Raw genomic sequence first — 58945 nt, forward strand, 5'->3', positions numbered from 1 at the left:
TTCTTTAGTTTACTCAAGTGCTCGGATTCTTCAAACGCTGCTTTTAGCACATCGAGTTGATATTTTTCAAATTTTATAGCCATGACACGCCTATAACTGATTAACCCTCACTATATATGCACTACAAGAAAAACAGACTTCAACAACGCACATACGACAACGATTTTTAAAAAGCTTTTAACAACGGTTTTAGTGAAAATCGTTGTCGTATGTGCATTTTTTAAGCAAAAGAACGGTTTTTAGGGTCAATGTCAACGGTTCTATGAAACCGTTGTCTTTGAGCGTTTTTTAGGGTCAAAAACAACAGTTCTATGAACCGTTGTCTATTAACGTGTTTTTTTGGACAATCGACAACGGTTTTCTGGTTAGTGCGTTTTTTGGACAATATTTAGCGACGGTTATGCTGAAACCGTCGCTAAAATTAGCGACAGTTTTAGCAAACCCGCACTAATTTAAAAAGAGCGACGGTTTTGTTAAAAACTTTGCTCAATTTAGCGACGGTGTAAATTAAAACCGTTGCATGTTTTAAATTAGCGAAAGTTTTTCCGAAACCGTCGCTAAAATTAGCGACGGTTTTAACACAAAGCGACGGTTGTAAGCAAAATCGTCGCAAATATAAAACATGCGACGGTTTTGTAAATAGCGACGGTTTAACCAAAAATCGTCGCAAATTGTCTATAAATATCTGCTCCATTTTCCTCCACACCACTTCACAACACTTAAAATTTTTCCTCCACAACACCAAAAACCGGCCCATTTTCCTCCACACCACTTCACAACACTTAAAATTTTTATCTCTTACACAATTTTATCACTTCACAACACTTAAAATTTTTCTTCTTACACGATTTTAGTTTCGATTTAGGGTAAATTTTTTCGCTTTAATTTTTGATAAATTTTTAAGTATTAGTTAAGATCATGCATATTGTTAGCATAATCAAATTATAGTTTTTTTAGATTTATTAAATTATTAAAAATAATTTATTTTTATTTTACTGAAAATATTAGCGACGGAAATAATGAAACAACGGTCGCTAAAATTAGCGACGGATTTTATGGCATACCGTCGCTAATTTTAGCGACGATTTAATACCATCGCTACCGTCGCAAATTGTATCTACAACAGCGGATAAAAATCGTTGTCTTCGACCGCACCCTTTAACCACATGGCATTTAACAACGGTTTTATAAAAAAAAAAAACCGTTGTCGTAGGCCTTTTTTATGTAGTGATGTCTAGGAGCCCTTTAAATCCCATGGGATTTATAAAATTTCCAGCCTTGAAATTAAAGGAAGAAAAACATGATTAGAAAAGGACAAGACGGCGAAAACTATGCACATCTTCAAGCAGCAACAGAACAAGTTTCCCATACATGGAAGGGTCTCTTTCGACCGAATCAGTCCATTATTATTAATATAAAATGTTCGAGGCAAAATATTTATCCCCAAATCCAAATTCGATGCGTTGTTTACCAATTAAACTCTACATATATATTTTAAAAAATAATTTTTGGAGCATCCATCTACTAGAAGAAACAAGTTCAAGATGCATCATGCCAGTTGGCTTCTCTTGCTCATAAACATAGAATTTATCGATGACCGAAGTTATTTTACAAATTTTCCCATTTATCGATCATATAAAAGTGAAACACTTTTCCCTTTTGTGAATATGCATGGACTAAATAAACCACCCGATGCAACATGGACGTGAGATTCAATGACACAATTACTTTTGGAAAATAAATTTTTGGTAGTGCAATTTGCATGTTTTTTATTTTTACTTTTTATTGATTAATTTGTGGTTTATCTCTATTTATTTGCACATTTTTTCCATTATAGTTAATTTTACATGATTGCTGACGTGTTCAATCACATATCAACACTTCTGTGAAAGATGTTGTAACATTTATTCCCAATATGGCACGGAATATAAATTAATTAAACACACAAATAAACTTTAATTGCTAAAATGAGACATGATAAATCATGTACAATTATAAAACTTGTGCGATGCCTCGTTGCAAAACGGTTCACCAAAAAACTTATCAATTTAGATAAATAAATACAATTGAACAAATAAAAACTAACTCCCTTAACAAGTTAGGGAACAAAGTGCATTCAAGCATATATCATACCGTATAATCAAATATACGGATGAAACAAACGAGAAGCCGAGTTCTAGAAGAAACGACACGCTAATCAAAACAATGATTAGGTGTTGTGATTTGAATGTTTTCAAACACTTCACGTTATCATTTGAATAAGTCTTAGCTTCGTCTTAGCTTGAGCTCTTTATTAATTTATTGACGTAATTTTTTGCTTTTCCTGCGGCGTTTCACTTCCCTCCTTCAACTAAAAAAACCATATCTTATTTATAGCCTTCATTTGCCCTAAAGTTTATTTTTATACAGTCTTACATAAATATGGAAACAAGAATTTTATTATGAAGTAAACTCTTTTGCACAATAGTATAATATCTAGATATTTTATCATAAATATAAATATTCTAACTAATCTTATTAGTTTAGAAAGACAAAACTTCACATGTTAATATCACAATATCATCAATAAAGAAAATTTAATTAAGAAATAAAATACTGCTTTCAATGAGTTTCCTTTACTTGATCGAACACCCGAAAATTCAGTTATTTCAACTACGGTAAACGATCTTAATGATAAATATTTGATCCACTCATGTTAATTATCCCACATCGGTTGGATAAATAACCTGTGAGTTGTATATATGAGCTTGGATAATCCTCATCCTTTGAGCTAGCTTTTGGGGTTGAGTTAGGTCTAAGTTCCAATCTTAACATGGTATCAGAGCCCGGATTCCACCGTTATGTGTTGGACTGCCTATAATTAGGCTACCCGTTCTGCCTATAATTGGGTCATTTGTAAACTCCACGCTCCAGATGTTCATTCCTGGGCGTGAGAGGGGTGTGTTATTTGTAACACATCGATTGGATAAATAACCTGGGAGTTGTATATATGGGCTTTGATAATCCTCACCCCTGGAGCTAGCTTTTGGGGTTGAGTTAGATCCAAGTTCCAATTTTAACAACTCAAAAGTCATTCCATCGGTAAATCAAGATCAACTCTTTCATCGGAGACAATAATTTAGACAAAAAAACCAACATACATGAGACAATCGAGTAAACCTCTGCTTAGAATATACCACCCACAAGTTTTTATAAGATCTATAATAAAAACCGTTGTGTTACTTTTGTTTTCAAAATGAATTTATCATGTAAATGGCTCTAAAATTTATAGTCCAAGACTGTATTTTGTCTACCTTTCATTTGTGTATGCAAAGGACATGTTTCATGTGAATATTTGTGCATACTGATTTATTCGATTGTACCCTTTGATCCAATGGACATAAAAGAGTCATATTTGTTTTTTCGCGTCGACTGGTATATTGTATCACATGAAAAAATTATGTGACCCTTTACGGTCACTAGATCTATCATTGAGGTAATACCGGGGAACCATACCCCGTTCATACTTCTCCATCCCATAATTCTTCCACTGATCTGTATTGTCCTTTTGGGAATATAAACCCTTGACCTGTGAATGCTTTTGCCTGTGAGATCTTTCCAATCTTGCAAGTTTCTTCATCTGTTAATTCCCAGTCGAAAATTTGAAGATTCTGTCTCATTCTCTCGCTGTTGAAGCTCTTCACTAGAGGGACTGCTCCCTGTTCACATACCCATCTCAATGCCACCTGAAATTTTATGTATTGATCTATTAGTTCACATTAATTTAATTCCAACCAAGTCGAGCTGCTCGTGAGCAACTTGATCAAGTACTTTTCGGCAGAGCTCAAGCTTTGATCTCCCCTGTCCGAACATGATAAATTACTCCTGAATGTCTTATTATCTTTTGAATGATAATCAAATGATCATTTTACTTTTTGATTCAATCACAAATTACATACCCTGATATTTCAAAAGTTTTAAGGGATTCTTTTTAAGAGAAAAATCAGTACTCGATCCCAGATAACCTGAGAACTACTCGAGTTCAAGGTGGATAAGAACTACTTGATCGAGGCATGGTAACATTTTTCAGATTCGAGTCAAGCTCGATTATAGTCCTGTAACTGAGACAATCTCGCCATGTACTTAAAACATTAGATATACTTGGTTTTGATCTGTAAATAAATAAAACTTATATTTTCAAGATTAATTACACACGAAATCAGAACGAGTATTTCACCTGAGCCTTGGTTTTGTTCTTAGCAGCTGCAATTTCTTCGAGAATTGGACTCTGCATCACTGCATGTGATCCCCATAAAGCTCCATTTGCCCCAAGAGGAGACCATGCACACACATGAATCCTCTTCTCCTTGCAAAACTCCAACATTTTTCTTTGTTGCCATGCTATACTCATTTCAACCTGAGTTTCAGTCGAGGCACAATTTAATATATCTTTGGATCTCAAATAAATTCGAATTTTGCGAAGTTCTCTGAAAACTCATACAATTTATACATTTAATTACCTGGTTAACTGCTGGTGGGATGGTTGCATTTCGCAGCAATTTCGAGAGTTTTTCGCAGCTGAAATTGCTTACGCCAATGGATTTGGCTAAACCCAATCTAGAGCACTCCTCCATGGCCTCCCAAACCTCCTTTATATCGAAATAAAGCATGTCTTCTTCACTCAGTTTATAAACATCAGCAGTTTGCTTTGTCCTTATTGGCCAGTGTATCAGATACAGATCCACATAATCTTGCCCCAGCTTACTACATAAATAAACATTCATAAGTTTATTTCTTGTTTCATGTGTGATAACAAGTTTTGATTAATTTTTGCGACGGATTAACATACGACATTGAAATTTAGGATGATTTAGAACGTATCATAGATATAACAGATGCAATACTTGCTCGATGAATTGATGTTGTCAATGATGAAACAAAGTTCAAGAAAATGCGGTAGAGATCATGGTTCGCCGGCACGAATGGTGCCGCGGAGACTCTTGTTCCAGCGGAAAGGCCAGGCTATTGTCGCAGAGTTTTTAAAATTGAAATTAGAAATAAAATTCAGAATTTTTTGGATAAATTTTAAATGGAAAAAAATAGGAAAGAGGTTGAAAAACATTAAAAGAAAACAAGTTCCGCCATGGCCCGCAAAATCACCGTTCAGTTCCACGACAGCCGCTGTAGTTAAACACTTCTGAGCCGCGACCTTAAATTTCTCCGCCTCCATGATAGAACATGCAATAAAGGAAACAAGTACCGGAGTGTTTTCTTGAGGGCCGGCACCACAAGATCACGGTGAGTATCTGTCATAAACAGTTTCGAGGTTATGAAAATCTCCTTCCGATCCTTAACCAGGCCGCATTCGATCGCCGCGGCCACCGCTCTGCCGACGGCTTCCTCTGATCCATACATGGCAGCCGTGTCGAAGTGGCGGTACCCGGCGGCGACTGCTTCCAAGAGGACGGTTGTTAGCTGATCAGTCGGCGGCATCGGATGCGCCGCGGTTCCTAAGCCTAGGCCTGGCATTTTATGGCCGGAATTCAAGATTACTTCCGGAACTGCGCACTCTGTTTTCTTCATGAATTTCATCTGAGAAATTATGAACTTGCCGAGCTTATTGAGGTCGATACTTATAGCACTAACAAATTTAGAAAGATCGTATGGACAATGAACTCATCGTAAGATACGAGCGAAGATTCCAAGAAAAAAAATGTTCTTTGTTAAAAGGTTTTTTAAAAAGCCGCGAATGCTATATTTTTCTTCCCAATTTTGATAGTGGGGAAATTTAAATTTTAGTCTCGTAAATTTAATTTTTTTTAACAATCTCACTTTGTTTTATTAGGAAGTCTACGCATTTTGGGCACATATAATAAAAAACTAAAATTATTTTTAAAAAACAAATATAATAAACAAGACTGAAATTTGATAATATAGAATATTAAAATTACAAAAATAAAAATATGAAATAAAAATGTCAATTTCCTTTTATTTAGGCAAATAAATGTATAAGTAATTGATAAATTATAATGAATTTAGATTTTTTTTAAAGAATGAAATGAATTTAGATTTTCAAATGCACCCCAAGTAGAGAATGAATTCCTTCACAACAAATCGTGTAATATTTACTACCACACAAATAAATTGGAGTAGGTCTTTTGTGAGACAGTATCACGAATTTTTATCTGTGAGACGGGTCAATCCTACCAATATTCACAATAAAAAATAATATTCTTAGCAGAAAAAGTAATTTTTTTCATAGATGACCCAAATAAGAGACCCGTCTCACAAAATACGATCCATGAGATCGTCTCATACTAGTTTTTGCCAATAAATTGTAATATGCCTTTAATCTTCATTATTTGACAAGTAAATATTTCATAAAATAAAATTATAATAATAATCAACTGTTATTATACAAAACAGAAGGGACCTCAAAAATGACAAAAATATTTTCATTCAAATTACAAAATACTTAATAAAATGTATCATAAAAATATATTTTAATAAATTTGAAGATCATCTACAACTACCACATTCCAGTATATATTTTATCTTTATTTATATATTATAATTATTAAATTAAACGAACAATCACTCCTAACATTAAAAGTTATTTAACATCATAAGCTTAAAAATAATATAATTTTTAAATAATTATTCAAATTAATTATGAAAAAAGCATATAAAAAGTTTTTTATGTTTTTAATATATAAAATTATTTAATACCATTTTTTTGTATATGTGTTTCACATAAACACCGATTAATTAGATCGAGTTTGGTTTTAAACAAAGTGAAAAATACTCGAAATAATCATTCATTAAAAAAGCTAATCGGTTTAAAGTTCTTACATATATCAGTTCAGTTATGGTGAGAACTGAACTGATAACATCTCAAACTGATCAAATCAGCTTAAACAAAAGTTAAGCAATTAAATACACAAGATATGTTTATGGTTGTTCGGAGACTTCAACTTATCCTACGTCACCCCTTCTACCACCTCGGGTAGGTTCCACTAGAAGACTTTGATTTATACAACACTTTGTACAAACTCACTCAGCTTAGCACTTACACTACTGCCTAACTGAATTCCTAGCCTAGACTGAAGGCAGCACCTTCCAGCCAACACTTGTTTAACGTCTATTGTTTAACGTCTATGTGTCAAAGACTACATACACAAGTTTTATTTCTTTGTACAATACTCACTCAACTTATCAGTAAGCTCAATTTTCTGTATGTGTGATTGATTGTGTGTGTGCGTGTGTAAGAACTTATATATGGATACAACACGAAGGTGTTCTCATATACTGAGAATTTTGCTTTTAGACTAAGCTGTTGGCATACCCTTTTTCTCTTTTGATCTTCACACACTTGTTTGTTGATGGTCTTGATCTTGTATTTATAGAGACAATGTGACCGTACACCAAGACTCATCAAATATGTTCGTTGTAGTTATAATTCGTTTTTGGCTTTAAGCTCTGCTGTAACGTTCACTATTGTACTTTGATCATATAATTACTTTTATACCGTTGTGCACAGCTGGATTTCATTTAGATAAGCTTGTCGTGTTCTGCAAACTCATCGGCTCCTAACTGATGTTCTGAACTGGTTAGTTGAACTTGTTCGGTGAAATCAGTTGGCTCATCAGCTGAACTGATTTCGCTGCTTTAGTTGAACTGGTCAGCTGGACTCTTCATCAGTTGAGCTCTTCATCAGCTGGCCGGGCTTCTGAAGGTCTTTGTTGTACTGCCTATCAGCTGGACAATCAGTTAAACTGGTCTTTGATATATCAGTTGAACTGATTCAGTTTGAACGATCAGTTGGCGTTTTCAGTTTGCATCTCGATAGCTTCAGTTTCGGCTCGATAACTAATCAGTTCCAGTTTCTGCGCACTTAGATAAAATCATTAGAAACAAAATAACTAGTTTTCTTAATCATCAAAATCAAGATTGCAAACATGAAATGTTCCAACATATGTATTTGTAAGATCGAGCATTTTCCGGTTTACTAAAAATTACAGCTGATAATAATGGTGCAGTTCAAAAATTTGGAATCGTATAGCAGTTCAAACATCATGTTTTCATTTGTTTTACCTAGCTGTGAGAATTATTAAGTCACAACAGTATTTATATAGCAATAAATGTTACGCAAAATGGAGAGGAGGTTTTCATTTTCCCGAGATAGTGTATATTCATCCAAAAAATGACAAAGTTTTCAAAGTTTATCAATCAACTTTTCTTAAAATAAAAATGTAGTTTTATATGTAAATAATAAATTACTTCTATTTTTCAAAAATAACATTAAAGAATTTACAAATTTTGTATCCAAATTGATCTAGGAATTTAGAGCACTTTTCTAAAGGGCTTGCTGCAATAAATTATGTCATACTCCTATGGACCATGCAAAAAAAAAGACCGATTGAATATCAATTGACATATTTGGCAAAAAAATAGCATATATTCCCATTTTTTTGCTAGTTATGCATGATATGTCTATAGATATAATGTCACAATAATCCACCCCGATTTAAAAGTTGGTTGAGAATAAGGAACCTTTATTAAATTGTTTTGTTGTCTACTGAGTTCAATAAACATGCAAAGGTTGAAGTTTTGCAAGAAATTTGGCTGCTCAAATAAATGTCATCAATGTGATTTCGTAAAAGTTAAAACCATATATATACATATATATATATATATGTATGTAAAAACTTGTGTGAGACGGTCTCACGGGTCGCATTTTGTTAGACGGGTCTCTTATTTGGGTCATCCATGAAAAAATATTACTTTTTATTGTGAATATCAGTAGGATTGACCCGTCTCACAGATAAAGATTCGTGAGACCATCTCACAAGATACCTACTCATAAATATATATATATATATATATATATATATATATCCTTACTGAGAAAACCCGAAATGAAGATGTGGATCTCTGATTTTTTCGGGTTTGTAATATAATAATATTATTTTTAAAATATTATTATTTTATTATTAATATTATCTTTAATAATAGATAATATTAAGTTTTAGTTTGGAGAAATCCCCGAACCCACATTCGTCTTATCCCATTAATATTTTTGAAATGGAGATGAGAGTGGGGATGAGGGTGGGGATTTGATCCCATGCTTTCGGTGAACCAAAAAAAAAAGATCGGGGAGTGTATGGGAGTGGAGATGAAATTCGAAGATGGAGATGGGGATAAAAAAACCCGACCGCGTCCCATTGCCATCTCTTAAACACCGCATTTTGGACGGTTCGAAGATAGGAAATTTAATGCTCTCCATTAATTATTCAAAATTATATTTCAAAATTTATGTTACGAATAATTGGAAATTCAATACGCTATCGAGCACATGTGTTTAATTAAGGCGGCAACTATAATTTGAACGGACGGAATTTCGAGACGTGCCATCGAAGTTGACAATTAAAACTAATTTTTGCGTGCGAAAAGCATCATAATTATTTTTCAAAAAAGGTATAAATTATAAACTCTAAATATTATTAAAATTAAACTGACTGTAGGTACAACTACTTACAAGAGGAAACCTAGGACCTCTAGCTTAAGAGATGAATCATATAATATTTAAGGTTAAATTTTATTTAGGAAACAATATAGTCGTTGGAGTTGGGATTTATGGCGTCTGCATGTTTTATAATATCCGCTGCCTCATCAAAAAACGTGAGATACACATTATATTAAAAAAATTAAAATAGATATTAGATTTGATTAAATTTATTTTTAAAAAATTAAAGAATAAAAATAAATGGGGTGGGAGAAACCCATGTGAGATGAGCGTCCCCCGCAATCATCATTTAAATATTTTTAATTTTTTTTATTTTGACGTTCAAAACTTATGAATCATGCAAACATCAATGTGAATGTTCTTAGTAAGAGTGTCTCATATTGAATATAAAACACAAAATGATATAATTCATATGTCACGTATGCATTATATTAAAAAATAAAATAGTTATTTTGGCATATGTGACAACTGATGATCTAGTTACCGCGAGTTTAACGAATACTGTTTTGATCATATGTTGATATTTTTAATGAGCCGGATTCGTTATAGATAATTTCAGAATGACAACAAGTTTTGAGCTCATACGGTTATTTTCACAAAATATAATTATAAAGTTACATATATATTGGGTCAGTTTTATTATTTGGGATTATATGTAAATAATTTTATGTTATTAGTTGTCTCTTAAGTTATGTCAAAATTTAAAGTGATTGGTTAAATTTTTGACTATTGTGTTTTAATGTATCTGATAGGTTGTGAGTCTTTAATGTGTATAGACAAAAGTTTAATTATGTTTTTACGATGAGTTAAAACAGAAATATCAGAAGATAATGATAGACATTATCTATATATTGATTATAGTATTCGGATCGCATGTGATCATGTTTCATATTCTCTATCCTCATTATAAAATATAGATCTGATAGGAAACTGAATGATTCCTTCAAGAAAAAACGTGTAGATCTGGAAGAGCAACCATATGTCCTAGAAGATTAAAGATTATGACTTCACGTGCGCTTTCATCACAGTTTACGATTTAGTTCTTTATGATTTAACATGATACATTCTAAGTAGGGATGTAAACGATCCAAACCAAACCAAACAGTATCAGGCTTGAGCTTGGTTTGTTTAAGATTGTTTGAGGCTCGAGCTCAAGCTCGATTCGAGCTTTTATTATCAGGCTCGAGCTTGGTTTGTCTCGAAATTACCAAGCTCGAGAAAAGCTCGAGCTCGGCTCGTTAAAAGCTCGTTTAGAATGTTAATCAAGCCAGGCTCGAGCTTGATTCATTAATAGCTCGTTTAACATGTTTAACAAGCCTGGCTTGAGCTCGGCTCGTTTTCGAGCTCGTAAAACATAAAATTGAGCTCGAGTTTGAGCTTGATTCGAGCTTGTTAAAAATTAAATATATCTATAAACTAATTTTAAATCAGACATAAAAATATAAATTCATTCATAAATAACCAAAACGACACAAATAAGAGGTACAAACATAAATAAATATATTATCGAACATTTCAAAATAATACATCTAGAATATTCATCATACACTGATATCACCATATAAATAACAATGAAATAATTTCACCCCTTTAATACTTCAACTAAGTCTGGTGAGAAAGTAGGGAGGACGTCAAAGAATCCATTAAAATCAGAAATTACAAAATCATCTCCAATAACAACTAGTCAAGTATCATGTAAAGTTCATAATAACATTAGTACTAATATTTTTATTTGACTTGTCTTCAATTCTTTCCATTGATATTAATACTAATATTTTTATTTGTCAACTCAACAAATGAGTCAAACTGAAGCTTACGAGCCACCTAAACGAGCCGAGCTCGAGCTCGAGCTCGCGAGCCTAATATCAAACATGTTTGCGAGCTCACGAGCCGAATATCTTTAGGCTTGAGCTTGGTTTGATTAATTTTTCGAGCTCAAAATCGAGCTTGAGCTTGGCTTGATATGATTAACAAACGAACTCAAACGAGCTTTTTATCGAACCGAGCTTCGAATAGCTCGCAAACGGTTTGGTTCATTTACATCCCTAATTCTAAGTTTATATAGATTTTCTCCAACATAACAAACCTACAATATGAAATTTTTGCTCAAATTTATTCTCAAACATCATTTTTAATGAAAATGAAATGGATTAATAATTTTGGGTTGATTCCATCCTACATGTAGGGGTACTACCTCATGATAGAATCAAGGGCCCAAATTTAGCCACAAATACATGGGGTTCACTAATTTTTTTAAAATCAAATATGTGTGTGAATCTTGTTCAATCAAATCATGTGGGGGCAGTGCTCCCACATGTAGCATCGAAGCTACCGTAATTTTGTAGCAAATTCGTCGTTGATTTACATAAATCTGAAACAAATTTATTTCTATAGATAAAAGCCGTTTCATCGACACGAGATGTATCAATATTAATCAAGAATAAATGAAAACAATAGAGAAAATATAATTGTGAATATTTGGCTATATCCACACGCATATATATGTATTCCAATTATTTGGGATTTAAGTATTTTTTTGGAAGCAATTTTAAGCCTTTTGAATGTTAACTATGCTGGAGAAATTGTTTTATATCCATTTGATTATCGCTTTTGTCTAAGCACAATTATCTAGTCATTTATATACCGACCAAAACTAACATAATTTAATACGAATTATGACATTTTGTTTTCTTAAACGACATTATTAATAGCTTCGTAGAAGCGAGCGCGTATCTTTTTATCAAATTTTATTGTTAGTGATACTGATATAACTCAAATATTTTAAATCACGTTTGAAATGACGATTATTAAACATCCTTTTCATCAAAAATTGGAATGATAATCCAGGCTGGTAACGGATCTTTTCACGGACCCTCAAATAATGGATGAATAGAAGTATAAAATTGACATAATTCAGTATTACAACTTGGGAAACATTCTCTCTTATTCTTTGGCTGCTTCGATTAATGAAACATTACATTATTTAATTTGCTCGAATCTCTGTATAATCATTAATCAGTAGTTTCCATTTCCTCTTAATGACCAACAAATTATGCCCATGACTCGAATTAGGGGACACATGCATGTTTAATTGACCTTCGTGTGTGTATATATAAAATTAGTTTTTTTTTTGTTTTCGCTTTTTTTTTTACACGAAATATTTTCGCATCAAAATTTTAAAGATTACACTAAAATTAAGAACTTCGTACACACAAAAGAACCCAATATTATAATAAAGAGATATCTATTGTGAGACGGTCTTACGTGTTTATATCTATGAGACATGCCAACTCGATCCATACATATCATGAAAAGTAATAATTTTTAATGAGTTGGTCTATGACGGAGATCTGTATCACAAAATTAACATATGATACGGTCTTACAAGAATTTTTGTGTGTTCTTCATTAATAGTTGAATTTTTGTATATTTACTAAAAAAAAGAAATTTTCAAGAACTTTAATTAGTTGACTAAGGATTGGAATCAACGCCATTGTTTATAAATGCAGGACAATAATTACCATTGAATAATAAAAATTATCTATAAAAAAATTATAAACGGCAGTTACAAACTTGACATAAATAAGTAATTAAATGAAAAGATTATTTACGTGGGGACGATATTTATCAAATCAAAAGAGAAAAAAATATGGATGGAAAATATGATTTTTGAAAATTTTAACTTTGAATAGAAGAGTTATTATTTCGGAATAAAAAAGTAATTTTCATTTATCACATGCATAATTTTCTTATATAAAAATTTCATAATTGAGAATATTGTTAATAATAATAATATATTCGTCATTTTTTAAGGGAAATGCTTTTTTTACCTAAAATAAATAAATAAATTTATACATCTATTTGGTAGCTCAAAAATGTTTTAGGCGTATACGCTAAACAAAGTGCATAAATATTTGAACGAACAATATTGTTATTTAGTTTCTATCTTTCAGCATATATAAGACAAACATACACACACATATATATTTGGAGAACAATAATTATTTATGTTATGAGAATAATCTAAACATGAGTTTGGATTGTTGTATGTTTTAAAATTTTAAATCGCACGATTATCACTAGCTATAGAAGCAATAAATGTTTGATCATATATTATTGTAGGATCAAGACACTACAATAAAATATGCATTCAACCACACTCAAAAGAAAAATATTTTTTTGAAAAATCGTTGTCTTTTTCTTTTTAACAACGGTTTTAGTGAAAACCGTTGTTAAAAAGCAGCAAACGAAAACGGTTTTCTAAAAACCGTTGTCTTTGAGTTTTCTATAAACCGCTGTCTATTAGCGTGTATTTTTGGACAAAAAACAACGATTTTCTAAAACAGTTGTGGATTAGCGTGTTTTTTTAGACAAACGACAACGGTTTTCGTGAACTGTTGTGGATTAGCGTATTTTTTGGACAAACGACAACGGTTTTCGTGAATCGTTGTGGATTAGCGTGTTTTTTCGAAAAAACGACAACGATTTTAGTGAACCGTTGTTAAAATAGCGACTGATTAAACACAAACCGTCCCTATTAGCAACGGTTTTGAACTGTCGCTAATAAAAATTGCGACGGTTATACTAAACCGTCGCAATTTTTAAATTTGCGACGATTTAACAAAAACCGTCGACTTAGCAACGGTTATTTTAAAATTTGCAGCGATTTTATGAAAGACGTCGCAAATTTTAAAATAACGATGGTTTAAACTAACATCGTCGCCAATAGCAACGGTCCCGTCGCTAATAGCGACGGTTTCTGATTAATAGCGACGGTTTAGTACATAACTGTCGCTGTTAGCCAATTTTTCTATAAATAATCGCATTTTCGGTCGATTTTCTCCACACCTTCCCCATCTACCATACATTTTCCTATCTTGTACGATTTCAGTTTCGATTTATGTAAGTTTTTTCGCTTCAATTCTTGTTAAATTTCTGAGTGTTAGTTATGATTATGACTTTTATTAACTTAAAAAGATACAAGTTTTTTTTTGTTCGATTTATTAAATTAAAAGTAATTTTTTTATTTACTTAAAACATTAACGACGGATTATGTCTAAACCGTCGCTAGTTACCGTCGCTAACTAGCGACGGTGTTCTTGTAAAATAGCGATGATTTAATTAAAAACCGACACTAATTAGCGACGGTCGCTAATTGTATAAATTAAACCGTCGCTAAATTAGCGACGGTATAAATTAAACCGTTGATAATTAGCGACGGTTTATTCGAAAATTTAGCGACGGTTTAGACATAGTCCGTCAACCGTCGCTAATTTCAAAAACCATCGCTAATTTGAGCTACTACAACGGTTAAAAAACCGTTGTCGTAGAACACACTTTCAACAATACTGTCAATTACAACAGTTGTAATAGTGCCTACGACAACGGATTTTGAAAAGATGATTGTTTGGGAACGATATTTGTGCGACGTTTGGGGTGCCGTAAAATTTTAAAAGTTGAAATTGTATAATTGACACTAGCTGTATGTCACGCCCCGAGCTTGAGCCTGCGTTTGCGTGACTGTACAATGGGCTCCTTTAGCAAGTACTTCGTATTCGTCATTGCTTTACGAAAATGATTAACTCAAGTTGCTATAGAATTTCATTATAAGTCCATTATAAACTTATTTTAAATTTTAAATTTTTAAGATTTGGGACAAGAGGTATTACAATCACTCCTCTTTAGAACGCGACGTCCTCGTCGCGGCCTGACCTCTCGATCCACCAACGTCAATAATCTAGAGATGACTCCTATAAGTTCAAGAAGTGGTTCCCTTCATGTAACACTTTAACCCGCAGATTCAAGAGGTGACACTCATGTACGTAGTACTTTGCCTCGCATATCACTTATTTCCTGATGTTCTTTGCTGGTGACCGGCTTTGATACCATTCTGTCACGCCCCGAGCCCGGACCCGCGCGTCTGCTCAATGAACCTCTATAGCAACTACTTTATATTCGTCCTCGTTTCATGAAAATGATTAACCCAAATTGTTATATTTAATATGTGAGACTAGGGGTATTACGCTGTAAATTTGGTTTTTTTTTAAAAAAAAATGAAAAATGATTCTACACACAAACATATGTATAATTGCACGAATGAAAACGTAAATATTTTAATTAAAAAAAATCTTCTTGCGACCTAAGTATTTTATTATATTAAAGATATAATATATGAAATTAAACTATATTATCAATATGCTGCACTATTAATTCTAATAGCTCTAAATTAAAATTCGTGACAGAATACCAAATACATATTATTTGGTACGTATTATTTAAATAAAATTACCCCCTTTCAAAGTAAGACTAATTCTTAATCAATTTGTGGATATTGACTTTCTGTTCACTTGTTTTTTGTTTTATATAGAACATCATGCATGATGTAATATAAATCAATAAATATTTTGTGAGATACTCTCACATATTTTTATTCATAAAACGAGTCAACTTTATCTATATTTATAATAAAATTAATAATTTTAACATAAAAAGTAATATTTTTTATTGATAACTCAAATAGAATATTCGTCTTATAAAATTGATTCTTAAAATCGTCTCACATGAGTTTTATATGAATATAAATATATATAGATACATATAGATCTTATGTAAAGCGTGTTAAATTTTATTATATTTAATGTTAATCGTGTTCCATCCTGATAAATTAAACTAATATTTTTTTAATGCTTGAGTACAGATTTAAATATGGAATCTGTACAATGTACCATTTGCATGAACCCTATTTTTTAATGGCATTTTTTTAATTTTTTTATTCTTATCATAATATCTTATACACAAGACGACTCCTTCCACGAGGATTAAATTTAAAAAACATTTCGCTTAAAAAACTGGGTCACTATTCAACCATGTTGCAACACAGATTAAAAAATAATTTGTGCACATTAAATGAATAAATAATTTTATTTCTTTTTTTACGACTTGTTTTTTTTTTGTTATATTTATGTACAAAAAAAATATTGAAGATTTTTCAATTAATATTCATATTGATTAATTATTAAATTTGAAGGACAATTAATTAAAATATAAAAAAATCAAACTCACTCTCTTAATCTTTCAAAAATGATTTCCCAAAAGTGAGTTTATTTTATTAAAATTCAAATGATGAAATAAAAATAGTTGAAAAGCGATTAACAATATTGCACATATGTGTATAAATTACTTTTAAATATCAAAATTTTAATTTTTTAAAATAAATACACATCAAGAAATTATTAAGATACTTAAAAAATTCAATTGTTGGAGTCATGATTTTTCATTTATTATTATTATTTTTTATTTTAGCAAACAGATGGATTTCATTACTAAGAAATTAAACAAGATAAAGTTTTACAACCTCGTTCAAGGACAAAGGAATAACATCTGCAAATCAAACAATTTAGTGAAAAGAGACCTCTGCTACTTGCGAAAACAAAAGAGTGGTGTCTTCTATTAGCTAGAAATCCAAAGAAACTGATCAAAAACAGCTTGATTTATAGTAAGAACATGGGATTCAAGTTTCAACAACAATTTTATTCCATCCAAGTTTAATAATAGCTGGCAAGAAATCGTGCATACCGTACAGAAAATTACGATATTAAAAATATTTATGACGAAACATACTTATTATATCGAAATACTGCGACATATCAATATTTCGATACGGTATTGATATATACCATTTTATATCGAAAATTTCAAATTTCATACATTTGTCGTACCCAAAATTTCGATATCGATACTATACCGTACCGAAAATTTCGGTAAATCCGATATTTTTCGGTACGATAACCTCGATATATCGAAAATTCGATAATTTTCCCCACCTCTACGCAGCGTACATTTTAGCAAAATGTGGTGAAAACCTTTCTGCAACAAGAACAAAATTTTGTTTAAATCTCCATAAAACCACCACTTTGCTTTATTCTTTCTAAAACACTCTTATACAAATAACCATCTTTATTATTATTTTTTCCAATTTTCCAAAAAACATTTATATAATCCAATAAATAGTAAAGACAATTTTTTTAGTATTTAAAATTAATAAAATATATAGTAATTACATATATCTATAATATGAAATTTTAATTTGCATAAATGTACACCTTTTATTAAATTTAATATAAATATGGCTAGTATATTATAACAGACTCATGTGATTGAATATAAAGAATGTGATAATAAATTAAAAAATGGTGAATAATATAATTGTAGAACTCAAGATATACATTTTAACAAAAATGTCGTGCCTTGCTCCTCACCAAAATTACTAATTTGATAATGACCAATCACACCGAACATTGTTTTCAATTTTTTTCATTACATAAATTTAATTTACAGTTTTATTCGGTCAACTTATTATTAAGTAGGTCTCTTGTGAAATGGTCTACGGATCTGTATATGTGAGACATGTCAACCCTACCGATGTTCACAATAAAAAATAATAATTTTAACATAAAAAGTAATACTTTTTCATGGATGACTCAAATAAGATATCTGTTACACAAAATACGATCCGTGAGACCGTCCACACAAGTTTTTGTCCTGATTATTACTAATAAAAAGAGAGATTGCAATTTTTTACTTGTATTTTTGTCCATTTGTGATTTTAATTACCCATATTCCATATTGTTAACTTTCAGTTTTAGCCGTCATCTTAGTTTTTGTTTTGGAAATTTTAGTTTTTTTCAACGAGATAGTGTTGTTGTGTTGATATATGTAGTGTCAAGTCACCACTCTAGATGAAAGACGACAAAAATTGTCAAAAAAAAAAAAAACACACACACATAGATAAACTTAAATTCAATAACATAAATGACAGAAAAAAACATACATACATACAAAAAATATAATATTTTCTTTGTAAAAATAACTGATAAAATTTTAAAAATTCTTATCAAACGTGAGATATTATTTTATATTTCTTGTATAATTTGAAATATTTAATTTATTTTTTAAGGAAAAATTATTTTAAAATTTGGATCATGTATGTTGTGTCATCATTTAAAATTATTATTATTATTATTATTATTATTATTATTATTATTCTCTCATCAAAGTCTTCAATTTTCTCCCCCCGAATATGAATACATATTAGTCTCCTCAAATCTCTTCCTCCATTCTCGGCCAATCAACAATCACTACGCAGGAGCTATCGGGAGCCTGATTTCTCCATTCTTCACGGATAATTGAGGTTTTGTTACTGGAGACGTAGATGGAGAGAGATTTCATGGGATTGGCGGTGAAGAACGAAACTCCAGATGAGATCAACGACTCCGGTAATTAGAATATGACGCTCATGCTTGTATATTCATTTTTATGTATATATTTCGAATTCTTCATGATGATATAGTGCACAGAAGGAAGAAAAACGAGCTGAAACCTAGAAATCTGGACATTTTACTGCTTATTGCATGTATTCGAAGCTTGAAGTTCGAAACAGTTGGTAGATTTTGGGAGATTGCAGTATTGGCTAGCGATTTAGATTTTTGGTGATTAGTTAATCCTTCAGTTCTCGAAGGACCGAAAATAGGAACTTGAACTCCATTATTTCCTATTATGTGTTTGATTTTTACAGTACCAAAATCAAGTATTTCTTTTCAAGTTATGCTTGTCACCAGCTGTCAAACTGGGGTTAAATGCATTTGCATTCTATTTACATCCTTTATATTTACATTATTATTGTTAATATTTTACATCTCATGTTTCTTTGAGTAGAATAATCTATATGGATCCTGGAGGTGGATTGTTCACGTTTTGCGAGAATAATTCAAATGGGCAGTAAATAATCTCTCCTTTTTGTTTATTATATATATTTGTTGTGGCGTTACGGCGCACATTTGAATTTAGTTTGCATTATTCAAGCCTTCAACTTTTTAAAAAATTATATCATGCTGTATTATATATACTTTATTCGGTATTATTGATGACAATTAGTGGATGCTCGTCAAATACCAATGACAAATGTAAATAAATAAATATATATATGTATGTATGTATGTATGTATGTATGTATGTATGTATGTATAAGATAAGATGATGATGCAACGCCAAAATTTAGCAGTGGATTCTATGTCTCGTCTCTTCTGCTAGCGCAGTATTTTTAATATTAATTTCCCTTGTGGGTTTCTTGTGATAGTTAAATATGCCAACATGCACCTTATAGAGATATTTAATTGTTATATATTTGTAAAGCAGCAGTGTCTTTTATTTTTAAATGAGATGTCACCTTCAAGAAGACATCACCCCCCAGTATGAAATAGTTTTATACTACAATAAGATAGCATATCACCAATAAAGATGAATATTATATACCTGTAAACAAAAAAGATAAGGTTTTTTTTATAGTTTAAATAATCTGGCTTTCACCAGATGGATTGTCTATTCTATACTGGTACAGCATCATTCAATACAAAAATTAAATAGTATTATATTGCGCATGAGATGCTAAGTTTTGATTTTTTAAGTGGATCAACATGTTCGCATCCCTTTTACAGCCACACTTTATTTAAATGGAAGTCATGTATTCCTTATGACTGATATTAAAATAGTAGACAAATTGCCATATTTTGTCCATGTATTTAGTTTAAAGCCACATTTTGAGTTGTTTAATGAAACTCCTGTATCATATTGTGATTTGCTGTTGAAATTTTATTCAAGTTGGTATAGCTTGATCTTTCACGCAGTTCAATCAGGTACTTAACTCTAGAAGAGGTGCACAAATTTGACTAAGGGCCGCGTTTGTTCGATTGTATTGGTAGTAGTATTTGATATTACTAGTGATAGATTTGACATAGTCTGTTTCGTTTACAATGTACTTTTGTTATGCAGCTCCGGTGAGAAGTTTAGCAATGCAGTGGTCATTCTCAAACAAGGCTCCCACTCTTCCTCGGCTCTTATCTTTCCAGGATGTTCATGAAGAAATACCTAAAACTGGTTTTCATTCCCTGGCATCGACTGGATTGGTGTCCATAACAACTACTGAAGCTTTCGACTCTGATCACAATCAGTACTCTAGTGTCATGCAGGTTTGGATCGTCGATTTATGTTTATGAAGAATCAAATCCATGTTTTGTTAACTGGTTCACAAGTTTTGAGAGGGATTGCTTCTGTGCTTTTGTTTGTAGAATTTTCATTGTTTTTCGATTTGTGTTTAGAAAAACGTCGTTCATGAAAAGCAAGCGGGACCTTGGTACAGGATGACTACACATCCTGCAAAGCACCTTGACTCACGTACGATGAATCGATCTATTCTTAATCAGGAAAATGTGACAGTTTCTCCAGCCGGACTGCATCTCATAGGTTCGGCAAAGTCTCTTGCAGGAATTTCAATGGCTCATCCCATCCAAGTTATTCCTTCTAGCAGCCCTGTTGTGAGAACCACAGATTTAAGGTATGATAGAGACATGAGGTAGAACATTAAATTAAAAACATGAATTTGAATCTTACTGAGAAAAATAATTAAATGTCTGAAAAAAATGGATTTGTTCCGCAGAAATATTCCCAATATCTCAACCGCCCCTGCTCAGTTGACTATATTCTACGCTGGTTCAGTGTGTGTATATGACAATATATCTCCTCAGAAGGTGCGCCATATGAAATGTCCATTAGTTTCAACATTTTCTTTTCTTGATTTTGTGAGATTAATTTTGTTCAATGGATGCAGGCTCAGGCGATAATGCTATTAGCTGGAAACGGGCTTCCCACGCCTTCAAGCACAACTCTTCCAATAGCTCCAGTTCAAGCAACCATGCACCAGTCTTTTGTTCTTGATGGATTTGTTGTAAGCCAACCACATGGCTCAACCCCCTATCATTCAGGGCCCATACCCATAACAGCTCTTAGCATGTCTCGGTCTGCTGGTGGGTCTGCTATCAACAACAGAACTACTGTAAATCCAGGAGTTACCTTACCTTGTTCCAGTAAAATAGAGCCTGTGAAAGTTGTCAAGTCGTTGGGATCTGATCCTTGTAGTGCTACCTTACTTTCAAGTAATTTCGGGTTTCTTTTTTATTCATGTTTTCTTCAATATGTAAGATATTTTTTTATTTATTGATTCTTGACAACGTCATATTAAATCTAATTTCATGTGTGCAGGCACTGTGCCTCAGTTTCGCCGAAAATCTTTGGCTCGGTTTTTAGAGAAACGGAAGGAAAGGTACTCTTATCTTTTGCATGCTACTAACTTATGATCGTTGCACAATTCTCAGCACTCAACTCAACATGTTCCAAGCTGAATAATTTATATTGCTGAATCCAGGGTAATCGCCCAAGCCCCGTATAATATAGACCAGCGAGCTTTTGATAAGGATACTCCTGAAGGACCAGCAAACTTGAGATAGGGTCTCTCCTGAAGCTGGTAACACAAGCATGCCTGTTAATTCTTGAGGCTCGTGTCCTGTACCAGTTAACAGTTGATCTAGCTCTAAGTTCAGTGAATATTAAGTACATATAAGCAAGCTACTAGACTTTTCATATTGATATTTTTGCCTTTGATGTTGCATTCTTTGCTGCCGCTGTACCTTAATTATTGTTGTTAAGTTTTGTTTGTTATTTTAGTTGTTATTGAATACAATATATGAAAAGTTTATGATTCATATTGTATAAATATTGATTCTACGATACGTTAGCATTTACTTCTTTAGCAGAAGAAAGACTGGTCTGTTATTCAGTGTATTACATTCCGCTTGAAGATAAAATCATGCTTTGAAAGCATATACAGGTAACTTCATATAATATGCGAGGAAATCCTAAAAAAAGAAAGTAACAAGAAAAAAAACCTTTCGAACAAAATCACATATGTTATAAGCTTAAAACTTACCATACAATATATATATATATACAGATATTTGTACAGAATCAAATCTCACAAATACGCCAACAAAGATTAATGAGAGGAGAGATGCTCTATCGTCGTCTTTTTCAAAACTTGCTTTCTCATCCTATTAGAAGACTTCAGAACCCGATTCGCAAAAGGTTATATAGTATTACTTTCTCATCCTATTAAAATTCACAACAAAGAAATGACCTGATATCATTTTAAATGTAATGCTTTCTGTTGCATCTGCCAACCGTTCGAAGCCATAGATCTCCCAATTGGAGACTCTCGGGAATCGACAAAGTGATGCAATGTCAAGCACATAAGATTTCTTACTTGGAGAGCCCTGACCAGAAGATGGGAGATTTGATGTAGTTACTCTGCTTGAGAAGCTACTCACAATTAGTCCCATCGTTCCTCCGCCCAGAGCTGATGCTCCATTGTCTCCTCTAGCAAACAAAACCAAACCAAAACAAATCACAAACTTCACAAAAGCATCTGGCTTTTCATCTCAAATTGTATTTTGGAGAAGCACCTGTTAAATATAATGGTGAACACGTGACAAAAATATGCATTACCTTCACTGGAGAAGAAACCAATCAATGTAAGGCATTAAGGCAAGGATGTATCCATTCTGCACAACATATCCACTTTAATCAAGTTTGATTTGGCAGCATCTAGTAATGGATCTAATGCAAGAGTCTTGTTGAAGCAGAACATGGCTTCCTCCCAGCGACCCTCAGCTACAAAAACAAGGCCGAGATTATTATATGCAGGAGCATATCCCGGCTGCAGTTCAAGAGCTTTGCTGAACATTGCTTTTGCGCGTTCATGTTTTCTTAACTGGCGATAAAAAATCCCAAGATTGGAGAATATAGTGTGTTCCTGTTGAGACGTAGCTAATGACAGAGCATGTTTGTATACTTCTTCAGCTTGTGCATTCTGCTCCAGTAGCTGTAGTGAGATGCCTAAGAAAATTTTCAGGTGTATAAAATGGTGAAAGTAAGAAAGTGCGGCGCATTAAATATACATGTTCGGAAGCAAAAAAGATTCAAAAATTGCACTAACCCAAATTTGACCACGTGTAAACACAGTCGTTACGACGAGCGGCTGCTGCCTTGAGGTATGTCTGAGACATTTTAAATTGCTGAGTACAAAGGCAATGAAGGCCAATTTGATGCCATTGTACAGCATCATCTGGGTCTTCTCCTATTGCCTGATTAATGCAAGAAAGCACATAAGAAAGGGATGTCAAAACAAAAACAAGATGTTACTCGACGTCAATCCATTTATTTTAATACATGGATCTATATGTGAGGTGCCAAAATTAATGATCAAGTGCCATCCTCAATGTCAAAGACTTGCATATAAATTTTATCCGAGTCAAACATGAAATATGATTAAAAAAAACATGGAATGATACAAATTGCAAGAAAGCGGAAAATAACGACTTTTATCTGATCAAGATCAGTAACCGCATTCAACCTAAAATTTAAGTAACAGAATCTGACGAATCAAAAGTTCATATTTTTCAGTCAGATGCAAAGAGTGGACGATTTTTCTAAATCATCGTGTGTCATCAGTGGTTCAGAGAGTAGATGGTATAGGACTTACAGATGGTCAAGATATTAAGGGAATGCAAAAAGTACTAGAATTTCCATTTCATCATAATTAATCAATCATCTAGTATTTATTAATAAATTTGTGTTTTATCTAAAAACAAATCAATCATCTCATTTTTATTTTTTCAAGATAGCGAATCTCACCCACAAAGGATAGAAAAGACACTCCACAATATTTCCATGTACGCATGCATCACCCATGGAGGGGCTTCTTACTCTTTGGTGAAAACTGATTTTATTTTCAATCTATGTTAAATAAATGTTGAATCATTGAATATACCGAAACTTCAGATTCCATTCTGATCCACTTCTCCTTTTATTATACATTAATATTTTATAGTCCCTATGCATACAACCAACAGAAGAAGAGTATGAGTGAAAAGTTGTTTTTAAGAAGACATAACGCATATGAAACTAGAAAATTCTAGGATTAGGATCACGCATAAAAAATCTTCCCCTTATGGAAAGATGAAATATCATATGATAAAAAATTCCTTCTCATTAATAAGATTGGTTTGTTATACTGTATAATATTGGTTTCTCTAATGTCTTCAAACCTTCAGAAAAGTTCCAAGCTTTAATATCAATTATTCGGAAAATTACCATGACTGTAAAACACAGAACCACATTCATGTGAGGATACAAAAAATAACCTGCTTAAGACTGTACATGGCACGATCTTTAACTTCTAGCAATTCCTGTCGTTCAATTTCAAATGCTGATGCAATCTCATGTTGGGCTTTGTGGGCTATAGCAAGACCTGCCCATGCTATGGGAGGCTCAATTGTGGTGGAATCTCCTTCTCTTAGCAGAGAAGCCATCTCATTCCCAGCCCAAGTGAGCTGTTCATTAGGATTCTGAGACCTTTCTGCATCTCTGACTCGGTGAACTCCAATAGCATATCGTGTGGCTAAGCAATTTGGCTCCATTTTTCCAGCCTAGAAAGCAAGAAGGCAAGGGCAAATAACTTAAAATCTTTAACACAATACAACAGAAAAGAGTTGATCGATTGACCGTAAATCATGACAGGGTAAAAATATTGGGAAAAGGATAAAACTTCGTCTATGAGATAACTCAACGGAAATCATGGTACAAAAGAAAACAATAACGAAAGGAGACCAAAAAAGTCAATACTGCTGAAAATCAGTGATCAAAGTAAAGGAGCCAGAAGAACCTTTTCCAAGCATTTTCCAGAAGCTTTGTAATCACCAGCCAAATAATATGCACTGGCCAGATTCGTCCATACATGAGCTGCCCTGGGGTCAGCTTTTGCAGCAGCTAATAAACACTCCTTGGCAACATTTGAAGCCTCAACCTGATCCGCAAAAGTTCTAGCATCAGCGTTGGCCCCAGCACCTATACAAGAAAAAACTTCAGTATAGTAATATCTAAATCTGACCGAAGCAAAAGAAGACCATTTAATTGATCGACGATGCTAATGCCGATTAGAATTTAGGCGCATTATGCCAGATACAAACATCTTTATAGAACAAGAAAGCAAGGTGCCTTTCAGTTTGACTTTCAACCCTGTTTAATTTGAAAAATTCTAGAAGAGCTCTACTGCAATTTTTGAAGATAATATTGATTCGTATTTGAATAAATATTCTGAAGCAAAGATGTAGCTAAAAAATGTGCTTTCAGAAAAATGCAGAAGCGGTTTTTATGTTCGGATAAATAGTGAAAAAGAGCTTATTTTAAGGAGAAGCTGAAGCAGAAGCCGAAAACCCAAAATTTTTGGCTTTTAGAAAAGTGCTTTTCTAAGTACTTCTTAAAAACATCTTCTCCATGCAAACACCACTTTTTGCTTAAAAATGCCTTTTCTTTTAAAATACCGATTACATAACTTATCAATCTAAACGCACTTGTAGTGTAATGAATATATGAAATAGATGTAATAGTATAGTTATTAGTAGAAAAAAAGGAGAGAAAAATAGTACGTAATGATTATGTTTTCAATAATTGTTTTAACATGTGAAAGAAAATGTGGGGTGAAACACTTAAGTTCTGAATTATGATTTGAGTGAATACTAGTTGGGCTCCTGAGTTGAGTCAAGATCATGACCCAACAACATCTTAGACATGCTGAATTCAGTCAAATTTCAAAAGGGATACCTGAGACCACCGAACCATATTTATATAAAAGGATGGCAGCATAGTTGATTAAAGCTGCTGAATGATTGTGATCTTTCAAAACCAAATCTTGGAAACACCTCTCCGAAAGTTCCAAATGCCCACTGGGACATAATTCATTACAACCATCAAATTACCATGATGAATAATGCAATTGCTATTATATATGAAATTAGCACAATATGCTTCAATAAAAGATAGATCTACAGTAAACTAACAAATATAGCTGCAAAACAAGCTGCTAACTTTAATATATTTACTCGAACTATGAACAAACATGTCAATGCATCTGATATCTAACTGCTTGATTTTATTATTGACCATAGTGCTGCATTGTTTCGGATTATCAAGAAACATCAACGCAACAAATTTGTTGCATTGCATATTGTGAGGCGGGTATATGACATATTTTCAGAAAAATTAATTATGGATAACACGTAACTGAATTAATGTAATCGGATGTGACAACTTAGAAAACATAAGATTGTAACTATTCAATCTTATCACATGCTTAAAAACAAACAGCACAACCAATTTGCTCCTCTTGAAAAACTCCATCAAACAAATAAGTAAAAAGAAAAAGATATAAAAAATGGCATTTGATGAAAACAATAGCAAAAAACTAAACAATCAAGCCAATGAACAATGAAGATGAATTCCAAAACAAGTCCTTGCATGCCTAAGATATTTACACAGCCATGTTTTCCACTTACCCTTGAAGATAAGCGACTCCAAGGTTTCCAAGGCAATCCAAGTTGTCAGGAGCAATCTTCAACAAAGAAGAAAATAGGGTGACAGCACTCTATGGAAGACCAGGATCAGTGTTAGTTTTAAAATCTTACAACAAACGCCTACATTAGCTTGTTGACACAAAAAAAAACATGTTTGCACCTGCGAGCGACCTGTTCTAAGTAGTAGTAAACCCAGGGTGTTCCAAACAGAGGCTTGTCTAACATCTGTCTTCAGGGAGTCCCTCATTTTCAAACAAATTTCATCAAGTTCTTGCGATTCAAGTTCTTCATCCAAATTAGAGTTTTCAAAGCTTTCTAGCAGTATACACTGCATGAGGGATGAATTAATAATTAACCAAGTTAATCAAGGGAATTAAGAAACAGTCAAATTCATAAAGCTATTGCCGTTTCAGCATAAAAGTTAACCCGCCTGTGCATGATGAAGTTGAACCACTGAAAGTAACTCTGGTCTGTCAATTTCTTCTTCAGAGCGAAGTAATATCTCGGCTGCCTTTTCATATGCCAGAATCGCCTAGAAATAATTCCATCAAAAGGGATGCTACCAAAAACATGCATAAACATACAATGGCTACCTTTTGAGGTTGTCCCATTCGTTGATACATCAAGCCAAGTATAAACTGAGAATGCATATTCTTCGGCATCTTCCGAGCAACGTGTGCCAATCCCTAAAATTCAAATAGGTCAACATGGTGCAATTTAATACACGCAGAAGCGACTCTACAAGATTGAGTACTTTTCACAATGGAAAACAAGACAATTTTTCTCCTCAATCTTAGACTCATTCAGCGCAGATATACGATTAAGGTACCCTTGCAAACCTATTCGGGCTGTTTCGTGTAAATAACATAAAAGGATTAAGTATTAAACGTTATACTTAGTATCATTACCTGATTATTAGCCATCTTAATCTGACAGAAATGATATGTAAGTTGTTCCATGTGTACATGGAACTGCATAATTTTTCATGTCTCAAAGATGTCAAACCACAAAATATGTACCCTCTTTATGCTTTTTTGTTCCAAATAAACTAAATAAAGATCCAAATTCCACCATGTGAGAAACAGAATTTTGAAAGAAGCTAGTGATAGCCATATATCAATTCAGTAAACAGGATAGATAAAATTTCTCTAAGAACCAAAAAAAGAAATCTACATTTCATTGTACAAGAAGAATAACATAATAAAAGTCAACTGGATGCCACATATGATTGGCCCAAACAACAAAGCCACTAATTGGCAACTTATCTATAGGAAATCAATCTTCTACAGAACATATCTATCTTTGGGTGGAAAGACTCTGATGGTGCTTTACTCCAGCCCAAGCTAAAACGTCAAAAAGGAAAGAGAGCTCAACACAGCAAAACAAAACAACGAACAATGAACAGTTGGCGACAAAAATATTTTATAAAAGTTAGGGTAGTTATTGCACAATATTTTATTGCACTGACCTAAAACAGTTTAAATGAAAACTTCTATAAACTTTTTCTTACTTTTATCGTGTCCGAGTGTGAGAAATTGGTAGGTCCATGACAGAAAAGGAAACTTCACCATTTCAAGGAGGATGACACACAAAAGAGTGTCCAGTCCTTTTCTTTGCATTAATTCGTTTTCAGATTCAGGTGCAAATCATGGTGCAGAAGTGAAAACAAAAGCTTACAGTTTTAAGACTGCTAACTTTTTCCTCACGAGAACTGGGTACCCCTAGACCATTTTGGTCAGCGTCTGTATCAGCTCCACAGCAATCAGGAGGGTACTCCACCTTACTAGTTCTCGAACGACATTTCCCAACTTTCTTGGATTGGGAAGCTTCCACATCCAGGGCGTCTACATCTTTATGCATCAAGGTGATCTTTTCTGAAATTGTTTCATCGGTAACAGTCCTACAGAAACAATCAATGGATGATATTGACAGTCATCAAACAAATGACAGGTATCACTCGAGCTGAAATCAAAAAGTTTTCTACTCTGCACTTCTTCACTTAGATGGACTGAGGTATGCATCGTATGAAATTGGGCCACAATTAAAAGTAAAAGTGTATTTCTTTGTTGAGGAAGTGGGAGAAAATGAAATACATGTGCTTACATCAGAGAAAAGGTCGATGCAAATAAGGTTAGAATAAATACAAATATGGTCTTCTCTGGCTTATTAGATATTCTTTTAGAAGAAAACTATTAAGTTCTGTTATATTATTACCCAGGCATTTGTGCCGAACAAATTCTTTCTTTTTAGCACTCAACGGATAGGGATATAAGATAAATCTAAGTGATGCTGTAAATATTACATAAATTCAAAATTCTTATATTAAAAGTTACTAGGAGCTCTCATATTTTCGAATACATAACCATTACACAAATTGTACGGCCAGTGCAACAACGGCTCCATGGATAACAGTCAGATATAATTTGATTAGAAAAGGGGAAGATATGAATAGCAAAAAAGAAATGAATATCTTCAATCTTGCAGTGAAAATCAGTAGCAGTTTTCTTAAAATTGACATTGGATTCCCTTCTTATTGATTTCTTTTAATAAAATTATCCTCATAATTGCAGATTCATGGACATTTTCAAAACTGACCCAAAAAATCATCCCAACATATTAGTTCAGTAAAACAACTCATCAATTACCACATCCTTAGTTGCATCCGGTCCACCTCTTAAATATAGCTACGCATTCCTAATGAAGCTCAGAAACTTTAAATGCATGCTTAAAACAACAGATTATTTATCTGTGGACATTTTTTTCCCAAATTAACTCACTCACGGTTAATAACATTAGCGCTACGAATCATACTAGCAAGCTTCAAAGAATCGTTAAAAAGGCCCTTAATTTGGCGTGGATCAGCTACATTTGGAGTGCCCATATCAACACATTCAACTCAAGTGGTAAAATGTCAGGCACACAAAAATGTAGAGAACAAGTGACTAATAACAATAATTTATCAAATATATCGCAGAAGCATCGAAAAAGGCAAAACCTTGAGACAAGAAACGACGAAGAACCGGGGTGAGAGTCTGAGTCCGGCGGTTCAATATTGAGATCAGCCACAACCACAGTTCCCGGAGTTGGAGGGTGCGCTGAGAATGGGTTTTCGGAGGTGTTTCCGGTGAGACGTTCAGTTCCTACGGAAGGTAGAACGGCGGCCAGTGGGTGAGGTCGGGACATTTTTTTCTGCCGAAGTGGCCAACATGTAAAAAAAGGAAATAAATGTCCCTATTTCTTTTTTCTTGTTTTTCTTTTATTTTTAGTTGACTTTGAGAGAGAATGGAAATCCACACACACACGCATCCATATATATATCAGAATGTTGTTTTTGGATAATTATTTTTGGAGTTAAATTAATTTTTACATAATTCATGATCAATTATATTGAAAATACTTGTAAAAAAAAAATAGGTTTATATTGCAATGAGTAATTGTTGTATGGATAATGCCTATTTTTTTTAAAAAAATAATGATGTAGCTGTATTAAAAATATTCATGATTTGTATTTGGATACTGATTTTTTTGTTAAAAACAACATGATAATAATTTTGAAGAAAGATATTATTTTTTCAAATCAAAAAATTAAAAAGTTTATAGAACTCTTTTTGTTATTTATTTAAGAAATGCACAAGAAAGTGAAAGTGGATCGATAATTTAATAGTAGATATCTTGTGAGACGGTCTCACGAATATTTATCTGTGAGATGGATCAACTATACCGATATTCACAATAAAAAGTAATACTCTTAGCATAAAAAATAATATTTTTTCATGGATGACCCAAATAAAAGATCTATCTCAAAAAACAAGACTCGTGAAACCGTCTCACACAAGTTTTTGCCTAATCCGAATTCATGCGGAAGCTCTTAACTGTGCAATGTATTGATAACATATTTCAAAAATAATTTCATTACAATTTTTTTTAAATATATACACACACATATGTATTGATACGATATTTGATTTATAATTCATTTCAAATTTGTAAGTATATGTACCAAATCATTCATAAATTTGTTAATTATTACATACACCTTCCTAAAATACCATATAAAACATGGAATATATGCATGCAAACCATCGTACCAAACATCCAAAACCTATTTTATGCAGCACAAGACAAAACATCTATACATCATATGACAAGAAACCGCAATGCGTGTTTCTTATCAAGAATATATATGCAGCTACATCTCCTTCTGAAGCGTAAACGAAGGCATGAGCCAACCTCGTTCCGTGGCATACATTACATAAAAACCAAACTTAGCCTTGGCGTTTGGAACATCAAGTGCCAGATCTTCAAGCCCATCTATGATCCTGCTGAAACCTTTCGTCATCTGAGTAATAGTAATCAACCCTTCGCCAAAGCAAACTTGAAGCAAATCCAATATCCTGTCGTTTTGCTTCTCCATCGCCATAACCAAAGCTTTCTTCACCACCTCATGATTGAAAAAAGGCATGCCCAAATCACGGATGCATTGGCAGGCCTCGGTCAGCACACCCCCACTCTCGTATTCCTCGAGAAGTTTTTGAATCTTGTCCTTCGCATCCTCCACAGCCCAGCCTGTACCACCGCCCCAGCACCTCAGGATCCTCTCCACAGCATGACGCGCTGCTATGAGTGATCGAGCTGAACACACCGTTTCGCTGCCACTGCAATTTGGTGGTATCCTGTTGGCTATCTCTTCCAAGTTTAGTGGGGTGAGAACATCATCTATAACAGCTCTTGCTAGGAAAAAGGCGAGTTCATTTGAAGCGTCTAAAATGTCAAGTGCTGTGTCTTCTGTGGATTCCAGTAGCATAATAAAACCATTGATTATGTCTTCTGTTGAAAAGATCTCTATATGAAGCACTGAAAGCAAAACGGAGGCCATTTCCTTCTCTCTATTTCTCCTGTCCAGGGCTAGAGTCACGAGCTTCTTAAGGAAAATAGGGTTATGCTTTGGCATTCTTAGATCTTCCAGGCTTCGAATCAGTTCAGGGATATCATCTGAGAGGAAGTATTCATGAATTATAGTCCCAATTTCTTCCTTGTAGAGCCTCAATTTTTCATCATTTTTGTTTGTTTTCTTCTCATCCTCAGTCAAAGATTTTAAGTAAGCTGTGTCGAGCCATCCATCAGATACTGCTTGGGAAATAAAGGAGTGGAAGAAATTCTTGGCAGAAGGAATATCAAGGGCAAGATCATCAAGGCTCTCAAATACTCGAGTAAAACCTTTTGCCATTTGGCTTGAACTTATTAAACCATCATCTGCAGCTTCCTTCAGCAGCTTCTGGATGAGAGGTTCTACCGTCGGTATCTCCATGGCAAAAACCAAGGCTCTTTTCACAACTTCGTGATGGAAAAATGGAACACCCAACTGTCTAACACATCGAGAGGCTTCTGAAGCATCTCCACTCTCCACATATGCTCTTAGAAGCTTAGCAATTTTTTTCTCTGCCTCGACAACAGTAATATGTGTACTTCCCCACCGTCTTTCTACAAGCTCTGCATGGTAGGGTGCTGAGAGATAGCTTTTCTCGGCAGTTTGCAGCACCTCAACTCCCTTAGAGGTTTCTGAAAGCATTTTTCTGGCCTTGGTTATGAAAGCAGGAGGTAGAATATCATCAACAACCGCTCGAGCAATAAATAAAGCAAGAATCTCAACAGTATCCAATATGTCCACTGCCAAGTCATCTGCATATTCAAGCAGCATGAAAAATCCCTGCCTAATCTGGGCTGCATCTATAACATCAGCATACAGAGCTGACAACAAAAACGAAGCCATCTCCTTCTCTTTGGTATGTCTGTCCATGGCCATGGAAACAAGGTGCTTAATAAAGTAGGGATGGTACTGACTTGATCCTAGTTCTCTAAGATCAGCAGCAGTAACTTCTGCATCACCGGTGTTGAAGTAGTCCTCTATGATTGAGATTACAGCCTTTTTGTATTCATCCGAAGGATGAGAGGTATTTGATCCAACTAAATCATGAGGTTCCTATTCAAGAAAATAACAAAATTTTCTATAAAAACAACTCACTTTGAATAGAAATAGGCGAATGACCCAGTTCAAATAGTAAAAGAAATATAATTTACATGAGTACCTGGCTACTGTCGTAGTTTGTATCCTTTTGATCAATACAAATTTCAGCATCAGTATCAAGCAGTTTGCTCCTAGTGCCTTTACCTCCTGTGAAATCTATTATCATAGTTAGCTCATTACTGTGAAACGAATGCATAGAACATGTTACAATATTTTATTTGACCCGATTGGAGCCCAAGTTACTTTGTTTGGTAGCTCGCGAGTCGCTTGTTAGCTTAAAAAATTTAATTCATATTTTATAATATACTAAAATTTACATAAGTTCAATAGCTTGAGCCTGAGTTCAAGCCTGTGTCTAATAAATATCGATAACTAAGTTTAAACTAAATGAGTGGGGCACAAATTTGAACTTTTAAGTTGATTAAGACTCGAGCCCAAAACAGTTTAAGTTTTAAGCTCTGAGCCAGATAAAAAATTCGTGCTCGAGCTTGGATGTGAAAAATTATTAGCATTCAGCTCGATTCATTTCATTTGGGCTCCTAATACCAATCTAATCTCATCATATAATTTGAACTCATAGCAGGTAATGTCCCACTAAAGAGCGTGTCAAATTATCCTCTATCTGTAGGCATTTCAAGGTGCTGGCCGAAAAATTCGCCCGAGCAAGAAGTCCTAGTAGCATTCCATATTGAGATGATCAAAAGGTCTATTTCATGCACTAACTGCAGATTCAATCCAACAAGGTCATAAACAGATTCATGTTTCCTTTTTCCAAGTATGGGAACTAAGTAGCATGACGTACAGATAACAATAACAATGTCTTTTCCACAGAAAAATAAAATCCATGATGTTCCTTCAGTGAAATAAGCTTTCACCGGACCATATATTGAGAAATTGCCTTATGCAATTTTCAACTTCAGACACTGTGGCTTCAATAGGAATAACCCAATTCAACACAAGATTTCAATAATATGCGAGTTTCCATATCAAACCAGGTAGAGTAAGTATAACTTCTGTAGGAATAGTCCAATTCAGCCAAGATTTCAACAAATTTATTAAATTGAGAAAATGATAACTACACTTTGTTAAATTACATGTACGCAATAAGACACGAATATTCAAAACAACGCTTGTCAAAAGAACATCAAGAAATCTTCATGTCAACCATCTACCCCAAAAGCTACCAAGTAGAAATATATTCGTAAATGAAAAATGTTACATGCAAAAGTTCGTGAACTCGTCAATCAGACAGAGTAGCATACCATGTAAGACAGCTATTGCAAGTCAAAGACATCTCAAGAATGGGACGAAGCTTTCGATTGGGATAAACAGACCTTTTATGCTGTTCGAAATTGTGTCACACAATACTAACCACCTCTAGTTGTCCATGACCAAAGTTCACATACCTGTATAGAAGACAAGGGGAAGTTGCTAACGCATGGACAGGAATATATACGATGCCCTTCCTATGATCAGAAATTAGGTACAACCTAAAAGTTTTTTCTTGTTAGGATAGAATTATGCAATACGGATATCATAATGACACGCACATAACAGCAGTAGAGATAGCAAGCAGCCCAAGATCACGAGGCCTTAGGGCTTAGAGACTCTTTGTCGTTATTTCTTCAACTAACATTATTTTGACAGTTAACGCTTGCTTATTAACAAACTAATCTACAGCTGAGAGCAACTTATAGTTATAGCAATGAATATAACCACCAGGCATCATAACAGAAGCTGAAGTCACAAATGCAATATTCAGTCATATAATCTCAGAATATCACATTTACTTTTGCATTCTCCCACCTCAAAAAATCAAGCAGTAAATAGGCGTCAACTTTCACAACTGATGAACCCCACAAAACAGAATCCATAACAACAAAATAATGAACAACTGAAGATAGAAGTATCTACTCCCTGAAAGCATCAGCAATCAGTCTTTTAGCTAATGACCTCCAGAACCAGATAACAAACGTAGAGACTGAAAGAAAAACCAGTTTCCAAATAATTTAGTACCATCAATTTGTTTTTCCAGAATTTTATCTTTCTGAACTCTGATAAATTTCCCAGACCGCAGAGCAGAAAGATGCCTGCTGCCCGAAACCTTGAGAAAACGATGCTCGGAGAGCCCAGAAGATTCATGACCCGTCGAAGACTTCAGTGAAGACAACAACGACAGTGGTGCCATGGCCTCCGCAGTTTGAGACTCCATTTTCAGCACCTCCCCCCGTTCCTCCGCCAGAAACCCCTCGCTGCTAGCCATTATATCTTCTTTCCAATAAAAAAACTACACAAACAAAATCAAACACCACCTCAACTCAAAACCGAGTTCACAACAATAGAATCGCAAGCTCAATTCAACCAAATACTCCACCTTCTCGGATTGCAGGAAAACGGAGAAGCAACCAGAAACACGAAGCAAAACGCACTCGACCAGGTTGTATGTATAGAATCGCAGAGTGTATATATAGGTTTTGTCTTTTCGTGCAGAAAATCGGTTGAGAACGAAGTGAACGGATGGCTGCAGTTACATGTACACGTCATCACTTAATCAGGTGCCTACGTGGCACCAATGCTCCGTCCTGCACTTTCTCTGCAGTGTTCTCCAGTTTCCATTCAGCTTCGCTCCACGGACATTATTTACAATTTTACATATTTTATTTTAATTATATCATACTATAAATTTTTTTGTTCGATCATAACTTTTACATTTCAAATTAAATATTTTTTAATATATATTTTATAACCTTGACTATTAAATATGTTATTAGTTATTTTTAAAAAATTAAAAGGAACATTCATCCATTTTAATCGTTCACAATTAGAAAATATTATTGGTTATTATTCATCCTATAAAAATTCTGATTATTATTTTTAATTAAGAATAGTTTTAAATTCAAATATATATGTATATCTTTATTTCTTTAAATAAACAAAAAATATATATACAAAAAGCAAAGAAAAGTTGGAATTCAACTAAACAAAATAATGGATTTGAAAATTTTGACCAACTTCTATTTTGCCTACTCACGTGCTTCAAACTTTCTACTACACATACCAACAATTTATTTTTTTAATTATAATTATCAAATAATCTTAGATTTGTTTTTTACTATTTATTGTTGATGAAATTATTAATATTATTGTTATTATTATTATTATAAATCTCGATGTTATTTGCATTCTATTATTAGATTTATTCCAATCTCATGAACGAATTGTATAACTAAAGAGAATAGGTTTACATCCCAAATTTGGACATTATATCCAACTTCCAAGATGTTTTAATATCCTTGATAAGTCATCTAACACGAAGGTCCTAATGAGACGAGCTCTTCGACTCAAACCATGTTAGGCCTCTGACGAAGCAAAAGATTGTAAAATTTATCATGCAAGAAGAAATGAGGATCGAGTGCAAGAAATGCAGAGTCTCCAGTTACATCATTGTAATCGACTCCCAAGAGAGTATACGCAAGAACATCCCCACCTGTGATAAAAGTCACAAAATAACATATCATTTAATGATGGGAAGATGTGGCGCAAAAAACATGAGGTAGAAATGGAGTTCTGACCGAGATCATGATAGGAGTCCCTTGAGTCTCGAAATGCAATGCAAGCTCTCGACATTTTTCTGGAAGCTCAGATCCAGACCTCACGTTCATCACTTTACAGCTGATCTGTTCCGTAATAGATTTTAATTCGTCTGTGAAGTTCTTGATACGGTATACTCAATGCTACAAGATCAAGCGAACAAAATAAATAGAAGAATGAATACTTACACCTGAGTAGTTTGTCCGAAACAAAACTTAACTCAATGGCTCCAATCCATTCTCGCGACCAAATAAATGATGGGTCTTTATCTCCAATCTCTACCAGTGATTGCTGTATCTGTCTGAAAGAATAATACTTAATTTGTGTGGCCAATTATTATAAGAACAAGACAAAGGTGAAAGACCCAAATATAAAAAATACACAAAAGAGAGTGTTTTCTTGTGTAAAATTTTTTATGAATAAATTAAAGATTGAAAATACATGGATCATTCGATATCAAATTAATACAAAAACACAAAGACAGACTTCAGAGTCGTGAATAAAATAATGTTAATAGAGAGGCATCGCTCCGCACAAAAGATTCCCACAATATGAACTTGGCCAGTCGCAAGTATTTGGTATAGCGAAGAAAATAACTCTCATAAATACTCTTTCTTCCGAGAGATGAACAAACTATAGAACCGGCGATCAAATTCCATCTTGAATTTATTTTTACGCGCAAACCGCGTTGAGATATTCTTATCTCCTTTCTTGAATTTATTTTTACGAATTCGAACATTGTTTTTTATGTTTTGTTTTGATTTTATGGAGTAAATTTTTTTGAAATAAGGCCACGCTAGATGATACTTTGTTCGATATTTGGTTTGTTTTAATAGATAATTCTTTCTTTTTTGAATTATTAATTGATGTTGGTTTAATATTGTTTATGAATAGCTTAATCACCTAATTGCATGTTAATTTTGAATCAGAAGATGATTGATTAAATATAACAACAAATACGTCAATCAAGACATAGTAAAATTGACTGGGAATTGGTTCGATTTCTATATGCGGTTTTAGGTGAAAAATAAAATTCTATAATGATGTAATGTAATTAACTTTAATTGAAATATGAGATCAACTCAGACTCCAATATGATTATATCATCAATCAATTGACCTGGTGTACTTGTTAGTTTCCCAACTGAAAAGATTGATTACTTATTTTATTTCTATGTACCCTTTGCAACACACGAACTTAAAAAAAATGAAAGCAATGCTGGCAAGTGAAGATTGTATTGTCATATATTTGTTTTGACACGACAGTAAAAATTACTATGAACATGAAATCAATGGATAAAACATAACTTGGATTTCTTAAGTAGAATTTAAAACTAAAGCTTATTAACATTTCCAACTGACTGGAGGTTGGTCGTTGTTGAACAGCTGAATTCATGCTTCTGGTCTTCCTATAAGTCTGTATCATCATTCCCAGTTTACAGGTCGATTATAATGTTTTATCATGACACGCATTATTTTGGGGACATAACATAGTTTTAAAGTCACCCTTTCTTGCAGTACCATAGTTCTAAATCTATCTACTTTTTTCTTCTTCCTTATTTGTGATGGAATGGGAACTTAAACCTCCAGTTTGAATGAAGTAAACACAGGATTGTGACCATGATGAATATATAGCTAACTTGGAAACCACAAGATCAGAGATACATCCTTCTATCCACATATTTATTTGATGAAGTTTATATTTACAATACCTTGCTTCAGTTCTGTCTCCCCATAACTAAGTTCATATTGCTGTAACAGGAATACAGGATGCAGAAAGCCTGAAGGAATGAAGTGGAATGGAAGTAGCTGAAGAAGAGGAAATCTGTCAGTATACTTGGTCAACAAAAACGGGTAAAATAAATTTTTTCTAGAAAGAAATTTTTTTAAAAACATTTGAAGGAGCCATTATACTAACAACGAACTACGTCTACATTTCTCTAAAAAACATAGGACCAGTAGGTTCAAGCATATCCTTGATCTTGATGAACTCTAATTAACAAAATAACATAGACAAATAATTCCCGTGTAAAGATTAATCTTCTTCTACGAATTGGACACATATAAGTTACCTTTCAGTCACTAAGTTCCTAAAATAATAAACAAACATCAAACCTTAATTCTAAGAATATCAATAAAATTGATTAGGAAACAATAAACAAGAAAGTCTGTATATAACTATTTTGTGCTTAGCATTTGCAGACGGGTTTCCCAGAGTATATTTTTTCAAAAGCCTATATTGACAATTAGGTTTCTCTTGCAGATGACAAGGGCCAGAACAATTGCAGATTGAGAAATTAGAGAATAATAAGTTTCATAAACCAAGACAATCAAACTTGAAACACGTGGATCGCAAAAAATTATCAAGTTCAAGCGGGTCCATGCATTTTGTCTCTATATATTATTCTTTCTAGCAGTATGATATGAAAAGGATAATGGAGCTGATCTTCTAACCTGTGATTGCTGTATTAAGAGGTCAGGTAGGATCTTGTTCTTGAAAGAGTGCAACTGGTCAACTAGACCAGGGATAATTAGCTTCAAAACCATGTCTGTTAACAGCAAGTCCTTTGGCACATAGAACAAAACTTCTATTTATGATTTCTGACCAAAAGTTTAGCATCTCCTGCTGCTGGAAAAAATGCAAAGAAACAATAAGTTGGATCCTCAAAATTACTTCATATATCCAGCTAAAACAGAAAACCAGACTCGTCAAAATCCCTAATTTTGTGAACTACGAAATGGCACTTGGTTTTCTTATGCAGTGCAGTTATTATACCTGGATAATATTCGGCAGTAGGTGCCACTGGTTTCTGTGAACTCCTTGACCTATTAAACATGACACCGACTAAAATTTTATCCACATCCTGAGGTAAAAATACATCAATAGCTACTGAAAAAGAACCTAACCTTCAAGATAGTTAGTGAATTTAGTGCAATGACTCACGGCGCTATTTACCTTCTCTACAGAGCTAGAGGATGTGAAGTTCTTGGTTTCCGAGAGAAAGTATCTACAAGAAAGAGACTTTGCATAGGACTCATCAGCAGTTTCAAGCACAAAAGCATTTCTTGGAAGCTCGACGGGCAAATCCAAATCCGAACCATGAAGAACAATAGGCTCAGATCCACCAGACGAAGTTTTATTACCAGCTTCTATGATATATGCAACTCGTGGGTCTCTAAGTGTGCATTGAATGCCTTCAGTAGCTCGTGCATACGCACTCTTCACATGTATAGGATATGGAAGGCAATTAGCAACAGGGAAAGAATAAAATACAAGTGACACATTTGATTGCCTGAAATGTCATCACGAAGAAAAGAACGAAAGAGATAACGGTTGTTCATCAAGTGCCGATGCAAAAATAAGAAAACGTAACCACCAACGATTCACTAGTTCTTTGCAGAAATGTTTCTGTAAGCAATCCTAAAACATTTATTTACATTAGATTCATTTTCTCTCTACAAGTTGCACAGCATTAGAAAAATGTCAGATGTACATGGTCTAAAAGTTTAAATTTATCATTTATACAAATATAACCTGTTCAGTCATAAGCCATTCTAGTTTTGCGTAGTGAAAGGCTCACTATATTCTGAACTGGATTACATTCAGATATTTAGATTGCAAATAAACAGAAAAGAAATTGAAAAGGCAAGACTTACCAGTTCAAAGTCATCCTAAATTAAAATCACGCGAAGTCTCAGTCTATCATGAAAGGAATCAAGTATTCAAAAAAATCACCATGAACAAATTATTTAAAAGAATTTTGTTTCTCAATAACCTCTAAATTTATCGCCTAGATATTTTCTCCCAACAGAACTCTTCCCTAAGAGCAACGCAAATAGAAAAATGCATATATGTTCTCAAGAAAAATCATGGTAGCTTTAATGTATCACGAAAATACAAATCAATATATCATGAAAAAATAATTCACCTTTTGGATTGTTCACAGGAAAATACAGAGGCAATGTTAGCGAGAGTTCACACCGAACTACACAACCTCTCTCCCATATATACTTCTCAGGCCGATCTTCATACACAACACTGCTTACTTGCTCCACTCTCTTCGAATTCCCTTTCTTGGATATGAAAAACTGTATATCATGCTCATTGTTTCCACGATTCAAATCCAGCATAGCTCCAAAGTGTTCGCTCTAATGTTCCAAATTACCAACAAAGTCACATTTTTTTTTGCAATTATAGGTACCTCCATTTACCTGATTCTTTACTAACGTCGGGGGAAAGTGAATCAGAAAGGAGAGTGTGAATGCAACGTATTGTGGATGCGACGCTCACTGAAGGCAAGAATGGGGATCCGGTCATCCACTGGAGCACCGATTCCGTCATCAATATCACCAGTTTACGACATAATATTCAATTCCGACGTCGTCTTCGGTGATCTGCGCGGCCATGGATGCGATTCCCGGTCAACAATCCAAGAACCCAGCCCCCGGTCCGGTATCTGGTTTACATTGAGTTGAAGTGGATCCGACTACAAAATGGACTTATCATTTTGGGCCGCTTCAGTTATGGACTAGAATTTGCTGACGACGAATCCACACGTAGATTCGATTACATAATGGGCTTAACATTTTGGTCCGGTTGGTCATGAAACCAAATCAAATACTCGCAGTGTTTGCAAATTAACTTTGTTTATATAAAATTTTACAACTTTATAAAATAAAATTTTCTAATCGTTTTTTAAAGTATTTTCAAACACTGCCTAAATCTCTTTTGATAAAAAAAATAGGTCTCTTATGAGACGGTCTCACGAATCTTTATCTGTGAGACGGATCAACCATACCGATATTCACAATAAAAAGTAATACTCTTAGCATAAAAAGTAATAATTTTTCGTGGATGACCCAAATAAGATATTCGTCTCACAAAATAAGAACCGTGAGACCGTTTCACGCAAGTTTTTGCATTGATAAAATATTCCATCACTGTATTTTATGAAAATAATTATACATATTTGTTTGCTCTCAAATTTTTGCGTGCAGACGCATCTCGTGAGACCGTGCCAAATTGTGATAACAAAATTGTATGAAATCTAATTTCTAATTGGATGTTGTGAGTTCCTGATTCGACCATCGGTTAGAATCTCGTCAGATTTGGATGTAATTTAACCGAAATTAACCAATGTAATTAAATAATAAAGAAAATAAAATTTCCAATAACATGAATACAATATCATATCACTAAGGATTGAAACAACATTTTTACAATATTGCAAAGTTGAAATATGAAATCTGAAAACTGAAGAAACCCTCGACCGCCCAATTCCACTACCCCCACTACCTGCAATGGTAGTCTTAAATGTTGATCATCAATTCTTTGCAATTTTTGCAAGTCTTCCTCAATTTTAATTCATCGAGACTCATCACTAAAATGCTTAACTGATTAAATGATGAATTAATGAGCCAAGTTAATTAATAGGCTAAACCATATTTCAGAAATAAAATATGTACAATTAAAAAATATTTGAGTTGAATCATTACAAATAATTTAATTTGTGTTTTTACTAAAATGATACGCGCTCGATTCTATAAATTATATCAAGATATTAGTATATATGTACTTACTATAAGAATATTGTGGCTAGTAATTATATTTATTTAAACATTTTAAATTAGAGTAGGTCTCTTCTGAGACGGTCTCACGAATCTTTATCTGTGAGACGGGTCAACCCTACCGATATTCATAATAAGAAGTAATACTCTTAGCATAAAAAAATAATAATTTTTCATGGATGACCCAAATAAGAGATCTGTCTCACAAAATATGACACGTTAGACCGTTTCACACAAATTTTTGTCTTTAAATATTATGTTGCTTTAAATGGCAAGAATGTGTGTGTCAAAGTAAACCGTTGGGACAGTTAGGTATAGCATAATAGTTTAAAAAATGTGTGACAACAACCCGTATTTATTGGGTAGCACATGCATTGCAGCCCTTTTTTTATATATAATATATAATTTCGAAAGATTTATTGATATCTTTCGTCTTTATCTTTGAAAACAGATCAAAATAAAGAATTCAAATTTTTAATACTACGTGACATTATTATTATTATTAATTTGGTAATGGACCCAACATTTCGCATGTGGAAAAGTGCTATCAATCAACTCTAATTGGTCACCTCGAACAATTAGTCAAGCATTTACATAAATAACATAATTACATTTTATTCTTTTTCAGAAAATTGATCTGCCCTAGATTATGTCAGAATTATATATATATATATATATATATAATATATTAGGTGTATATGTCAAATTTCATACTTATCGTGTTATGTTTGTTTGTTTTCTTTATTGGCAATTTTTTTCTTTTCTCCGTAATAGTGTTTATGGGACGGTGATATATACAGTGTCAAATCAACATTGCTGATGAAAAAAATTAAAATTTCAAAAATCGAAAAATACATTATTAATATTGAAATTTGATAAAATAGAGGACCATTATCACAAAATTGACAAATATATAAAACCAAAATTATAGTTTTCCATATTGTTTTTAGAGTAGGTTTCTTGTGAGACGATCTCACGAATCTTAATTTGTGAGACGAGTCAACCCTACCGATAATCAAAATAAAAAGTAATACTCTTAACATAAAAAATAATACTCTTTCATGGATGACCCAAATAAGAGATATGTCTCACAAAATACGACTCATAAGACCGTCTCACTCAAGTTTTTGCCTTGTTTTTATGAGCATGCAACATGTGCCTGTACATTTTTTTGTTGTCAGTTATTTTATTGTAGATAATATTATATGAATTAAGTAAGTTATTGAATAAAATATTTGAAAATTAAATTAATATTAAGAAATTTTAAGTATTTTTTTAAGATTTGTCATTATAATTAGTAGTCCGCGTCCGCATTGGGCCTCTTAAAAAATAATTATTTAATTGGTCAAAAATATTTTCTACCAGTTAAGATTTTTTTTCCTTTTATGTGAGTTAATATATTGTTGCATGATTTATTATCGCATGCGTAAGGTGTAAATTGTAATAATTAATAAAATCTCAATTTTATTTAGAAGATTGCAATATGGGATTTATAAGTAAAATAAAGATTGCAACAATTTATCAACGATTAACAAGATTAATAAGAAAAATCAACGAGATACAAATTATAAATATCCAGTTTCACTTGAATATTCACTATATTTAATTTGTATCGATGTTTATATCATAAATTCTTCTAATTTATTAGCCAAAAATTCTCGATTTCTCTTATTCTCTTTTCCCAAGTGACAAATATAAATTTATTATATAATATCGATTCTAATATTCATATTAAAAATTAAATATCAAATAACATACAAAATACCATAATTATTGTAATGACTTCAATGAAATTATATGTATTCTAAATTCTATAAACAACGATGATGTATTTTTCTACGGTTCTATTAACAATCTCATCTCCCGAATGTCATATTTGAAACAATTATATAACGATCCAATTAATTGAACACAATTAATTTAGAAAAAACAAATAATAATAAACTGAACAAATAACTCAAATATATTAAACAAAATATCAAAAACATAATTTCAAGTCAAGTTACATCGTTCATCTAAGCAAACGAATTTAGTTCATAACGGAAGAAAGAAAAAACAAAGCATTTTGAACATCATTCAAATATCAAGAAAAATAGAAAAATAATAACGAAAGTAGATGATGCTTCTCCTTTCTCGTATGTTGGTTCATATCAACTTTGCGCGCTCTTCAATCTCTGTCTCGCGTCTCTCAGTCATCCTCTCTTCTTGCTCCCGAAAATCTACAAAATGTCCAATAAAAACAGCTTAGTCAAGTTTTCTAAACATTTAAAATTTGAAGTCTCCTTCTCCCGTGTGTCTTCAGGCGCTTTTAGCAAGTGCCCAATATCTTGATGCACGAGGGCTGAGGCGACTCTTCTTACGGCATCAGACGTCTATCTCTCGAATAAACGTTGTGCTGTTTAATCTGGTTGATTAAGCGGTCCATAAAAAAGTGACGCTAGGTCTTGACAGGTAATACTGTCTCTGCTGGGAACATACTCGACGATAGGAAAAATATATGACTGATCTCTAAAATATATAAGACAACACCAGCAAATAGACACGCGCCTCCCCAGACTCATGAGCCTAACAGTCAGATTCATCAGCACCCAAGTAAATGCACTATGCGCTGTCAAAAATACAAAGAAATAAAATTTCGCCTTGACTAACAACTATAATTTTTAGCCTATTGGCAGGCGTTTGATCATAACAATTGGTATCAAATCGAGATAATGAGTTCAAGTGACCGACAATGGGAAATTAAGAAGACTGATCTCTAAAAGATATGAGACAACACTAGCAGATAAACATGCACATTCTAGGAATCATAAGCATAACAGCTCGACCCATTAGCACCCAAGTAGGTGCACTCAACACTGTCAAATGTATAAGGAAATAAAATTATGTATTGATTAACCATTATAAATTTCGTCCATTGATAAGCGTTTCATCGTAACATAATATATTATATAGTTATTGGGACGACAAAAGATCTACTAAGGTTATTTTAATGACGATGATTGATGACTGATCTATACCCTTCGGTAATATTAATTAAAATTTGGAAAATCGAAGAAAATGACACTTTTAAATCTTGATAAAATTTTAATTGAAACTTTTCGTTCGATCCATAAGTATTCTACAAATCCAACATCTACACAGAGAGATATACAAATATATTTATATACATTAGTGTCATCTACACGTGCTGTATGAATATACGTTCAATTAAATAAATAATTCTGAATTTTAAAATTATCAATTAGCGAGAAGTATAACAGTAATATTATTTTAGTGTAATTTGGTCATATCAATAACAAGAGAATATGTAATATATAGTATATATTATAATTTAAAATTTATTCATTTTAGAATACAAATTTAATGATTATATTATTAAATTAATTTTCTTCCGACAAGTGATCATTTCATCGGATAAGGCGTTGGCCACGACAGTAAAAAAACATGAGACAACGAATTAAAGGAAAAGAAATTGACCTTAAAACCACTAATCAAGCAGAAAAATCTGGAGATTGTAATGGAAAATTTAATTCAATGGAATAACAGTACTTGGACTCAGTAAAGTTTGACCACGTAAGATTTGCATACGGGAAATTACTTTTATTTTAATAAAGTCCTGGAACTATATTTTAAATGATAAGATCTTGAAAAATATTATATTAGAATATAATAGTTAAAAATAAAAAAAATTGAAACAGAATTCCAAAGATCACTTTTTCTGTATAACCATCGATTCTGTTTCGTGTTTAGGAAAATTGTGAATTTGATGTTGTATGTTTGTCTAATTGTTTTTTTTCGATATTTTATATTGTCAAATTTCAGTCTTGATTTTTGTATATTTTATTTTTTGACAAATTTAGTCGTGTCATGTCAACATCACATAAAAAATTATTGAAATTGTAAAAAAAATAAAAATAAATGGCTAGAACTGAAATATGACAATATAAATGAGTAAACTCGCAAAAATACAAACATACATGACTAAAAAATTTCAATTTTCCCAGACAAAAACTTGTGTGAAACGATCTCAAGGGTCGTACTTTGTGATACGTATATCTTATTTGGGTCATCCATGAAAAAATATTACTTTTTATGCTAAAAATATTATTTTTTATCGTGAATATCGATAAGATTGACATATCTCACAGATAAAGATTCCTAAAATCGTCTCACAAAAGACTTATTTGGCTAGACCTCCGTTTCGATCACAGTGTTGTGTTGGATCTCAAATTGAAGCCTACTTAGAGCCGTCCTAATTTTTGAATTAAGAATCCGAATATAAATATATATATATATATATAATATTTGAATCAAAATATGTTGCCATCTGTCATATTTTGTGAATTGTACTTGTTGGGCAATTAATTCTCCATATAAAAGTACCCCATTAATTGAAGAATGAAAAGGGCTCCAACTAACAAGCCTCATGGCTATGCCTCTTTATGTGAACCTACTTGTACTCTAACCTCCTTAACAAGGACGTTCACGTTAGCTTTGTCCCCATGGCATTGAACGAGACACTCTTAGAAAAAAGGGAATTATTATTTTTTCTTGGATAAGAACATTTTTGTTTATTAATTTGGATTTAAGAATACAATAGTGATATTCTAGATATATGATGCACATAGTTATCGTGAAAGATATACTGTAGTTGTTGCTTTGGCTAATGAAATCTTTGAATACATCCGTGATGGATAACGAGCTCAACAATTCATCTTCGTGATACTTGTACACCCGATATGAAATTAGTCGCCTTATATGTCTACTACGCTCTTTTAAAAAATTATGCAATTATCTAGCCATGTGTTTTGAGTGTTTCCATCGTTTTCATTCTTGAAGTCTTTTTTGTAATAGATTTTTTTGCGAAAATTTCGCCCTGCCTTCAAGGTAATATCCTAAGTTTATATCTAAATATGAACATTTCTCCTCACATGTAAGATTCATTGAAAAACGTATGAACTTCACTCATATTGATAAATATTCACGTTTAAATACACTCATAGATAATATCTTTAAGATAAATATTCATATTTAAATAGACTCGTAGATAATACCTTAAAGATAGTAACCTTATTTCACATCAAACCACTGTCAACTTGGTGGAATTTTTTTCGAAAAAGAAAGTACAATCACGGGTTACAAAATATATTTTCTTTTTGTGTAAGTATGAACAAATTTTGTAGTTCAAATATGAGTAAACTAATTCGATCCAAATTATTAGTGACAAAAATTTGTGCTTTGTTCACTAGTGAATGAGCATGTCATGTGATCTATATGTATATTTAGAGGACTAGACTAGACTAGACTAGACTAGACTAGACTAGACTAGATATTAAGTTAAAATGGATGGTTTAAGTAATGGCATAAAAAAAGAGTAACGTATTTTCGAATAATAAAACAACGAGTCATTAACCGAGTTCAGGACTAATAAAGTGTTTACCATAAAATAGTGCCGGGACCGACGAAACATGTAATTCATCATCGAACTGATCGAATGCTCACCCGAATAAACCCGACCTCCACGGTATACATCGTGCACGACGGCTGGTTCGAAAAGAAAAGTGAGGGGAACCGATCTCTCCATGTGAGAATGTAGCTTTCAGGAGGAACTATAGGTTAAGTAGTCACTTTAATCAGTTTGTTGATGTATAGTAGAGTAAGACCTTGTGTTTAGGGCCATGTTAGCTTGGTCTATTAAATGGCCTCGGCTGTGGGGCAATTGCGGCGAGGTTTGCGGTCTACAAATTATTCTAATCTATTTAGTTCTGGGCTCGAAAATCAAAGAAAATTTGGCTTGGGATGTTGGGGGTAGTTTGAACCGCATAATTTAGTTTGAATTTTAATGCAAAAGCATGTGCTCTGTCTTGCCAAATTCTGGATATGCTGGCATGTCACCGTCGTTTGTTCAATTTAAGTAATGTTAATTTTATGTTAAAGTATTATATTCATACTCGCACATGTATGTAATATAGACAGAGAGTTTTAAATTTGTATAGGTTATCATAATGGGATTTATAACTTCATGTAAATTATTTTTACATGCTATTCGGTTTTATAACTTGCACGTCTTTCAAATCCTATTAGACGCAAATTATTTCCATCTATTTTTTATTTCGACAGCAAGAAAATTGATTGAATCCCGTGAAACCATTTTATAAAAGTTTATTGATATCGTTTTTTTTATAAAGCAAATCGACTTCGATATCCTTTTATTTCTCCTTGAGATAAAGAAAAGATAGGAGCCGTTGATAATATAATAAATGAGCTGAAAAAAATTAAAGTCTGAAATACAAACAAATCAAGCAGGTCAATGCTCAATTTTAATTAGTAAAATTTTTAAAAGAAAAAAAGATGTTACGCTCAGAGTAACTGAGATATCATTATTACCGTCGGTGGAATAAATGAAATTAGCATTATTTTCTTCTATTTATTATGAATAAATTAATATCAGTAGCCGTGGTAGTTCAAGTTTAATAATTTAAGCAATTGCATGCAGCAGTATATTTGAATTATTGCTGCCATAAATTTGTACATGTCACATCTTTTTAAAATAGCATACAAGAATCCATAATAATAATAATTGTAACATTGTTGATTTCTTGCGATGTTGACGTTCACGGCGGCACAATTTAGACGACTTTCACTCTTTTTTTTATGATATCTTTTTTTTGAGTCACTCGTTCTTTACTCCGATTCTCAATGAGACCAATATTATGTTGTGAACTCACTAGAGTCATCTTCATAAAAACTCATTTATTGAGTAGGATATCGTACGAGACAATTGTAACACAGAATCAGTACATTTAATCTGGTAATCAACAAGTGGTGATAAAAAATAAGATATGTCATAAACATATGATATCACATCTGCATGTCAACACTTCTGACAATAATCGGATTACTAAAACAAAATTTTTGACTGATTTGAGAAACAAAAAACCAATATATCGGACGATTTTTCGAGTTTTCCCGGTAATCACTTGAAACTGTACACCCCATTAAAAACTCTGATCAGTGTGAGTTCTACAAGATCTTTTCACCAGCACTCCTCGAGTGCTTGTACGCACGCCGCAAGGCGCATGTGCTGTGTATAGTATGCGTATTTCTGGGTTAACAATAATATCCATAATTCCAGTATATTTCGGACAAGATTAACGGCCAAAACGGTCAAATGAGGGAATCTCCGTAATCCCAGTAATCAGCACAGTGAAAGGGGCCTACTCAATTAGTTAATTCACGCTATCTTGTCTGCCCTTTTATCCCTTTATAAGACCCGCATTTCCTCCCATTTCTCCACACAGAACTAACTCCGGAATATCAGAAATGGCATCGGCTTTCTCTTCTGCCACATTCCCATTTCTTCTGCTCTTCTTCTGCACGCTTCTTCCGTCTCTCATTGCCTCCTCTCCGGTTGTGCAAGACCCTGAATTGGTGGTCCAGGAAGTACACAGGTATGCGTCGATTTAGCAAGGCGTTGCTTGGGAATTTCGTCAAATTTCGATCTTTGTGGTTGACCGTTGAAGGGTGTCGAAAATGTTGTCTTGTGTAGTTTAGTTTACTACTTGTTGGCAGTTTTCTTGTAGCTCATTAATTGCCTTTTCTTGTTTGGTTATGTATAATGTCTGACTTGTTACGAAACAATGTAGGAGGTTGAATGATTCTAGAAGGAAACTGGGATTCTTGTCATGCAACACGGGTAATCCCATAGACGACTGCTGGAGTTGTGACTCCAATTGGGAGCAGAACCGTCAGAAACTGGCGGACTGCGCCATCGGATTCGGTAAGAACGCCATTGGCGGAAGAGACGGCAAGATTTACGTCGTGACGGACTCGAGCGACGACGACGCGGTCAATCCGAAGCCCGGGACGCTCCGCTACGCGGTCATTCAAGAAGAGCCGTTGTGGATCATATTTGCCCGGGACATGGTTATCAAATTGAAGGAGGAACTGATAATGAACTCGTTTAAGACCATTGATGGCAGGGGTGCAAGTGTTCACATTGCTAATGGTCCTTGCATCACTATACAATACGTGACGAATATTATTATTCACGGGATCAATATACACGACTGTAAGCAAGGTGGGAATGCCATGGTGAGGGACTCCACCAAGCACTACGGGTGGAGGACCATATCGGACGGTGATGGCGTGTCGATCTTCGGCGGCAGCCACGTATGGGTTGACCATTGCTCGTTGTCAAATTGCAAGGACGGGCTGATCGACGCCATACACGGGTCGACAGCGATTACCCTTTCGAATAATTACTTGACTCATCATGACAAGGTCATGCTTATGGGGCATAGTGATTCCTACACTCAAGACAAGAATATGCAAGTTACTATTGCCTTTAACCACTTTGGGGAAGGACTTGTTCAAAGAATGCCAAGGTAAAGTTTTCTAAAGTAGTTTGATTTGATAAGATTTAATTTTGTAGCAAAATTCTAATTAAATATTATAATATATAATTATTTATTAAATTATATTTATGTTATATGTGCACAGATGTAGACATGGTTATTTCCATGTGGTGAACAACGACTACACCCATTGGGAGATGTATGCAATTGGAGGTAGTGCGGCGCCTACCATCAATAGCCAGGGCAATAGATTTCTAGCCCCGGATGACAGATTCAACAAGGAGGTAAGAATTTTGATGATCACTTGCAAACTTCTAGGAAAATGTCAGTTTTTTAGATCGAGACGAACTCGAACCTAAAAAATTCGATGAAAAATTGTCTAAAGTCAAGAAAAACAAGATTTAGATCACATACCATGCCAAATTGCATCCTCGATTGACTGTATCATTAATTTGGTCGCACCTCAACATCAATAAGATACTAAATAATTTTACCCAACTTTTTCAACCAAGCATCTAATTAATTGCTATATATATATATGTATATGTATATGTAAATGATTGCATTTATTATTAACTAACAATTTAATTTAATTGTTATAGGTGACCAAGCATGAGGATGCACCGGAGAGCGAGTGGAAGAATTGGAATTGGAGGACCGAAGGAGACTTGATGTTGAACGGGGCATTCTTTACGACGTCGGGTGCCGGAGCATCCTCGAACTATGCCAAGGCCTCTAGTTTAGGTGCTAGGCCTTCTTCCATGATAAGCTCCATCACTGGCCGTGCCGGCGCCCTGAGCTGTCGAAAGGGATCGCGGTGTAGTTAAATTACCATTATACCCTCACAAGACCCTATTATCTATTTTATATGGTCTTGTAATTGGAATCGTGGAACATAGAAATCTTTGTGCTCCTAAAAAGAGAAGATCCCTATGATAAAAGTTGTCCATGGAGCACTTGGGATTTGTCAATTTTTTCTCTTTTCACTATTTTTTTTACTTTTACGGTTTTACCCTTGTTCTTTTTTTTGTTGGGGAAATTTGGTTAAGTTTTTTACCTTATTGGAAGAAGACAACATCGGCCTGCTGATCTGAACCGTCGGTTCTATGTTCTGTCGGACTTGTAATTTGTTGAAAAGGGGAGCAAGTGCTGAAGTATGTATTGGTAAACTATAATATATATATATATATATATATATATATATATAATATATTTATATGAATTTCTAGTTTTAATCGATGGTTGTCATTTTTCCACTCTTTCAATTCTATTATTTTATATATATATATATAATACATCCATGACATGGTACATACAATTAATATTTTGTTAACTTGTGATCATAATATTTTTTAACTTGATATATTATATAGTACATATATATCATTTATATTATATTATAAAAACTTGACACCTACATATAGGGATGTAAACGAACCAAACCGTTTGTGAGCTATTCGAAGCTCGATTCGATAAAAGCTCGTTTGAGCTCGTTTAATGAGGCTCGTTAATATAAACAAACCAAACTCAAGCTTTATAGTATTCGGCTCATTAGCTCGTGAACATGTTCGTTGATAAGTTCATGAGTAATCTGTTAGATAAAAAAATAATATTTTTGATATTTGATTTATTGATTTTGCATATTATTTATGAAATATATAAAAAAATCTATTAAATTTATTTATTATAATAAATTTACAAATTTTAATAAGAATAATATATTTTTCTTTAAATATATAATTTATTTTTTAATTAATTTAATAAAAATTTAAATGTATAATTCATATTTATTAAGTTTGTTTAGGCTCGATAAAGGCTTGAATAAACTCGTGAGCCATGCATATATACGTTAAATAAAGCTCGAGCTCGACTCGATTATAAACGAACCAAGCTCAAACATTCAAGAGTTCGACTCGACTCGACTCAATTACATATCTACCTACCTATTAATTATTTTTGGTCCCTAAAGACATTAAAATTTCTTCGTAAAATACTCATTAGTCATAGTACCATCATTTTAAAAAGAAAACACATGTAACAAAATAAAAGCCCAAATATTAATTTCGAGTAAATTAATAATTATTCTTAGATCAATAAATCCCACACAAAATTTACTTCAAATATATATAATGGTATTTTTACATATGCGAACAAGGATGTCCCTCTATTGTTTAACAAGAAAATATAACAAAAATCTGTAATGATAAGACTCTGTAGATTTGTTTTCATTAGCCTAACAATTAGATAACATATTTCTAAATTATTTTTTCTCTCAATTTTAACATTATGGACAGTTTATTTAAATTCATCTTACTCTAATCTTGTGTATGTAATTTGAGCGAATTGTATTACTGATTATTTAAAATTTTAGATGTTGTATTGAGACAAATCAACCTGATTTATATATACAATTAAAAATAATATTTTTGATATAAAAAAAATATTTTTTCATGAGTCGGTCGAGTTGAAGATCAATTTCAACAAAATTGAGTATATAAGAAATGGTGATAGTGCTGGATCACCGTTTTCTCACAACCAAGGCGCAATGGAAATTTTAAAATTTTGTTTCGACATTCGAAACACTCCTTGGGCGTCGTATGAAATAAACATTCATATGGTGTTTAGATTGTTATTTTTTGCGTATAAAATGATGGCTCCAAACTATTTCGGATTTTAACCTGGAGATAGTCGTTCTCATAAATCCATTCGAAAGGATCTATGTCTTTTGTTCGTCAAATTAACGATTAGATAAGTTTTCCTTGTTTCGATTGCACTAGTAACCGCAAAAAATTTCTTCATTGAGACTAAATCGTCCAAATTTTCAAAATCCGGGGTCGATGCAGCGGTAGGGGCTCGACGTTGAAAGACTCACGGTGGTCGAATTTTTCTTCCCACTTCTTGGAGAGAGCCGAAAATTACCAAGGAGAAGAGGAGGAATTTTGTGGTTGTGTTGAGTACCAAAAACAACCACCACCTTTGCATATGACCCTTGTGTTATATTTATAAAGGTTGATTCCTAATCTCATAAAAATTAGGATTATTTACTTCCAATATTATTAAATTCTCATATGATAATATCATGCACTAAATCAACACTTGATAATGTATAACATATCTATATACATATTTTCATGTATACAAATATATTTATATCATCATATAAAGTATGTGTGTGTATATATAGACACACACACACTCTCTCTAATATATCGATACATGCATATCATATATACATGGATATTAAAATTAAATAAATTTTATTTAATTTCTTTAATTAACTTATTAGTTAATTTATTTTAGATCCCTCTAGAATATTTTATGAAAATGTTATACATGTTAGTCGTCACTATTATTAGTACTATATTTAGTTAGTAAATTTCCAATCACTAAATAAATAATTGTGAAATCATTGTAACCCCGATCGATGATCAGACTCGCCGATATATTGAGGGTACAAATTTTGTTCATATAATGAAAATTTCAAAGATCGAAATTTCACTTACTTTACCAAAACAAACAGTTCCACTCTTCTTCTTCAATTATGTTAACTTTCATTTCTTCCATCATATGGAATCAACTTATAAACTAATTCATAAGCATCCTATTTGATCTCCATCAGATTATAGTCCCAAATTCAACTCCTTGAATTTTGAATTTCTTAATGAGAACATATAATCCAATACTTGTGTGACCCTCAATGGTTCGATGATACAACTAGCCATGGGTTCACGTCCCATATGATTCAAAATAATATATATTCTCATTCGGGCTTACCCTTATCATCCCAATTCTTTTCATCAACTCTTTGATCAAGAATGTTAAAAATCTTTTCTGATTGCACCCATCGGATCACGGGGATCATGGTAAGAGGGTCTAGTATCATCGTCCCATGATCCTCTAGGTATCGCTGATAGTGCCTGTAAGAACCTTAAGTCGTGTTTAGCGTACAGTACGGCCCTTCATCACATATATCCCGATCGAATGTACAATCATCGATACATCGAGAGTTGCATATGAGTTCCATAACGATGTGATTTATCTTTGAGTACTAACAATGGAATAATATGTGCAACTAGGAAAGTACCTTTTCCTAAAGCACATTTCTTACTCTGGCTAGAGACTCCTTGCACTATTAACTCATCTAATCACATAGGATATTTTCAAAAGTAGGCAAACGATGAATCCCATACTACAATATATTTGCTCCTACGTTTTCGAAACTACATTCAACCTCCCCACGTTGTGATCCTCAATGGAGTCGGTAAACATATCAAAGTGCATGCTAGTACATATAACCTCTACATTGTCCTGGATCAAAGGACTAATGTTGTACAACCATAACTGTGGACTATTCCACTCGATAAGTGAGAACCACTTGGACAGTTCGAGGGAGAGTTGTTCAGTGCATCATCATATGATCACTCATCTGTATGAGTGACATCTCCATGTCTTTGTCAATGAATCATGTAGTTTACATCACAGATGTTAGTCTCAAGTTCAAGCGACCTTTATCTTTATTTTAGGCGGCTGATTCGACTAGGAACTCGTTTAGAATATACGGTACACTTCCTAATGAGTTTCATGATCTTACGTTGAAAGGCATACTTCATGGTACCTATTATATATTCAAGGACTTTATCTATGCAGCATGCATATGTATATAGATAAAGTATAATGCCATAATTGAATAAAATCGTAAAATATTATTAAAATAAAGATTGTTTTATATTAAAGTCAATAAAAGCTCAAGACTCAAGTTGGCTTGCTGGACACCTACTCTAATATATAGATCTATAAAAACAACATTCAAAAAATGGAAGTAGGAAATAAACAAATGTGGAGGGTTAAAAATTAGAAAACAAATGGATATATTAAAGTATTATTTTGACTATTAATGGACATGGATGAGGAGAAGGGAATCCGATATTAATACTTTGACTTTGATAATGCCAAACGCTCCGCTCCGACCACGTGAATCATATATATTTTGTAAAATAAATTATTTCATATAATAAATATACCGATGATCTTTCACCGGCAATTAACATGTCATAATTTTAATTTATATTATTTAATTTTTTTGATAATTTCAGTTATTGTTGAGAAAACCTGCTATCAAATGTGACATTTGAGTTATTACATTATTTAAAAGATGAGTTGCTTCATGATTTAAAAGATTTAAATTACATGTTATCATAAGCGCTATAGCTTTTAATAAAGTGCAAACCGTCTGATCCTATTATTAAAATCAGAAACAATATCATATGTTTGATCTTCATAGATAACAAGAAGTGTAAATAAATATCAAAAAAGAGATTGTTACAAAGCAATATCTGCTCTTGATAGGAGAGTACTGATCGAAAACTTAACCCATAAACTGATATATGATTTAAATATTTGAGTGTGTTAATTGTCCCACATCGGTTGGATAAATAACCTGGGAGTTGTATATATGGGCTTTGACAATCCTCCCCCCTTGAGCTAGCTTTTGGGTTTGAGTTAGGTCTAAGTCTCATTCTTAACATGGTATCAGAGCCCGGGTTCTACCGTTATGTGTTGGACTGCCTATAATTAGGCCACCCGTTCTGCCCATAATTGGGTCATTTGTAAACTCCACGCTCCAGATGTTCATTCCTGGGCGTGAGAGGGGTGTGTTAATTGTCCCACGTCGGTTGGATAAATAACCTGGGAGTTGTATATATGGGCTTTGACAATCCTCCCCCCTTGAGCTAGCTTTTGGGGTTGAGTTAGGTCCAAGTCTCATTCTTAACAGAGTGGTAACGATATTCTCAATAAAATAGCAAAAATTTATAATTCTTTTCAATTGATCGTATTGTGTGTGTGTATATATATATATAGTATTTAGGAAATTAAGAATTTCAACTATTTTTTTAAAAAAATAATATTCTGAGTTCTGAACAAAATATGAATGTTGAAAGAACTTTGTGTTAGATCCGGCTCGACTAGATCCCAAATTAGTTTGAACCTCGCCTTCTCGGATGATCTTGTTATACAAAGTTTGTTCAATGTGATTTAGAATCAAATAGTACTCTTATCTTGGACAGTAGTTTTATGAATAAGTGTTAATTGTTATACGAAAAATATAGATGTCGATAGTGGCATAATTTACCAAAAGCACACGTTTTGATCAATATACGACATGCAAATTACACAAAAGAAGAACAATGTGTTTTGTTATGGTCAGTCCAAATTATTAGTTCACGTTACATTGTTGATTCACTTCTTTACATTTGGAAATTGAGCCCAAATGGGACTAGGAAAGTCCATGCATGTGTTGATACTTGATCCAAATAGTGATTTTTTTTTTTTTTAAGAAAATCCAAATATTGATTTAAAAAACAAATGATGAATTATTATTTATTCCGAAAGGAAATAATAGGTAATATCACTGCCAGAGAAAATACTAATAATAATCAATATTTGTGACAACATTCGGATTAGTGGAGTATGTGATTTCTTGCCAATGATCATGAAATCGATTTTCCCCGACGACATCTTTTTTAATTTGGACAAGCTTTCATATAAGGATTGTTCAGTGTAGTTCACCTGACAAATGTGATTGTCAGGCTACTGTGTTGACTTAGTATTTATTCAGTGCACATCGAAAAATAACAACTGCTATAGGTTCTGTCGTCATAAAAATCCAATGTTATATGACATCGAATTTTTAGTATTAAATAATGAGATACAGATTTAAAAAAAAATTTAGTTCATGCATCCATAAATGAATTTAAAAAACTATTCATATAGTTTGAGCACCCCTGCTCACAGTTGGTTTTGTTATGATGTACATTTATCATACACACTTATGTAAGCATATGTGAGGATGATAGGCGTGCATGATATCAAATTATGACTATATATATATATGTATACAATTTGACAAAAAAATGGATACAAGTGACAAGTGATGGGCCTACATGTTTGTTTCTTTCGGAGAGTGAAAACAAGATGACAAAGTCATGGAGGATCCATTCTGAATATTATGTACGAAAGAATAGAAACCACTGCCCATGTGTTTCATACGTGTAAATGGGATTTGGGTGACACAAATCTTATCCACCCAAGTATGCAAAAGTTTGGTGATCACTAATTAATTTAATATTTTCAACCCAAAAATAAATAAATAAATAAATTACAATTCGTGCTTAGATCACTGCCACGTGGAATTTCTTTAAATATATAGTCGAAGAGAAATACATAAAAAGTATATAGTTCGTTTTAATTTCACACTTTCATCTATTGTACAAATACGTAAAAATATTATTCAGTCCATCTTATTTTAATTAATTATATATTTGTATTTATGTTGGTCGAATGAATTTTTTGGAGATTTTAGTGTAAGATACGTAAATATTTAATCAAAATTGTGACATTTGATAAATAATAATTAGTACTATTTTAACGGATGAGGATGTAGAATAACACTATACGTGACATTATGGTATAGTACTCACAAAATGATCATATCATTAATTATCTAAAAATCCAAAAAAGTATTATTTTATATATAAACTGTTAATATAATAAAAATTATCTGATTTAAGTAATTATTTTAATTAATTATCGAAAACACTAACAAAAATCAAATATAAAGTTTGTGTTTAGTTTTAATATAGTCTCTAAAGTTTTTTCATTAAAAAATAATTTATAATAATAAAAAAAATTGTACGGAAAATTTAATTTATTCACAAAAACATATAATATATATAATTAACTAATCACTAACATTGATTAAAATTTGTCATATAATATATTAATATTTATGATATAATATTTTTAAATAAATTATTTTTGGAATAGACATCTGACCCGTTGCATGGTTATCCATCATTTGCGTCAGCGACTCTTCGTCTTCAATTCAAAGGAAAAAAAAAGGGTTCAAGCTTAATTAAGTATCTCCCGTCGTAAACATTTTCAAGGAGTTTTTGTTTTGTAAATTCAACAACTTTATAGGCTCACAATCAATTCATGTTTTTCGCTTATCTTTATTTATACTTTTTATTTGTTATATTGGGTCCACTACCATTGGCCCATCCCCTGGACCATCTCTAGTCCAAATGGAAGACAAGTCCATCAAGGACCCAGATATTCTCCTATAAATACCAGGTTTAAGTGCTCAGTTAATTCAATCACTATATTATTTTCAGCAGTACCTTTAACTGTTCTCCACTTATATTCTCAGTATCTGACTTGAGCGTCGGAGGGGCTACGCAAGGCCACCCTCCTGACCCCCTATCTGACTTGAGCGTCGGAGGGGCTAAGCAAGGCCACCCTCCTGACCCCCTTCTAACGGTCTTATTCGTGATTTCAAGCTCGGGACCATTTTGAAACCTGCGTCTGAACTAGTGACATTCGCTGGAATCGGACCCTAAATTTCCCGTGAGTATCATAAGAAGTCCCACATAGATTGAAAGACCATAATTGCTGAAAAAGCTGAACCAAGTTGGCATAATCCAATTCTGAATCCTTTGACTCAGAAATCCAATCCAGTTGTAGGGATGATGACAAAGTTCAATGCATGATGGTTGATGCTGATCTATAAACAACAAGTAATGAGGAATTTGATTTCGAATATGAAG

At 33.1% G+C, this 58945-nt stretch overlaps 5 protein-coding genes and 1 pseudogene across 8 annotated transcripts; 2 read left to right on the forward strand and 4 right to left on the reverse strand.

The window, feature by feature from the left end:
• Nucleotides 1-3160: 3160 nt before the first annotated feature.
• On the reverse strand, nt 3161-5721 carry LOC142522605 (rhazimal reductase 1-like). The gene is made up of 4 exons (XM_075626099.1): nt 5240-5721; nt 4500-4743; nt 4217-4396; nt 3161-3725 (listed from the first exon to the last, which is right to left on the reverse strand). Exons 1-4 carry the CDS (start codon nt 5569-5571, stop codon nt 3501-3503), a joined length of 981 nt encoding a protein of 326 aa, XP_075482214.1. The 5' UTR covers nt 5572-5721; the 3' UTR covers nt 3161-3500.
• A 12853-nt stretch (nt 5722-18574) lies between these two features.
• Nucleotides 18575-22123, forward strand: LOC142522295 (protein TIFY 6B-like). Of its 2 annotated transcripts, none has more exons than XM_075625578.1 (7): nt 18575-18780; nt 20333-20529; nt 20659-20894; nt 20997-21087; nt 21168-21492; nt 21599-21659; nt 21762-22123. In XM_075625578.1, exons 1-7 carry the CDS (start codon nt 18717-18719, stop codon nt 21841-21843), a joined length of 1056 nt encoding a protein of 351 aa, XP_075481693.1. In that variant the 5' UTR covers nt 18575-18716; the 3' UTR covers nt 21844-22123. The 2 variants fall into 2 exon arrangements, with proteins under 2 accessions (XP_075481693.1, XP_075481694.1); XM_075625579.1 differs by lacking the exon at nt 18575-18780 and adding an exon at nt 19952-20258.
• Nucleotides 22124-22282: 159 nt separating this feature from the next.
• LOC142522294 (uncharacterized) lies at nt 22283-30048 on the reverse strand. The gene is made up of 12 exons (XM_075625577.1): nt 29798-30048; nt 28480-28702; nt 27396-27488; nt 27233-27334; nt 26963-27130; nt 26785-26873; nt 26054-26175; nt 25116-25297; nt 24595-24879; nt 23388-23535; nt 22898-23287; nt 22283-22768 (listed from the first exon to the last, which is right to left on the reverse strand). Exons 1-11 carry the CDS (start codon nt 29983-29985, stop codon nt 22932-22934), a joined length of 1956 nt encoding a protein of 651 aa, XP_075481692.1. The 5' UTR covers nt 29986-30048; the 3' UTR covers nt 22283-22768; nt 22898-22931.
• A 701-nt stretch (nt 30049-30749) lies between these two features.
• LOC142522298 (MA3 DOMAIN-CONTAINING TRANSLATION REGULATORY FACTOR 1-like) lies at nt 30750-35464 on the reverse strand. 3 transcript variants are annotated; one of them, XM_075625585.1, is made up of 4 exons: nt 35202-35464; nt 34844-35114; nt 32889-32983; nt 30750-32782 (listed from the first exon to the last, which is right to left on the reverse strand). In XM_075625585.1, the coding sequence occupies exons 2-4, from the start codon at nt 35088-35090 to the stop codon at nt 30992-30994; spliced, it is 2133 nt and encodes a 710-aa protein (XP_075481700.1). In that variant the 5' UTR covers nt 35091-35114; nt 35202-35464; the 3' UTR covers nt 30750-30991. The 3 variants fall into 3 exon arrangements, with proteins under 3 accessions (XP_075481700.1, XP_075481701.1, XP_075481699.1); XM_075625586.1 differs by having other exon boundaries at nt 32889-32974; nt 34871-35464; XM_075625584.1 differs by having other exon boundaries at nt 34844-35464.
• A 505-nt stretch (nt 35465-35969) lies between these two features.
• LOC142522006 (putative Ufm1-specific protease) lies at nt 35970-40625 on the reverse strand (annotated as a pseudogene).
• Nucleotides 40626-49266: 8641 nt separating this feature from the next.
• LOC142522518 (putative pectate lyase 5) lies at nt 49267-51579 on the forward strand. Its single transcript, XM_075625957.1, has 4 exons — nt 49267-49436; nt 49632-50372; nt 50488-50626; nt 50945-51579. Exons 1-4 carry the CDS (start codon nt 49309-49311, stop codon nt 51167-51169), a joined length of 1233 nt encoding a protein of 410 aa, XP_075482072.1. The 5' UTR covers nt 49267-49308; the 3' UTR covers nt 51170-51579.
• The last annotated feature ends 7366 nt before the right edge of the window (nt 51580-58945 follow it).

The sequence above is a fragment of the Primulina tabacum genome, chromosome 13 (genome assembly GCF_025594145.1).
Source record: "Primulina tabacum isolate GXHZ01 chromosome 13, ASM2559414v2, whole genome shotgun sequence".
Lineage (NCBI taxonomy): Eukaryota > Viridiplantae > Streptophyta > Magnoliopsida > Lamiales > Gesneriaceae > Primulina > Primulina tabacum.

What these genes read in the sequence shown, in the direction of transcription:
- LOC142522605 (XM_075626099.1), bottom strand. Translation starts at nt 5,571, where the DNA reads ATGAAATTCATGAAGAAAACAGAGTGCGCAGTTCCGGAAGTAATCTTG. An exon ending in TCCCACCAGCAGTTAACCAG is followed by an intron (nt 4,397 to 4,499) that starts GTAATTAAATGT and finishes ACTGAAACTCAG; the next exon opens with GTTGAAATGAGTATAGCATG. An exon ending in AGAACAAAACCAAGGCTCAG is followed by an intron (nt 3,726 to 4,216) that starts GTGAAATACTCG and finishes ATAAAATTTCAG; the next exon opens with GTGGCATTGAGATGGGTATG.
- LOC142522518 (XM_075625957.1), top strand. Translation starts at nt 49,309, where the DNA reads ATGGCATCGGCTTTCTCTTCTGCCACATTCCCATTTCTTCTGCTCTTC. An exon ending in GTGGTCCAGGAAGTACACAG is followed by an intron (nt 49,437 to 49,631) that starts GTATGCGTCGAT and finishes GAAACAATGTAG; the next exon opens with GAGGTTGAATGATTCTAGAA. An exon ending in CTTGTTCAAAGAATGCCAAG is followed by an intron (nt 50,373 to 50,487) that starts GTAAAGTTTTCT and finishes ATATGTGCACAG; the next exon opens with ATGTAGACATGGTTATTTCC.
- LOC142522298 (XM_075625585.1), bottom strand. Translation starts at nt 35,090, where the DNA reads ATGGCTAGCAGCGAGGGGTTTCTGGCGGAGGAACGGGGGGAGGTGCTG. An exon ending in TCTGGAAAAACAAATTGATG is followed by an intron (nt 32,984 to 34,843) that starts GTACTAAATTAT and finishes CTATGATAATAG; the next exon opens with ATTTCACAGGAGGTAAAGGC. An exon ending in CAAACTACGACAGTAGCCAG is followed by an intron (nt 32,783 to 32,888) that starts GTACTCATGTAA and finishes TTTCTTGAATAG; the next exon opens with GAACCTCATGATTTAGTTGG.
- LOC142522294 (XM_075625577.1), bottom strand. Translation starts at nt 29,985, where the DNA reads ATGTCCCGACCTCACCCACTGGCCGCCGTTCTACCTTCCGTAGGAACT. An exon ending in TCGTCGTTTCTTGTCTCAAG is followed by an intron (nt 28,703 to 29,797) that starts GTTTTGCCTTTT and finishes TTGTTTCTGTAG; the next exon opens with GACTGTTACCGATGAAACAA. An exon ending in TTAGAACAGGTCGCTCGCAG is followed by an intron (nt 26,874 to 26,962) that starts GTGCAAACATGT and finishes GGTCTTCCATAG; the next exon opens with AGTGCTGTCACCCTATTTTC.
- LOC142522295 (XM_075625578.1), top strand. Translation starts at nt 18,717, where the DNA reads ATGGAGAGAGATTTCATGGGATTGGCGGTGAAGAACGAAACTCCAGAT. An exon ending in GTGAGAACCACAGATTTAAG is followed by an intron (nt 20,895 to 20,996) that starts GTATGATAGAGA and finishes TTTGTTCCGCAG; the next exon opens with AAATATTCCCAATATCTCAA. An exon ending in TAGTGCTACCTTACTTTCAA is followed by an intron (nt 21,493 to 21,598) that starts GTAATTTCGGGT and finishes TCATGTGTGCAG; the next exon opens with GCACTGTGCCTCAGTTTCGC.